This window comes from Chiloscyllium punctatum, chromosome 29 (genome assembly GCF_047496795.1).
Source record: "Chiloscyllium punctatum isolate Juve2018m chromosome 29, sChiPun1.3, whole genome shotgun sequence".
Lineage (NCBI taxonomy): Eukaryota > Metazoa > Chordata > Chondrichthyes > Orectolobiformes > Hemiscylliidae > Chiloscyllium > Chiloscyllium punctatum.
Window position 1 is genome coordinate 22,099,541 of NC_092767.1, and position 72,089 is coordinate 22,171,629.

Genomic DNA, 72,089 nt, shown 5'->3' on the forward strand with positions numbered 1-72,089 from the left:
GGCTGATGAAATTCAATCTGAGCAAATGTGAGGCACTTTGGGAAAAAGAACACAGGCATAGACTATTTTCTAAACAGTGAGAAAATTCATAAAGCCAAAGTACAAAGGGGTCTGAGAGTGCGAGTGCAGGATTCTCTAAAGGTTGACTTGCAGGTTGAGTCCGTGGTTAAGAAAGCATACGTAATGTTGTCATTTATCTCAAGAGGGTTGGAATGTAAAAGCAGTGATGTGCTACTGAGACTTTATAAAGCTCTGGTTAGGCCCGATTTAAAATACTGTGTCCAAGTTTGGGCCCCACACCTCAGGAAAGAGATACTGGCACTGCAGCGTGTCCAGTGGAGATTCACACAGACAATCCCTGGAATGGTAGGCCTAATGTACGATGAATGGGTGAGGATTCTGGGATTGTATTCATTAGCGTTTAGAAGGTTGAAGGGAGATCTAATGGAAACTTATAAAATAATGCATGGCTTAGAAAGGGTAGATGCTGGGAAATTGTTTCTGTCAGGCGGGGATACTAGGACTCATGGGCACCGCCTTAAAATTAGAGAGAGTCAATTTAGAACAGAAATGAGGAGACATTTCTTCAGCCAGAGAGTGATGGGCCTGTGGAATTCATTGCCACGGAGCACAGAGGAGGCCAGGACGTTAACTGTCTTCAAGACAGAGACTGATAAATTGTTAATCTCGCAGGGAATTAGGGATACAGGGAGGGTGCGGGTAAGTGGCGTTGAAATGCCCATCAGCCATGATTGAATGGCGGAGTGGCCTCGATGAGCCGAATGGCCTTACTTCCACTCCTACTTCTTATGGTTAGATTAGATTACTTTCAGTGTGGAAACAGGCCCTTCGGCCCAACAAGTCCACACTGACCCGCCGAAGCGCAATCCACCCAGACCCATTCCCCTACATTTACCCCTGCCCTTAACACTACAGGCAATTTAACATGGCCAATTCACCGAACCTGAACATTTTTGGACTGTGGGAGGAAACCGGAGCACCCGGAGGAAACCCACGCAGACACGGGGAGAATGTGCAAACTCCACACAGTCAGTCGCTTGAGGCGGGAATTGACACTGGCACTGTGAGGCAGCAGTGCTAACCACTGTGCTACCATGCCGCCCATAAACATTATAACATTACAGTCTCCCCTGGACTGGGAGGAAGTGTCAGGAGGGTTGCCAGCATTACAGCTTTGTTTTAAAAAGGGTTGAAAACCTAAGGCTAATCCTGGCAATTACAACCTTGTCAGTTTAATTCTGGGGAACAATTATTTGGGATAAAGCTAGTAGTCAGATGGAAAAAATATGGGATGGTTAGGAAAAGTCATGAGGAAATTGTGCACATCTGCCATTCCTAGTTACTGAATTTTACAGCATAGAAACAGGCCGTTTAGTCCATATCCCTCCATACCTATCCCATTCACGTACCTGCCCAAATGTTTTACAAATAATGAAATTGCCCTCACTTCCACCACAACCTCTGACAGCTCCTTCCAGACACCATCCTCGGTGTGATAAAAAATTGCCCCGCTGGATCCTTTAGTACCTCTCCCCTCTCACCTTATACTTATATTGTCTAGTTTTAGACTCCCCAACAGTGAGGAAAAGCAGTTGGCTATCCACCTTATCTGTGCCTCTCATTTTATAGACCTCTATAAGGGGACCCCTCCTTCTCTGACGCCCCAAGGAAATGTTCGAGCTTATCCAGTCTTTCTGTATAACTCAAACTTTCCAGTCCCGGTCGCATCCTCCTAAATCTTTTCTGCACTCTTTCTAGTTTAATAATATCCTTTCTTTAGCAGGGTGACCAGAACTGCATGAAGTACTCCAAATGTGGCCTCACCAATGTACAGCTGCAATAAAAAGCCCCAATCCCTGTATTCAGTGTTCTGACCAATGAAAGCTAGCATGTCGAAAGCCTTCTTTACCACCCTGTCTACCTGTGACTCCACTTTCAAGGAACTATGAACCCGTATCCCCAGATCCCGTTGTTGTATAACGCTGCCCAGAGGCCTATGACTGTAACTCCTGCCCCGGTTTGCCCGACCAAGATGCAACATCTTGCACCTGTCTAAATTAAACTCCATCTGCCATTCCTCGGCCCAGTGGACCAGTTCATCAAGATCTCACTGTATTCCCAGATAACATTCTTTACCATTCACTATACCATCGATATTGGTCTTATTCACAAATTGATTAATCATTCCTACTAAATTCACATCCAAATCATTTAAATAAATGATGAATAACAGTGGACACACAACCTCCACCACCATCTGTCAAACCAATTTTGGATCTAGTTGGCTAGCTCTCCCTGAATCGCATGAGCTTTAACCTTACTCAACAATCTACCAGGTGGTACCTTGTCAAAAGCCTCACTAAAGTCCATATGGACAACATCTCCTACATTGCCCTCATCTACTTTCTTGTTCACCTCTTCGAAAACTCAGTCAAATTCATGAGACACGATTTCCTATGCAAAAAGCTATGCTGACTATCCCAGACTATCGTTGCCTTTCCAAATACCTTCAATCCTGTCTCTCAGAATCCCCTGTAGCAACTTACCTACTGCTGTGAGGCAGCAGTGCTAACCACTGTGCCACCGTGGCACCCACGGTGGCACAGTGGTTAGCACTGCTGCCTCACAGCGCCTGAGACCCGGGTTCAATTCCCGCCTCAGGCGACTGACTGTGTGGAGTTTGCACGTTCTCCCCGTGTCTGCGTGGGTTTCCTCCGGGTGCTCCGGTTTCCTCCCACAGTCCAAAGATGTGCAGGTCAGGTGAATTGGCCATGCTGAATTGCCCATAGTGTTAGGTAAGGGGTAAATGTAGATGTAGGGGTATGGGTGGGTTATGCTTCGGCGGGGCGGTGTGGACTTGTTGGGCCGAAGGGCCTGTTTCCACACTGTAAGTAATCTAATCAAATCTAAAAGATGGTGGCTCAATGGTGGAAAGTTCCCACGCATTTCCCTGCAGCCTTTCTTAAATAATGGTACAACATTAGTCACTCTTCAATCTTTGGGCATTCCATCCTTGGCAGTCGATGATACAAATATCTCCATCAGGGACCTCTCAGTATCCTCCCTAGCCTCTCACAGTCCAGGAAGACATTTCATCAGGTCCTAGGGATTGAACCCTAATTCATGTTAAGACTTCAAGCACCTAATCTTCTGTACTTTGGACATCACAATTTATTCCCCAAATTCCCTCGCATCCATGCCTTTCTCAACAGTAAATACTGACAAGACATATTCATTTAGGATCTCATCCATCTCTTGTGGTTAATAGCAGGTCTCCCAACCTCCAGTTCCGATCATCTCTATGCCAGGAGAGATCCCAATGATCCAAGTACCTGAATACCTGCCCCATCTCTCAAGCCACGCACTCATCAGCCAAATCCTCCTATTCCTACTCTCGCTTCCACATGGCACCGGAAATAGTCCAGAAATTACTGCCCTCGAGGTCCCACATTTTAACCTTCTGCCTAACTCCCTACTATCACTGTTCAGGACCTAATCCCTTTACCTAACCATGCAGTTGGTCCCAATATGTACAATGACTGCTCACCCTCCCCTTAAGAATTTCATGCAACCACTCAGGGATGTCCCTGAGCCTGGCACCAGGAAGGCAACACACCACTTTGGTGTCTCGATTGCTGCCACAGAAACATTTGTTTTTAACTGTCCGTAACCGTTACAGGCATCTAGAAATAATTCTTGACTGCGGAAAAATAGTTGTCATCACAACCTTCTCACGTGGATCTGATCAATCATTATTCTTTTTCCTTTGCATGTATCCTGCCCTCAAAGTTGAAAGATTGAAGCCCGTTTGTGTAACCTTTGTTCGGGACTTGCAATGATAGATCATAAATTGATGGCTCCCTATCAACAAGTATAATTACAAATCAATAAAAACTAGTGCTTATCAGATTGAGTCACCCTTGGTAATTGTAATCGGAGTCTCAACTTTGACCAGGGAGTGGGACAAATTGACTGTAAGGACGGGAAGAAGACTCTCAATCAGTGAACTTTGGTTAGGCTGGGTGGCTAAAATGATACTGTATACATCCAATTGTGTCACTTTGCACAGTGCTCGTTATGAGGTAGGAACAAAATCAATCAATGAAGCATGGCTCTAAACACCATGATTCCAGTAAAACTCTACTTGTCCCACTAATTTGAGTAAAAAAACAACAGCCTGAGGCATCAGTCTGATTACTGCGTCACTTTGTTTCTAAATAAGAATAAATGAGAGTGTTATCTATTCCGGGTCTTTTCACAGACGGTCAGACTTGTCCTCTGCTCTTTGCAGCCTCCTTCCGAAGCAAGTTGTCAGAAAAAGCTCAGCAGAGAAGATGGAAAATTGATCACATTAATTTCCCAAGGCAGATATTGATGTGGTTAAATCTGCAGCTATTACCGGAGTTAAATGGAGGATATTTGATAGTGACTGAATCAAACAGAAATTGCTGGAAAAGCTCAGCAGGTCTGGAAACAACTGTGCAGAGAAATCAGAGTTAACGGCTCGGGTCTAGTGATCCTCCCTCAGAATGATTTACACTGTATAAGGGAACCTTTTGAAATTATTGTAACAAAGAGAAGTAGAGAATAGTTCTGAGGACAGGTCACTGAATCCCAAACGTTAACTCTGATTTCTCTCCACAGATGTGACCAGGCCTGCTCAGCTTTTCCAGCAATTTCTGTTTTTGTTTCTGATTTCCAGCATCCCTAGTTCTTTCAATTGTTATTTGATCGTGACTACTTCAAACAACTATAAACATGACTGCACTTGGAGCATACATTGCCACGGCACTTCTATTTGTTGATAAGCCAAACAAAACCCAATTCCTAAGCTGCTATACCTAATCTTTTGTCATCCCTAAACACGACACTGTATGAGTATCCTTTCACATTATTGTGGTTCTGTTTGCCGAGCTGGGAATTTGTGTTGCAGACGTTTCGTCCCCTGTCTAGGTGACATCCTCAGTGCTTGGGAGCCTCCTGTGAAGTGCTTCTGTGATCTTTCCTCCAGCATTTGTAGTGGTTTGAATCTGCCGCTTCCGGTTGTCAGTTCCAGCTGTCCGCTGCAGTGGCCGGTATATTGGGTCCAGGTCGATGTGCTTATTGTTTGAATCTGTGGATGAGTGCCAAGCCTCTAGGAATTCCCTGGCTGTTCTCTGTTTGGCTTGTCCTATAAGAGTAGTGTTGTCCCAGTCGAATTCAAGTTGCTTGTCATCTGCGTGTGTGGCTACAAAGGATGGCTGGTTGTGTCGTTTTGTGGCTAGTTGGTGTTCATGGATGCGGATCATTAGCTGTCTATGTAGTGTACAAAATCCCATGCATGGACTGCACAAAACACTACATAGGACAAACAGGAAGACAGCTAACCATCCGTATCCATGAACACCAACTAGCCACAAAACGACACAACCAGCTATCCTTAGTAGCCACACACGCAGATGACAAGCAACTTGAATTCGACTGGGACAACACTACTATTATAGGACAAGCCAAACAGAGAACAGCCATGGAATTCCTAGAGGCATGGCACTCATCCACAGATTCAATCAATAAGCACATCGACCTGGATCCAATATACCGACCACTGCAGCAGCGGACATCTGGAACTGACAATTGGAAGCGGCAGATTCAGACCACTACAAATGCCAGAGGAAAGATCACAGAAGCGCTTCACAGGAGGATCCCAAGCACTGAGGATGTCACCTAGACAGGGGACAAAACGTCTGCAACACAAATTCACAGCTCGGTGAACAGAATCACAACAACGAGCACATGAGCTACAAATCTTCTCACAGACTTTGAAATCCTTTCACATTATTGAAACGAATAGACGTAAAGAACATTTATTTCGCACAGAGGCAGTATTGTTGTATTGTAGTTCTTGAACTAATAGGATGAAAGCTCTAGACAGTGTACCAATTCTGCTGTGTTGGCTGATTGAATTTGAAATCTATGAATAAACGTGGAATACCTCAGTGACAGTGAATGTAACAGCTATTTCCATCAAAGCTGATTATTTTTTCAGCAACTTCCATTTGGGAAGAAAATCTGCCATCCCATTTTGTTTTGGCAGACCCACAGTGTGATTGACTGGTAAATACTCTCTGCCATGCTTCACAAGCCTGCTGAAGTCAAGAGGTGGGCAAATTGACAACAGTTTCACTGACAACCCAATAAACACTAAAATGAAAGGAAACATAGGAACAGGAATAGGCCAATCAACCCCTCAAGACTCTTCTGCCATTCACTGCGATCATGGCTGATCTGTGGCCTAACCTCATTTACTTGCTTTTGACGCAGATCCCTTAATATCTCTGCTTAACAAAAAATTATCAACCTCAGATTTGAAATTAGAACTGATACAGCATCCACAGCTATTTGTGGAAGGGGATGTTAAATATCTACCTGTCTTATGCATAGATGTGCTTCCTAACACCTTTTGTCCTATACACAGACAATATCACCTAGTTCTCGAATCAGTGAAAAGAGTTGATCCCTACCTACCCTGTCTTTTCCTGTTAATATCCCAATGAGTTTGATCAGATTACCGCTTAAACTTCTAAATTTATAAAGAGACATCACATGAAATGTCTGTGACCTCTGGGTTGTTAGTTGAGGAACAGAACTCAGCTCAAAATTCTTCTAATCTTGCAGTCCTCGAATCATACAGCACAGAAACAGACCTTTGGGTTCAACTTGTCCATGCCGCCCAGCTTTCCCAAACTGAACTAGCAGTGGTGTGATGTTTTCTGGCTCCTGTAATGGAGTTTTAAATTTACACCAGAGAATGTCGCAGATGATGAGTAACTTTCCATTATTATTATGCAACAAGCATCCACCTGGAGCAGGTCTTGGGAGCAGGATCCCATATGTTTCTGCCTTGGAGGTAAAACCACCATCCGAAAAATGGGCATTTCAAATTCTGAGCAACAGTGCACCAATAAATGATGGTTGAAAACTAACTATTCTGTTCATTTTATTTTCCGCAAAGCAACTTGTTCAGAAATGTTATTGCGTACCTCTGGAGCAGGCAAGACTCGGACTCTGGCCACCTGACTCAGAGATGGGGACATTACCACTGCACAATGTGACTCTGAAGGCACATTACGCTTAGTAACATTGCACCGCAACCTTTAAGTACTTGTGAAAAATTTAGATTGCTACTCCGAAGTGGCAGTCACAATGTTTGCAATAATATCCAATTACTGGCAGGAATATAATTGTCCCACTCGACAATATGGTTTGAATATGTTTGATTCACAAATCTGGCCAATGCATTCATTCACAGCCAAACATTATTCCTCATTAGTTGCAAAGTGATTTCAGCTGCTTCGAATTCCTAAATATTCAACACGGGAGCAAAATTGCGCTCTTGCAGTGCTTCTATCTCCGGCCCAAGAGTCCTGGGTTCAAGACCCAGCTTCTCCAAAGATGGGTCTGAACAGATTGATTGAAATATTTAGAGACTCTTGTGGCTGGGTTTTTATATTCATTCACAGGAGAAAGGCTTTGCTGGCTCAGGAAGCATTTAATTCACATCCCTAATTGCCCAGAGGCCAGTTGTGATTGAGTCACATTGACTCGGTGGTCTGGAGTCACATGTAGGCCAAACCAGGTAAGGATGACAGTTTCCTTCCCTAAAGAACATCAGTGAACCAGGAGGGCTTTTCCCAAAAGTCAACAATGGATACATGGTCATTGTGAGACTTTTCATTCCTGATTTTGTATAGAATGCAAACTCCACCAGCTACCACAGTGGAATTTGAACTTGGGGACCAGGCTCATGACCAGCATCTCTGGATTAACAGTTTAGTGACAATAGCACTAGGCCATTGCTTCCCCTAGCCCAGAGGCCTCTGTTTAAAACCCATCTACTTCAGAGCTGTGCCACAACATATCTGAATATGAGTTTAAGAAGCATCCATAAGTACAAAATTAATTTATCCTACAAGTTAATTTTGGGTGAGTGTTGCGAAGATGTGGGGTGTACTATACTTTTAAGAGAGTTAAAAGCTACAGAACTACCAGACAGAAAAAAAAGATAATGTAACGTGCCCCAGCTACTGGTGTAGTTAGGGTAGCTGGTTGCCAGGAAACGACAAAACAGAATCGAATTAGGCCAATCAGTTTAAATTATACCCCCAAAAATACCGAACTCCAATCCAGTTTGAATTTGCTTTATTGACGATCTTAAAATGATACAATCCAGTGCTTTCGAGGTATAAGACCAGGGAAATTTGAACAGTTGGGAGGAGCATCTTCTCAACTGCAACAGCATCTGCACACTGCCCAGCAAAATAGCTCTCTTAAAAAGGTCCCTTTATTGATCAGTAACCTGTGACACAATATCCCCAAGGAGAAGGAAAGAAGAGTGAAATACAGAGAAGAACAAAAGCTGCCTAGATTTGAGATAAGTTTTTTTTGTAAATCTTAATCGGGGTGTTTTGATCGGACTAGTATTCTGTGTGCAAGGTTTGTGAAGGTTTGTAGCTCAGGTTGAGGTTTAGGGTGTAGATTTGCTCACTGAGCTGTATAGAACATAGAACATAGAACAATACAGCACAGAACAGGCCCTTCGGCCCACGATGTTGTGCCGAACTTCTATCCTAGATTAAGCACCCATCCATGTACCTATCCAAATGCCGCTTAAAGGTCGCCAATGAATCTGACTCTACCACTCCCTCGGGCAGCGCATTCCATGCCCCCACCACTCTCTGGGTAAAGAACCCACCCCTGACATCTCCCCTATACCTTCCACCCTTCACCTTAAATTTATGTCCCCTTGTAACACTCTGTTGTACCCGGGGAAAAAGTTTCTGACTGTCTACTCTATCTATTCCTCTGATCATCTTATAAACCTCTATCAAGTCACCCCTCATCCTTCGCCGTTCCAACGAGAAAAGGCCGAGAACTCTCAACCTATCCTCGTACGTCCTACTCTCCATTCCAGGCAACATCCTGGTAAATCTTCTCTGCACCCTCTCCAAAGCTTCCACATCTTTCCTAAAGTGTGGCGACCAGAACTGCACACAGTACTCCAAATGTGGCCTAACCAAAGTCCTGTACAGCTGCAACATCACCTCACGACTCTTGAATTCAATCCCTCTGCTAATGAACGATAATACTCCATAGGCCTTCTTACAAACTCTGTCCACCTGAGTGGCAACCTTCAAAGATCTATGTACATAGACCCCAAGATCCCTCTGTTCCTCCACCTGACCAAGAACCCTACCATTAACCCTGTATTCCGCATTCTTATTTGTTCTTCCAAAATGGACAACCTCACACTTGGCAGGGTTGAACTCCATCTGCCACTCCTCAGCCCAGCTCTGCATCATATCTAAGTCCCTCTGCAGCCGACAACAGCCCTCCTCACTGTCCACAACTCCACCTATCTTTGTATCATCTGCAAATTTACTGACCCACCCTTTGACTCACTCCTCTAAGTCATTAATAAAAATTACAAACAGCAGAGGACCCAGAACTGATCCCTGCGGAACTCCACTTGTAACTGGACTCCATGCTGAATATTTACCATCTACCACCACTCTCTGCCTTCGACCGGTTAGCCAGTTTTCTATCCAATTGGCCAAATTTCCCTCTATCCCATGCCTCCTGACTTTCTGCATAAGCCTACCATGGGGAACCTTATCAAATGCCTTACTAAAATCCATGTACACTACATCCACTGCTCTACCCTCATCCACATGCTTGGTCACCTCCTCGAAGAATTCAATAAGACTTGTAAGGCAAGACCTACCCTTCACAAATCCGTGCTGGCTGTCCCTAATCAAGCAGTGTCTTTCCAGATACTCGTAAATCCTATCCCTCAGTACCCTTTCCATTACTTTGCCTACCACAGAAGTAAGACTAACTGGCCTGTAATTCCCGGGGTTATCCCTATTCCCTTTTTTGAACAGGGGCACAACATTCGCTACTCTCCAGTCCCCTGGTACCACCCCAGTTGCCAGTGAAGACGAGAAGATCATTGCCAACGGTACTGCAATTTCCTCTCTTGCTTCCCACATAATCCTAGGATATATCCCGTCAGGCCCGGGGGACTTGTCTATCCTCAAGTTGTTCAAAATGTCCAACACATCTTCCTTCCTAACAGGCATCTCTTCTAGCTTATCAGTCCATTTCACACTCTCCTCTTCAACAATACGGTCCCTCTCGTTCGTAAATACTGAAGAGAAGTACTTGTTCAAGACCTCTCCTATCTCTTCCGACTCAATACACAGTCTCCCACCACTGTCCTTGATCGGACCTACCCTCGTTCTCGTCATTCTCAGGTTTCTCACATACGCATAGAATGCCTTGGGGTTATCCTTGATCCTATCCGCCAGGGATTTTTCATGCCCTCTCTTAGCTCTCCTAATCCCTTTCTTCAGGTCCCTTCTGGCTATCCTGTATCCCTCCACTGCTCTGTCTGAACCTTGTTTCCTCAACCTTATGTAAGCCTCCTTCTTCCTCTTTACTAGACATTCAACCTCCCTCGTCAACCAAGGCTCCCTCACACGACCATTTCTTTCCTGCCTGATCGGTACATACATATCAAGGACACGTCGTATCTGCTCCTTGAAAAAGTTCCACATTTCCACCACATCCTTCCCTGACAGCCTATGCTCCCAACGTATGCTCCTCAAATCCTGTCTTACAGCATCGTAATTTCCCTTCCCCCAATTGTAAAAACTTCCTTGTTGTGCGCACCTATCTCTCTCCATAACCAAGGTGAAAGTCACAGAATTGTAGGTTTGATATCCAGACGTTTCATTACCTGGCTAGGTAACATCATCAGTGGTGACCTCCAAGTGAAGCGAAGCTGTTGTCTCCTGCTTTCTATTTATATGTTTGTCCTGGATGTGGTTCCTGGCATTTGTGGTGATGTCATTTCCTGTTCTTTTTCTGAGGGGTTGATAGATGGCACCTAGATCGATGTGTTTGTTTATGGCGTTGCGGTTGGAGTGGCTTCTCGGAATTCTCTGGCATGTCTTTGCTTAGCCTGTCCCAGGATAGATGTGTTGTCCCAGTCGAATTGGTGGTTTTTTTCACCCATGTGTAGGGTTACGAGGGAGAGAGGGTCGTGTCTTTTTGTGGCTAGCTGGTGTTCGTGGATCCTGGTGGCTAACTTTCTTCCTGTTTATCCTACGTAGTGTTTGTGACAGTCCTTGCATGGAATTTTGTAGATGATGTTGGTTTTGTCCATGGGTTGTACTGGGTCTTTTAAGTTTGTTAGTTTTTGTTTGAGAGTGTTGGTGGGTTTGTGTGCTACTAGGATTCCGAAGGGTCTTAAGTAGTCTGGCTGTCATATCTGAAACTTCTTTGATGTATGTTAAGGTGGTTAGGGTTTCTGGGTGTGTTTGGTCTGCTTGTCGTGGTTTGTTCTTGAGGAATCTGCAGACTGTATTTTTTGAGTATCCGTTCTTCTTGAATGCGTTGTATAGGTGGTTCTCCTATGAGGTACGAAGGTAAACTGGCCAAGAATATAAAGGAGGATAGTAAAAGCTTTTTTAGGTATGTCCAAGGCAAAAAAATGGTTAGGACAAAAATTGAGGAAGCACTATGTGAGGCACTGAGGGAGCATTATCTGACATACTGAGGGAGCATTATCTGATGTACTGAGGGAGCACATTCTGTGGTACTGAGGAAGCACTTTCTGAGGTATTGAGGGTGCACTATCGGAGGTATTGGGCCCTTGAAGACAGAAACAGGGGAATATATTACTGGGAACAAAGAAATGGCAGAGGAATTAAATGGGTACTTCAGATCTGTGTTCACTGGGGAAGTCACAAGCAATTTCCCTGAGGTAACAGTGGCTGAAGGACCTGAACTTAAGGGAATTTATATTTGCCAGGATTTGGTGTTGGAGAGACTGTTAGGTCTGCAGGTTGATAAGTCTCCGGGACCTGATGGCCTGCATCCCAGGGTACTGAAGGAAGTGGCTCGGGAAATCGTGGATGCGCTGGTGATTATTTTCCAGAGTTCAATAGAATCGGGGTCGGTTCCTGAGGATTGGAGAGCGGCTAATGTGTGCCACTTTTTAAGAAGGGTGGGCGGGAGAAAGCAGGAAATTATAAACCAGTTAGTCTGACCTCAGTGGTGGGAAAGATGCTGGAGTCTATTATAAAGGATGAAATTACGGCACATCTGGATAATAGTAACAGGATAGGACAGAGTCAGCATGGATTTATCATGGATTGGAAATCATGCTTGACTAATCTTCTTGAATTTTTTGAGGATGTAACTCGGAAGATGGACGAGGGAGATCCAGTGGATGTAGTGTACCTGGACTTTCAGAAAGCTTTTGATAAAGTCCCACACAAGAGATTAATGAGTAAAATTAGGGCGCACGGTATTGGGGGCAAAGTACTAGATTGGATAGAGAATTGGTGGCTAATAGGAAACAAAGGGTAGTGATTAACGGCTCCATTTCGGAATGGCAGGCAGTGACCAGTGGGGTACCGCAGGGATCCGTGCTGGGACCGCAGCTTTTTACAATATATGTAAATGATATAGAAGATGGTATCAGCAATAACATTAGCAAATTTGCTGATGATACAAAGCTGGGTGGTAGGGTGGAATGTGATGAGGATGTTAGGAGATTACAGGGTGACCTGGACAAGTTAGGTGATTGGGCAGATGCATGGCAGATGCAGTTTAATGTGGATAAATGTCTGGTTATCCACTTTGGTGGCAGGAACAGGAAGGCAGATTACTACCTCAATGGTATCAAATTAGGTAAAGGGGCTGTTCAGAGAGATCTGGATGTTCTTGTCCACCAGTCAATGAAGGCAAGCATGCAGGTACAGCAGGTCGTGAAGTAAAGGCTTATAGCATGCTGGCCTTCATAACAAGAGGAATTGAGTATAGAAGCAAAGAGGTGCTTCTGCAGCTGTACAGGGCCCTGGTGAGACCACACCTGGAGTACTGTGTACAGTTCTGGTCTCCAAATTTGAGGAAAGACATTCTGGCTATTGAGGGAGTGCAGCGTAGGTTCACGAGGGGGAGTGCCGAACCAGAGGACACAACTTAAAAATACAGGGTAGACCATTTAGGACAGAGATGAGGAGAAACTACTTCACCCAGAGAGTGGTGGCTGTGTGGAATGCTCTGCCCCAGAGGGCATTGGAGGCCCAGTCTCTGGATTCATTTAAGAAAGAATTGGATAGAGCTCTTAAAGATAGTGGAGTCAAGGGTTATGTAGATAAGGCTGGAACAGGATACTGATTGGGAATGATCAGCCATGATCATATTGAATGGCGGTGCAGGCTCGAAGGGCTGAATGGCCTACTCCTGCATCTATTGTCTATTGTCTATTGTTTTCCAAAGTTTGTCTGTGCTGCAGTGTGTGGTGGCTCATTGGAATAGTGTTCTGATACAGTTTCGTTTGTGTGTGTTGGGACGGTTGCTGGTGTAGTTAAGTATTTGGTCAGTGTTTATCGGTTTTCTGTATACGCAGGTTTGTAGTTCTCCGTTGTCCTTTCTTTTGACTGTGACGTTCAGGAATGCGAGTTTGTTGTCGGTTTCTTCCTCCTTGGTGAACGTTATTCCTCTGAGGGTGTTGTTGATGATGTTAAATGTCTCTTCTATCTTGTTTCGTTTTGTGATGACAAAGGTGTTATCTGTGTAGCGGACCCAGATTTTTGGTTTGATGGTTGGTAGGGCTGTTTGTTTTAGTCTTTGCATTACTGCTTCCGCTATGAATCCTGACAGCGGAGATCCCATGGGTGTGCCGTTGGTTTGTTTGTAGATTATGTTGTTGAAGGTGAAGTGGGTGGTGAGGCACAGGTCCACAAGATTCATGATATTTTCATTGGTAATGTGATTGGATGGTGGTTGGGGTGTGTGTGATGGTCTCTTCTAAAAGTGTGGTAAGTGTTTCCTTTGCCAGGTCGATGTTGATGGAGGTGAACAGTATTGTATATTGTATTGTCTGTATCCTTTTATTTCCTGCCAATCATGTCTGTGAAAATGCCAATAGACATTGCTATTGTGTCTGCTTCGACCACCTCCTCTGAAAGCGCATTCCAGGCACATTGAGTCAGTCATATTGTCATACAGCACGGAAACAGACCCTTCAGTCCAACCCGTCCATGCCGAGCATAATCCCAAACTAAACTGGTCAACCTGCCTGCTCCTGACCTACAACTCTCCAAACCTTTCCTATTCATGTACTTCTCTCATCTCTTTCTAAACATTGTAATTATACCCACATCCACCACTTCCTCGGGAAGTTCCCTCTGTGGAAAAAGAAATTGCCCCTCTCACCTCCTTTAATCATACCCCCTTTACCCTTAAATCTATGTCCCCATGTAACTGAGATTTCTATCCTGGGAAAAAAACTATGCATTCTATCCATGCCTTTCATAATTTTGTAAATCTCTATCAGGCCACCTTTCAGCCTCTGGTGTTCAAGTAAAAACCAATCTTGTCCAATTTCCTTCACAGATAATACCTCCCAAACCAGACAAAATCCTGGAGAACATTTTCTGTACCCTCTCCAATGCTCTCACATGTTTCTGGTCATGATGCAATGACCAGAACTGTACACAATATTCCAACTGTACACCTTGCTTACGCTCTGCAACATGGCTTGCCAATTTTTATATTCTGTGTCCTAAACAATGAAGGCAAGCATGCCATATGCTTTCTAGACTACCTCATCCACTGACATTGTCCCTTTCTGGGAACTGTGGACCTGTATGCTTCAAGCCCCTGTACTTTAATGCTTCTAAGGGTTCTGCCAATTATTGTGTAACTTCCCTTATGCATTGGACCTTCCATATATATCAGCTCATATTTTTCCAGATTAAAGTCCATCTGCCATTTCTTCACCCAAATCTCCAGATTATCTATAATCCTGCTGTATCCTCTGGCAATTCTCCACATTATCCATAGCTCCCTCAATGTTTGTGTTATCGGCAAACTTACTGATCAGACGATGGACATTCTCCTCCAAATTATTTATAAACAAATGAGGGGTCTCAATACTGATCCCTGTGCACCAACACTGGTCATATGGCCATATGACTTCACCCCCAGTATCCACTTCCCGTGACAGACCTTGACAAAGGCCTTGCTAAAGTCCAGTGAGACAATATCTGCCACTCTGCTCTCTTCAGGCATCTTTGCCACTTCCTCAAAAATCTCAATCAAGTTTGTGAGACATGACCTTCTCCACACAAAGCCTTGCTGCCTGTCACTAATTAGTCCTTTTTTTTCCAAATGGGAGTAAACCCTGGCCCTAAGAATCTTCTCCAAGATCTCTTGGCTTGGCGGTATAGAGTCATGGAGTTGTACAGCAAGGAAACAGGCCCTTCGGTCCAACCCATCCATACTGACCAGGTATGTTAAATTACCACTGACATAAGGCTCACTGGATTTCCCATATTATCCATGTTGCCCTTCTGAAACAAGGGAACAACATTGGCTTTTCTCCAGTCGTCTTGGACATCTCCTGTAACTAAAGAGGATTTAAAGATTTTGTACAAGGCCCCAGCAATTTCCTCCCTAGAATAGCTACCATCAGCTCCTGGGAACTTGTAACCTCATGTTTTTTTGAAAAGCCCAACACTTCCTCCTTTTTTTATATAGACATGCCCTAGAATTATCGACATACCCTTGTCTAGACTCACTATTCACCAGGTCCATTTCTTTTGAATACCCATGCAAATTATTCACTAAGGTCCTCACCCACATCCTCTGGCTTCATACAGAAATTTCCTTCTTTGTCCACAACTGGACCTGGCTTTTCCCTCACCCACACCAACCAACCCAACTGCCCTGTGGCTGAACACCTTAATTCCCTCTCCCACTCCGCCAAGGACATGCAGGTCCTTGGCCTCCTCCATCGCCAGACCATGGCAACAAGATGCCTGGAGGAAGAGCACCTCATCTTTCACCTAGGAACCCTCCAACCACAAGGGATGAATGCAGATTTCTCCAGCTTTCTCATTTCCCCTCCCCCCCACCTTATCTCAGTCCCAGCCCTCGGACTCAGCACCACCTTCTTGACCTGCAATCTTCTTCCCGACCTCTCTGCCCCCACCCCCTCTCCGGCCTATCACCCTCACCTTAACCTCCTTCCATCTATCGCATTCTCTCCTCCCTCCCCCAAGTCTCTCCTCCATACTTTTTATCTTAGCCTGCTTGGCACATCCTCCTCATTCCTGAAGAAGGGCTTATGCCCGAAACATCGATTCTCCTGCTCCTTGGATACTGCCTGACTTGCTGCGCTTTTCCAGCTTTGGCCAATATCCCTCGAAACCCTTCCTATACATGGACCATCCAGATGCCTTTTAAATGTTGTAATTGTCCCATCCTCCATCCCTTCCAATGGCAGTTCATTCCAGACATGCACCACCCTCTGTGTGAAAGCGTTGCCCCTTAGGTCCCTTTTATACCTTTCCTCTCTCATCTTAAACCGATGCCTTCTGACATTGGACTCTCATACCCTGGGAAAAAGACATTGACTATTCACCCTATACATGTACCTCATGATTTCATAAAACTCTATAAAGTCACCCCTCAGCCTCCAATGCTTGAGGGAAAATAGCTTCCATTTATTCAGCTTCTCCCTGTAGCTCAAAGCCTCCAACCCTGACAACATCCTTGTAATTCTTTACTGCACCCTTTGAAGTTTCACAACACATTGAGAGAGACCAGAATTGCACACAGTATTCCAAAAGTAGCTTAACCAATTGTCATCCAAAGCATTTGAATCTAGCCATTATTATCCTTCACTTTCACAGGAAACGCTGGTCTGGAATTCACTAGCCTTTAAAAGAGTCTCAAATTATCCGCAAACAGCTACTCCCATCTCTATGCTCCAGTTTGTGACTAATATCGCCATCGCTAGCTTCTCCCAATTTCGCCAGGAACCACTTTTATCCTCAACATAAGTAATGTATAACTTGCAGAATTATGGTCAGTGTTCCCAAAATGTTTTTCCACTGAAACTTTGATCACGTGACTGGGCTCATTCCTTAATACCGGGTCAAGTATTTCCCTTCCTCAATTGGACTAGAGACATATTGCTTCAAGAAATCCTCTTGGACTCAATTAACACATTCTACCCCCAGCCACACAAAAGCCCCTTTTCTTAAGAGAGTCCTTGTCAAGTTCTAGAATGTTAAAATCACACATCACCACAACCCTGGTGTTTTCACATTTTTCCATTGACTCTCCATGGATATGTTCCTCTGTCTCCCACTGGCTGTTGGGAAGCCTGTAATACAAACCCACTGAAAGGTTTGCAGCCCTCTTATTCCTGAGCTCTACCCATATAACCTCACTGGATAAGCCCTCCAAGATGTCCTCCCTCAGTAAACCTGTGATATTCTCCCTAATCAATAATCCACAACATCTTTTACATCCCTCTCTATTTTGCATGACAAAATATAGAACATTAAGCTACCATTCTTTTCCTTTGAACCAAGTAATAGCTACAATGTCATAGTTATTTGCATGAATCCAAGCCCTAAGTTCATCTGTTTAATGTGCCATAATCCTTGTAATAGAACAAATTCACTTCAGATCACCAGTCCTGCAGTGTTCAGTAACCTCTTCCTGTCTGTTCTTCTACTTCACTGAGAGTGCGCTGCTGGAAAAGAACAGCAGGTCAGGCAGCATTCGAAGAGCAGGAGACTCGATGTTTCAGGCAAAAGCCCTCCATCAAGAATCAGGCTTGTAGTTCAGGGGGGCTGAGTGATAAATGAAATCCACATCGATCCCACGTACACCTCCCCCCGAACACTTTAACTCCCCCTCTCACTCCACCAAGGACAAGCAGGTCCTGGACCTCCTCCATCACCAAACCCAAACCACCCGACACCTGGAGGAAGAACACCTCATCTTCCACTTTGGGACGCTGCAACCACACAGGATCAATATGGATCAGTTTCCTCATTTCCTCTCCCTCCACCTTATCCCAGTCCCATGCCTCCAACTCAGCACCACCCTCTTGACCTGTCCATTTTCCTTCCCACCTATCCACTCCATCCTATCACCTTTCCCTGCCACTTTCACCTACCGAACACATTTCCAGTTACTTTCCCCCCCCCCAGCCTTCTCCCATTTATCTCTCAGACCCCTGGCCCGCAAGCCTCATTCCTGATAAAGAGCCCATGACTGAAACGTTGACTCTCTTACTCCTCAGATGCTACCTGACCTGCTGTGCTTTTCTAGCACCACAGTCGACTCTGATCTCCAGCATCTGCAGTCCTCCCTTTCTCCCACCCTGCTTTAAACACCTACCGAGTGACACCAGCAAACCTCCCTGCCAGGATATTGGTGCCTCTCCAATTTGCGTTAAATCCTTCCTTCTTGATGAGGTCCCAATTGCCCTGGAAGACATTCCAACGATCCACATATTGTTAGCCCTCCATCCGACAGCCTTTTAGCAATGTTTTTCACTGCACTGTCTTCCTATTCCTCGCCTCACTGGCTCATGGAATAATCCCGAGATGTGAACCCCAGAGGGGTTGCCTATGTTATTCATACCAACCTGTACCACACTCTTTGGCTACTCAGAGTCATAGAGATGTACAGCATGGAAACAGACCCTTTGGTCCAACTCATCGATGCCAACCAGATATCCTAACCTAATCTAGTCCCACTTGCCAGCACCTTGGTCCATATCCTTCTGAACCCTTTTTATTCATGTACCCATTCCAGATGCATTTTAAATGCTGTAGTTGTACCATACTCCACCACTTCCTCTGGTAGCTCATTACATGCAAGCACCACCCTGTGTGAAAACGCTACCCCTTAGGTCCCTTTTTTTATCTTTTCCCTCTCACCGTAAACCTATGCCCTCTAGTTCTGGACTCCCCCACCCCAGGGAAGATACTTTGTCGATTGATCCCATCCATGCCCCTTCATGGTTTTATAAACTTCTATAAGATCACCCCTCAGCCTCCGACACTCCAGTGAAAACAGCCCCAGCCTGTTCAGCCTCTCCCTATAGCTCAAATCCTCCAAGCCTAGCAACATTCCTGCAAATCTTTTCTGAAATGTTTCAAGTTTCACAAATCCTTCCTACAGGATGGAGACCAGAATTGCACACAATATTCCAAAAGTGTCCCAGAGATATTCTCTGAAACAATCCAATGTCCTATACAGCTTCAACTCATTGTTCCTTTTGACAATGTTCTATGCCCACTCACAGACATCCTTGACCCTGGAACAAGGGAGACCATGCACCATCCTGGTCCCTTTTGCAGCCACAGAAATGCCTATGGAGACCCCTATTAGTACTGGTTTTCTGTAATTTGATCCTGCCTGTTGAACAACAGTGCCAGCTGTGGTAGCACTGTTCTGGCAGCTGCTGTTGTTATCCCCTGATCGGGCCCTACCCACCACTCCTCTCAATATCCAGAACGGTATACTTGTTGGAGATGGTTTAGCCACAGGGGTGTCCCAGTCTCCAACTGCCTGTCCCTTCCAGCTACCTGCCTGAACCTTGGTACTGACCACGACTCTAAAACTCCTGTCTATGACACTTTCCTGAACGCCCCGAAGTGTGTCCCCAAACTGACCCATGTAATCTGACAGAAGCTCCAACTGGACAGTTCCCACAGGTTTGGTTGGCATGACTGTTCAAACTGTCTCTTATTTCCCACATTCAACATGATAAGCAAACTACCCAGTGAACTGCCATTTTAATCTTCTCACAACTATTTCATTGAAAATTAATGTCTATTAAAATTAACTTACAGTAAACTAGATGGCCCTAGAGTTAGAATCTCATTAAAGAACATTAAATATGCAATTAATTCTAGAAATAGCAGTCTCGGTCCCACTCTTAATCCCAGGACTGTACTGCTCCCCCACCAGCCTGACTCCCATTGCCCTTAAACCTGATGGGGAGGGCAAGGTGAATGGAGGTTTCAGGTAAGAACAGAGTGAGTCATCTGACCGTTACTGCCCAATCAGCAGCCCTTCTGTCCAAAACGTTACTTTGGCATTGTGACGTCACTCCCCTCCAGGTCTGGCCCCGGAAGCTCCTTCCGCTGCCTCAGCCCCTCAAGGTGTGTCCTCAAACCCGAGCCCGCTCCTTCGGGATTGATGTGGAAGCTCCCACTGAGTGAGACCGTTTCATGCCGGGTCACAGGAAGCCTTGACTGTGCTGGGTGTTGACAGTGTCAGTTAAATATTAATCTGCTCAACCTGTCACTGAGAGAGGTGTGCAAAAGGGGATAAATCGGAATCACCTTCTTCTGTGCTGTCGATCTCTACGACAATCATATAACCAGAAGGTAACACTCTGAGATCTTAATCAAGGTGCGGGAACAAATGACTGCAGATGCTGGAATCGGAACTGAAAACAACAAATGCTGGAGATCACAGCGGGTCAGATAGCATTCACAGAGGGAGAACAAGCTAACGTTTCGAGTCTTCATCTTAATCAATACAGTTAAATATTTTTAGTGTTTTGATATCAACACGATCTATTTGCTGTTATTAGAATGTAGTTTGCTTCCATTTGTTGAATAGCAGCAGCAACAAAATTCCGCCAGCATTTTGATCAGTCTAACAACAATGGTACATATTCTTTTGTTTAGCTTGTGAACAAATGCAAAATTATGACGGATGGAGTAAATGTGGGACAAATACAATGTACTTCAATGAAAGGAAGAAATGGAAAAGGTAAAGTTCAAAGATCAGCTGTGTTACTGGCAATATTCCCTGATGAGTATCAGACCCTCCAGGATAGAATGTTACAATTTCAGGAAAGGCTGAGAAGTAACTGTTGCTATCAGAATGGGAAACAGCATGGCAGGCATCTCAGGAGACTGCATAGCCTGAGCACAACTTGCAGATGAATGGTATTTGGTGCTTGGCCACTGGGCAGACCACCTATGAATAAAAACAGTTGTTTTATCCCCTCATACATGATCTGTGGCAGCAGGAGAGATCATCTAGGCTCACGATCCTGCTACATGGAAACACAATTCAGTTTACTGAACCAGCTCATAACATCAATTGGATGGCCAGGCTGGTTGTAAACAGGTCTTGGCAGTGTGGCTGTGGAGGGAGGTAACTATCTGTCCTTCTGTGGTTCCATTCAAGCCCGGGTGTCCTTGGAGATGGGGCGCAGAATGTCCATCTCAATGCCTTTAGAGGGATGGAACACCACAGAGGCATACAGTGCTTTATTTCCCGTCCAACTCCATTTCGACTTTATCCCTTCCCTCTCTTCCTACTACGTCCGCTGCCACGTTTATATTTGGTATTGCATTGCCCAAAAAAGGCTGCGCTTGTAAATCATCAATTGGATATACATGAGTTTTTACTGGTGGTGGCTGCTCATTATACAAAAAAAAGAAGTTGCAGTGGGAAAGAACTCATTTTTGTGTGATAACACTTCTGGGTAGAAATATAGACTAATAAAACACAGCAATGAAGGGCTCCTATGGTGCAGGGTTAGAATTCTTAAGTGTGTTCAAGTTCAGCCTGCTACCCTAAATGTGTAATATCTATGGGCAGAGTGATTAGAAATAACTAATGAGAACTGAAACAATTTAAGTTTTTGACTCTGTCATGTAGAAGGAGAAAGAGACCATTAATCCTTGTGAAAATGCTACATAAAGACAGGAAGAGTCTGCAAGTAAAATCGCACAATTATTTATTGCAAATTAATATTTTGTATCAATGGTTGAAAGTAGAAGGTTTTTGGTGTGATATTTCTTTAGCTTTTTACATCAGATTTTTTAATTGCATGTTTTGTTCACTTTCTTCTGACAGACGGTGATGGAAAAGGAATTAGTCAATTGCTGAATAGTTACAGCGACAGGGAGTTAAACCTGATTACCCGATTCTACTGTGAGAGATTGGAGGATGCAATATTATACTTGGTGGAGAGCATTGCCCTGACATTAACAGCAACTGATTCATTGAGCAATGGAAATTACGCTGTAAGTTATATTATAGATTTTTTCCATTATTCTATTATTAATCAGTAAAATGATTGAAGTGGGCATGTATTTGAAGGAACCTTTGGAAGTTTAAGGAAAAGTAACAAGGTTGTGCATCTCATTAATGATATGAAAAACAGTAAAAGTAAGGGTCAGGGGTACAAAAATAAAAATGCACCAGAAAATAGAAAATACTGAAACAATAATTTTTTCAAAAGAAAAAAAAATAATTAAAAGTTGTTTACTTGAAGGACCGATAACGAACTGAGAGCAAAATAGAAATTAGTGAGGTGGGACCCCATGGCTTAGTGGTTCGTGGATGAAATCATGTGATGATGAAAACCACATGACAGAGAATGTCAGGATAACAGATCAGTTTTAGCGAGATGGAAGAAATGCCATGATGAATATTTCACTGGGAAGAATAGCTTGTGTGTGCTCTGCAAGCAACAAGATTCTAGCAGAGAGCACAAATAAAAATACCATGGTGGGGAGGGATTGGGGTCAGCGGTTTTAAGGGAGACACTGGAATACCCATTGAGTTCCGTTTCCAAATCGATTATGATGGAATTCTTCAGTTTATGTTGTATGCAGCTTTTGGTTTAAGCCCGAACACTATGGTCATTGTGTCATTCAGAACTGAGAGAGCTAAGTTTGGCTCGACCTAGAAATAAGTGAAACATTGCCATGGGCGGCACGGTGGTTTAGTGGTTAGCATTGCTGCCTCACAGCACCAAGGTCCCACGTTCAATTCCAGCCTCAGGCAACTGCCTGGGAGTTTGCACATTTCTCCCCGTGTCTGCGTCGGTGTGCTCCGGTTTCCTCCCACAGTCCAAAGATGTGCAGGTCAGGTGAGTTGGCCATGTTAAATTGCCCATAGGTTAGGTGCGTTCGTCAGAGGGAAATGGGTCTGGGTAGGTTACCCTTCGAAGGGCCTGTTTCCACACTGTAGGGAATCTAAAAAAAATAAGAAATGTGTTGTCAAGTTTTAAACAGGTCACCTTATGAAGTTCAAGTTCAAGTACCAGTAAGGTGCCACTCATGTCACTGAGGCAGGTAATGTTGAGGGACTCTTGAAGAAGTGTCCTGTCCAGATCATCAAAAGTGAGGAATTACAACCCCTTGTGAAGTTTTTTTGACTTGGTAGATTAGATTAGATTCCTTCCAGTGTGGAAACAGGCCCTTCAGCCCAACAAGTCCATACCGACCCTCCGAAGAGTAACCCTGAAGAAGGGCTTATGACCGAAACGTCGATTCTTGTGTTTCTTGGATGCTGCCTGACCTGCTGCGCTTTTCCAGCAACACATTTTCAGCTCATCCTTAAATACAGGTGAGGTGCCGGAGGACTGGAAGGTTGCTCATGTTGTCCCCCTTTACAAGAAGGGTAGTAGGGATATTGCGGGTAACTCCAGACCAGTGAGCCTGGCATCAGTGGTGGGAAAGTTGCTGGAGAAGGTACTGAGGGATAGGATCTATTTATATTTGGAAAACAATGGGCTTATCAGTGATAGACAACATGGTTTTGTGCGGGGGAGATCATGCCTTACCAACTTATTAGAGTTCTTTGAGGAAGTGACCAAGTTGATAGATGAAGGAAGGGCTGTTGATGTCGTATGCATGGACTTTAGTCTACTATGGGGAACCTTATCAAATGCCTTACTAATGGAGAAAGTGAAGTCACATGGTGTGCAGGGTGTTCTAGCTAGGTGGATAAAGAACTGGTTGAGCAACAGGAGACAGAGAGTAGTAGTTGAAGGGAGTTTCTTGAAATGGAGAAAGGTAACCAGTGGTGGTCCACAGGGGTCAGTGTTGGGGCCACTGTTGATTGTGATATACATAAATGATCTGGAAGGTTGGTATGATCAGCAAGTTTGCAGATGACACGAAGATTGGTGGAGTAGCAGAAAGCATAAGGGACTGTCAGAGAATACAGGAGGGTATAGATAGACTGGAGAGTTGGGCAGAAAAGTGGCAGATGGTTTTCAATCCAGACAAATGTGTGGTGATGCATTTAGGCGAGACTAATTCAAGAGTGAATTATACAATGAATGGAAGAGCCTTGGGAAAAGTTGATGAGTAGAGAGATCTAGGAGTGCAGGTCCATTGTACCCTGAAGGTTGCTGCACAGGTGGATAGACTGGTCAAGAAGACATACAGTATGCTTGCCTTCATTGGATGGGGTATTGAATATAACAGCTGGCAAGTCATGTTAAAATTGGACAAGACATTGGTTCGGCCACATTTAGAATACTGTGTACAGTTCTGGTCGCCACATTACCAAAAGGATGTGGACGCTTTGGAGAGGTTGCAGTTTAGGTTTACGAGGGTATTGTCTGGTCTGGAAGGTGTTAGCTATGAAGGGAGGTTGAGTAGGTTAGGTTTATTTTCATTAGAAAAAAGGAGATTGAGGGGGATCCTGATTGAGGTTTACAAAATCATAAAGGATATAGACAGGGTGGATAGAGGTAAGCTTTTACCCAGGGTGAAGGATTCAATAACAAGAGGTCACGCTTTCAAGGTGAGAGATGGAAGAGTTAAGGGGGATACACACGGCAAGTACTTCACACAGAGGGTGGTGGGTGTCTGGAGCGCGTTGCCAGCAGAGGTGGTAGAGGCAGGCACAGTAGATTTATCTAAGATGTGTCTGGGCAGATGCATGAGTAGGTGGGGAGCAGAGGGATACAGATGCTTCGGAATTGGGCGACAGGTTTAGACAGTACATTTGGATCGGCTTAGGCTTGGAGGGCCGAAGGGCCTGTTCCTGGACTGTAAATTCTCTTTGTTCTTCGTTCTTTGTAAGCACACATGTTGAAAAGGCAAAACTTCATGCAGTTGCAGTGATGTTAATATTGTGTCTGTTGGTGAGCTGAAGGATATTTATGACTTCAATTATTGGAGTTTCATGATGTTATCAGAACTAGTTACCCAAATTGTCCCAAATATCATAATGACCGTTGATATCCTTTCAATTCTTACTGCAATAAAATCCTGGTAATTACAAACTTTTCAATGTTTCCTACAAAATTTCTAATTTATTATTTTGGATTTCCTTTTTGTTTCTTTGGATATAGCAGTGAAACTAGTCCACTTTTAATGTAGGAATTCAATGAAGGTGTTGTGGTTCTAGCTATTAAAGTGACAATATGGATCTCATGTTCGCATCATAGTTCAAGTGTTATGGATTCAAACCCAAACCCCAAAACTTCCACTTCCAATATTGTAGAGTCCGGTTTTGTTTATCACATAACTTGTTAACTGCAAGTTTCATGTCATATCCAATAGATTCCTCTATTCCTGATGAAGGGCTTTTGCCCAAAACATCGATTTTCCTGCTTCTCGGATGCTGCCTGAAATGCTGTGCTTTTCCAGCACCACTCTAATCTAGAATCTGGTTTCCAGCATCTGCAGCCCTTGTTTTTGCCGACTACTAATGTCTCCCTCATAGTACTTCTTCACAAGGGGAGGGAAGGTCTCATCAGTGTGCTGAGATTAATATTCTTCACCAATGGAACATCATTAATGTAACAGCTTTTCACAATTCCGACACTGCTGTTTATCATTTTCTCTCTTTCATTGTTTTCCTTTCTATTTCTTCCTTTTCTGGTTTATTCCATTGTTCTTCCTTTGTTTCTTTCTTTCCCATCTTTTTCCCTCATTTCCTCCATCAATTCATTCTTCCATTCCGTTCCTTCATCTGTTGTTTCCCTTTTCCCTTTCTATTTTACCTGTTCTTCTCTTTTATTCCAGTATATCCGTAATCTGTCAGAGCATCAACAGAGAAAGGAAGCAGCAAAACATCTTCTGAGCACAGTGACCAAAACCAATGGCTGCAGAGAACGAATATTTTGGGAAACATTGGTGAAAATGCAAGAATCAAAGCCAAAACTGAAACTCATTCTGAAAGAAATTCAGAGCAGAGGTATTGTACGGTCCAATTATTTCTAGCAATCAAACATGGTTGCCTCTTTAATGGGTGAGGTTGCCACACACTACTAATGAAATGAAACATCTTTCCCAGGTTTTGACTTGCTTTATAATGCACGCATCGGAGAGATGGAAGGAGAGCTATCAGATCACCTCAAAGGTAAGTCAAAATAAAAGTAATCGTTAATCATAAAAATGTACTGCATTAATTAAGTTCTAACATTTTATTTGTGTCTCACATTTCATCACTGAAAGGAAACAAACCCTCCAAATTATTACCATTAACTGTTTCTATAAAATGCAATCAAAGTTACAACACGAAGCAAATGAACTGGAACTTGGGCATGGACAGTGTTCTATCTGCCACAAATTCAATGCCACATGTGTGATATTGAGCTTTGTTGGAAATTGCTGAATGCTCATTTTGATTTTCCCAGCTGCTCTGGAGCAGACTGAGCCCAACTTTCCAGTCTTAGATGCTGAACCACAAGGTCACAATCAGCTTTGCAAGTCAGTTGGTTTCAAAATCTTCCCTGGTACTTTGTCAGGCCATTATTTCTTTTCCCTTCAGTCACATCAGGATCTGAAAAGAAGTCTTGCTTTGACTGTCAATACTAGGCCTTAGGGTGCCTTTATGCAAATGTAAACCTCAATATCACCAGAGTCTCAGAGTCTACAAAGTCTATATTGGGCTGGAGTCACATAGAGCTCCAGACCCAGTTAAAGCTTGAATCAAATACATGACAGACTGAGTAAAGATGATGTCATTTATAGGATCACATTTGGTTCTAGACTAGTTACTGATGAAGTCAGATCTGGTGAATACAGAAGTTAGAGTATGGTCCCACAGTGTGGACAGAGTGAACTGATATGTATGTACTGGTTGAAGAAGGTCTTGATTCATATGTCGGCTCCACCCTGGGCAATGACTTGAAACACACATTGACCTAAAGAAGGTGAGGATATGGGTCACGTATAGAAACAGAATCTTTAAACATCCAAGTGTCATATTTCTACCAACTGCATATGTAGTAGAGTTCAACATGTATCAGATTGCACACATGTTGTTTGGGCATTGAATGAAGGCACAAATAGGGCTACAATGATATTAGCTTGACCGAATTGATCAACCAGGACTAGATAAGGAATTGTTTTTCAATAAGTCACATATCCCAGAAACACATTTCTACACACAGTACTGAAACATTGGATTTGTGAAGAGCCCATATTTGCTGAAATCTTACTGACGTCAGGTGGCTGTGTCAAAGACTGTACTCAATTGTCTGGCCTGGCAATTAGTTGACTTGGAAACTTATTTAGGCTCATATAGAGATAAGATTTGCTTCATCTATGTCTCGGACTTGTTAAAACATGAAATCAAATATGGGGTCAAGCTGGGTATAGGTACATTCACACGAAGATTCAGAATAGATAGGGAGTCCATTCACATACAATCTTAGACTGTACAATGAGAGGCTTCAGCTTTCGCACTGAAATGGACAATGAGTTGATAAAATTGGTGGAAGATCCCAATGTGATCCTTATACATCGACAGTGTTATTTTATAATTATGGTTCACATAGCACATTTAATTGTATCACTGGTTTTCATCCTGTTCCCAACAGTAAGCATTGAAAAAGTGAGAGTTATGCACAGTCCCTATTCAGCCAGTGGGCTATATGTTTACATTAGGTATAAATTGTCTGAGATTGAAGCAGACATCAATCTTAGAAACACTCTGATACTATCTCCACTCGGGACAACAGACAAAACAAAAATGAATGCAGTAAATAATAATAAGTGAACAATGTGATAATATTTGGCTTCTCAGATGTTCCAATGTTAAATTCTCCTCAAATGGAGATGGAGATGACGATAGAGTGGAGGGGCTTGTCTGTTATAATGTAAAATCTACTATAATTCAGTATTTATTCGGCAAGATTAATTTCTAGCACGGCGGAGTAAAATTTGGATTTGACTCCCATATTTTGTATTGCTACCCAACTCAAACTCCTTGCTTCTCGTTAATTGTTTTAATGTAGTTAATTAACAAATAAGAACAATGCCAACATAATTTTGATCATTGTCATGAAAGGTATGCAAGATCAACACAAGCAACACCTCCTCCATCAAACTGAGCATGTGTTCAAACACACCATCAAAGGAGACAGCAAAATAACGACCATTTCCCTCACTGATCGATATACAGAGCTTATCATTATTTCCACTCTGCGTGAACGGAGACTAGTGGAACATGAGCTCCTTTCCAGAGGCAGAGAACATGAAGAATGGCAGCGGAAGTACGTCACCAGTGAACTTGAAAAAATCCGGATTGATCAATTATTCAGGAGCAGTTTTGGTCACTCCAGCCTGTCTGGCACCACGGTGGTTAGCGGAGTGGCTGGCATTGGTAAGACAACAATGGTGCAGAGGATGGTCCATGAATGGGCAGCAGGAAACATCTATCCTCAGTTCCAATTTGTTCTACATTTCACATTTCGAAATCTTAATGCCATCAACAGAGCCATTTCTCTGACTGAAATGGTATTGGATCAGTACCCTTATTTAGCAAAGATAATTGAAGATATCTGGATGAAACCTGAATATCTTCTCTTGGTTTTTGATGGATTAGATGAGTACAAACACCAGATTGATTTCACTGGCCACGTGGCTGGTGATGTCTCTGCGAATCACTGTGTTGCGCCTGACTGCAGATGTGAAGTTTTTGAAATGGTGCACTCCCTGGTACAGCAACAGCTGCTCAGAGGTTGTTCTGTGCTGGTTACCAGCCGGCCGACTGCCCTTAACTCATTGGAAAAGGCCAATGTCAACCTTTGGGCTGAGATCCTGGGCTTTCTTGCTGATGAAAGAAAAGAGTTTTTCAGAAAGTTTTTTGGCAGTGAGCAACTCGCTACCAATGTCTTCAAACACGTCGAGGAGAATGAGATCCTGTACACCATGTGCTACAACCCTTCATATTGCTGGATCATTTGCTTAAACTTAGGCCCGCTCTTTACACAGCTGAAGTGCAAGCAACCTCTTCCCAAAACCATCACTCAACTTTTCTCCATCTACCTTTCCAACCTCTTGGACAACCACAAGCGAGATGTTGAGGACCAGCGGATGGTTTTACAGCGACTCGGGGAATTGGCTTACCAGGGAGTTTCGAAAAGGAGAATTGTTTTTAATGAGAATCACTTCATTCAGCATCAGCTGGAGTCCAGCAAATTCATTTCAGGATTCATGATGGAGATCTTGGAAAGGGATGACACAGCTAAAAACATTGTGTACACATTTCTCCACCTTACCATCCAGGAATTCTTGGCCGCCCTGGCTCAGTATTTGAGTCCAAAGCATCAGAATGTGGTGGAAATGCTTCACTGTGCTTTTAAGAAGGATGATGGTCGGTTTGAGATTTTTATTCGATTTTTAGTTGGTCTTTCAACACCCACTTCATCCTGAAATCTGGAACCGTTCCTGGGTCCGCTGTCTCATCACACGACCTGTCAGGTGATAGACTGGCTGCAGGCCAATGTTCAGGCAGAAATCAAAAACCTGGACAGAGTCACTGGAAAGAGGAAACTGCTGAACACATTCCATTATTTGTCGGAGTCTCAGAATAGAGCTTTAGTTCAGAAGACCATTGGATCTGTGGAACGTTTGAACTTTGGGGACTCCAATCCAAAGAATGCACTGAGATTGAACCCAATGGACTGTTTTATAATGTCTCATGTTGTACAACTTTGTGAATCAGTGATGGAGTTGAATTTGGAGAAATGTTATATTCAGGAGGAGGGGATCAAACGATTGGCCCCTGCAATCCACAAGTGCAAAGTTCTAAGGTATGTTTGATCCGGATGAAATTAGATAACATGTCAGCAATGACCCATTGATTTTCTCTTATAAATTCCAACTGATATGAATTTCATAGGATCATAGAATCTCTACAGAGCAGAAAACGGTCATTTGGACCATCTAATCTGCTTCAACCCTCTGAAGTGCATCCCATCCAGACCCCTCCCCTATCCCTGCATTTCCCAATGGACATGAAAGGCTATAGAAAAGATTTAGAAGGATGTTGCCAGGGTTGGAGCGTTTGACCTATAGGGAGAGGCTGAATGGACTGGGACTGTTTTCCCTGGAGCATTGAAGGCTGAGGGTGACCTTATATATAGAGTTTATAAAGTCATGAAAAACATGTTAAGGGTAAATAGGCAAGGTCTTTTCCTTGGGATCTGGGAGTGAGAGGGGAAAGATTTAAAAGGTACTGAAGGGGCAACTTCTTCACGCAGGATGGTGTGGGTATGGAATGAGCTGCCAGGGGAAGTGGGGGAGGCTGGTGCAATTACAACATTTAAAAGGCATCTGGATGGGTATATGAATAGGAATCATTTAGAGGGATATGAGCCAAATGCTGGCAAATTTGATTAGATTAATTAAGAATATCTGGTCGGTATGGATGAGTTGGACCAAAGGGTCTGTTTCCTTGTTGTACATCTCTATGACTCTATAACCCATCTAGTCTGCACATCCCTGGAAACTATGGGCAATTTAGCACGATCAGTCCATCTAGCCTGCACATAGATGACTGTGGGAGGAAACCAGAGTACCCAGAGGCAACCCCCGCAGACACTGGGCGAATGTGCAAACTCCACACTGACAGTCACCCAGGGGTGGAATCAAACCCAGATCCCTGGTGCTGTGAGGAAACAGTGCTAATTGTTGAGCCATTTGTCACTATAGTAGCTGAATCACAATTACTATTCGTTTTTTTTCTGAGAGTCAAGGAGTTTTCCATGCTTTTTATTTATTTTTAATGCTACTACTGCATTGACCTTGATACTGAGTGAAAACTATAATAGAAAAAAAAGCACCAGGCTAACTTAGTTGGTCTTACACTGTGAGACATTCAAAAGCCACAAGGAGTCTGGCAAAGTCTTTAACTAGTACTATGACAAGGAAACAAAGAACCGAGCCAAATCATCGTACCTCTGTGTTCACAACAGAGTAAAATTAAAACCTTCAAAGATTTTAACCTGAACGATTCCTAACCAGACTTTATAACCAATCGCAGACTCTGTTGATAATGAAACCTAGACGGTGGGTTAATAACTGAAACAGAAAAAAGCAATTTATTACCAATATAGGAACATTAGCAGAGCAAAATTAAACAACAAAGTTTGAAACCAATAACCTTGTTTCCAGGGCAATTCACACAAAAGACAGACAGACAGACAGACAAATAAACACAGTGAAGGGATAATTAAAATAAAGTAACAAAACTGGCCAGATTAAGTGGTTTTCATATCTTATTCTCAATGTATATTTGATGGTTTCTTTGTTAATTTTCTGAAGATATCGATCTGTGCCACCTTTGAATTCACTCTGAGGACTGAAATTCTGAAATAAAGTACAAGGTTAGGCAGGGAGCATTTAAATCTTCATGCTGTAACATCAATAGCTAGGTTCATTCTCTCAAAAGCACAGTCCCAAAACCAACTTAAACCGTGATCTATGTCTATGTTTGACCATGTCGTTCTCTCCCAGAAACAAATGGAAATTGCTGATCTGAGGAAAGCTCATTGGACCAAAATATATCTATCCACAGATGCTGCCAGACCTGCTGCGCTTTTCCCTCAATTTTTGTTTTTGTTTCTTATGTCCAGTATCCGCAGTTCTTTTGATTTTATGTTCTATCCCAGGCTTGTTCACAACAATTCCCAGGTACTGGCCTGATCAATGCCCAAACATTTCTTATCTGGTTCAATGTGCTGCTCTCCCACCGTGCTGAAACATCTACAGGATCCTATTGATCAAGAGCTAACCTGTCATTAACTGTGAGGCCCCACCTCGCGAACAAACAGCAGCTTGTTTGTTTGTTTTGTTGAAACACAAGTTGCTGTCCACAATCCAAAGATCATTTCCAGCTCATTGCAGTTCACTGCTACAAATCAAAATTGATGAAATAATAAATTAAATGAAAAGTTGGCGAATGTTTGAACACTAATCCTAAGAGGCCCTCAATTAAATGAACAGACCTGGTGTGTGTCTGAACACAGTTCACTGACAGAGAATAGCAATGGAGATCAGGTGGCAAATCAAACTGTTGAACCCAATCTCTGTTACCAATTGTGTGCCATTGCAGAGATGAATATCATCCTTTGCAGTTTACTTTTACAAACCAAAGCTAATCTGGTATTGTATTTGACCCAACCATTCACTAGATAAATAGTAAGTGAATGCTGTACCTAGTTCAATGTAGAATACGTTGCTAACACAGCAAGGCTGCCATTCATGTATCTGAAACTGTTACGGGTGAGGGTCAGGGTGGGTTTGAAATAGAGGTTCAACAGTCTGTGATTTACAGGAGGCATGATCTGTCCTTTGTGGTAGCACAAAATTCACCATTCACCTCAGCAGGAGGGAGATTGGGCAGCTCATCACCACATATTTTACATGACTGTTGGGATGAACTATTATCCATTCTGCTTGGAACTGAAAACATGGCTTGTGTATTGTTAAATACAATAGAGATGCAGGAATTTATTGATTGATTGATGTCTATAAGTCTTTTTCTTTGTTGTGTTATCCAAGCAGGGCAATAATGCCTCACAATTAACCATTGCTTTTACTCTTTGCTGGATTACATTTGGATGAGTTCAATGGAATATAATTGCACAAATGTTTAAAAAAATTGGAGATAAGACAATCAATTTTCTGTCTTGCGTTCAACTTGTCAGAGTCAAATAACATGGAAACAGACCCTTTCCAGTCCATGCTGAACGTAATCCCAAACTAAACTAGTCCCACCTGCCTGCTCCAGGCCCATATCCCTCCAAACCTTTCCTTCTCATGTATTTATCGAAATATCTTTTAGAATCATAGAGATGTACAGCATGGAAACAGACCCTTCAGTCCAACCTGTCCACGCCGATCAGATATCCCAACCCAACCTAGTCCCACTTGCCAGCCCCGGCCCATATCCCTCCAAACCCTTCCGATTCATATACCCATCCAAATGCCTCTTAAATGTTGCAATTGTACCAGCCTCCACCACATCCTCTGGCAGCTCATTCCATACACATACCACCCTCTGCGTGAAAAGGTTGCCCCTTAGGTCTCTTTTATATCTTTCCCCTCTCACCCTAAACCTATGCCCTCTAGTTCTGGAATACTCAACCCCAGGGAAAAGACTTTGTCTACTTAGCCTATCCATGCCCCTCATACTTTTGTAAACCTCTATAAGGTCACCCCACAGCCTCCGATGCTCCAGGGAAAACAGCTCCAGCCTGTTCAGCCTCTCCCTATAGCTCAAATCCTCCAGCCCTGGCAACATCTTTGTAAATCTTTTCTGAACCCTTTCAAGTTCAGAACACCTTTCCAATCGGATGGAGACCAGAATTGCACACAATATTCCAACAGGGGCCTAACCAATGTCTGCTACAGCCGTATTGTTTGAAATATGTGTTCACTAGTCACCAACTAATTCAGTCAGAATAGTTATGCAAGATTTCAATCTGTTTTCTAATACTGCACAACACTGTTCTATCTGCCCATGCCTCAGTGTGTCAATGAGAAACAATTGGATGGAGTTTCTGTAAGGTGAAGTTTATGCTATGTTAATCAGAGAGATTGTTTTTTCCTTCTTGTCTGTTAGGTTGAATGACAATAACATTGGAGATACAGGAGTCAACATTTTGTCTGCATCTTTGGTGCATTCGGAATGCAAAACAAAGCGATTGGAGTAGGTAATCTTCCCAACATTAACCCCAAATTTTATGTGCAATGATTTGTGGCAAGTCGGGAATTTGCTGTATCTTTGGCATGACCACTGTTGAATATATAGGGGAAGGTGAGGACTGCAGATGCTGGAGATTAGAGTCAAGAGTGTGGTGCTGGAAAAGCACAGCCAGTCCGGCAGCATCCGAAGAGCAGAAGAATCGATGTTTTGAACATAAACCCTTCATTAGGACTCTTGATGAAGGGTTTATGTTCGAAATGTCAATTTTCCTGCTTCTCAGATGCTGCCTGACCGGCTGTGCTTTTCCAGCACCACATTCTTCGATCTTGCTAGACTGCACCTGGAGTATTCTGTTCTGTTCTGCACAACAAGTATATATTAGACTTCAATCAAATTTCAACAGGAAGATATTAGGGAGAAATTGAATCAGAATCTTTTTGTGGAAATTATGGTCACATGGTAACCAATGGAGATGTTTAAAATGCTGAATGATGGGACAGGGTCGTTAGCTAAAAGATCGAGGAAAGAGCATTATTTTAAAGTTACAGTTAAGCCATCATTCAGGAGCCAGTTCAAACCACACTTCCAACTAGAGAAGCACAATTTTCAGATTCTCAACAAAAAGACTTGTTAAGATTCAGAGACGAAAGTAAAAAAGTTAATTTTTTTTCTTCAATTAATACAATTTGGCCTAAGCTGATGTGTTTACATCCCACGTTGTTACAATGCTTGAGGAGAGATGCAGGACATCGGAGAAAGGAAGAAATGACTCATGAAAAGGATTTCATGGATCATGAACATAAGGTCTGAAGATAGATTGCAAACATTGGATCTGTCTCCATGAAGGAAAGGAAGCTGTGATGTAATTTGAATGAAGTATTAAAAATGATAATTTCAGTGGAAAGAGTCGGTAGCAATAAACTGTTCACTGCCATGAAATGATCAAGTATATCAGCACAAAAATTCAAGAAATTGCCAAAAGAAGCAAGAACAATGTGAGATCATCTTTTCTGCACAGTGACTGGTTAAGGTTGGAATGTTGTGCCTGACTGACATCATGGCAGAGGCTGGTTCAACTGAAGTGTTCAAAAAGGAATTAAACTTTGATATGGAAAGGCCCAGTGCACAGGGACACGGGATACAGAGTGGCAGGAAGTGAATTGCTCATTCGGAGCCTCGAATCACCTCCTCCTGCACTGTACCCTGTTTGATTCTTTTCAAAATTAAGAGTAATGCCTTTCAATTAAGGAATAATAGTGTTAAAGACTAAAAGCATTAAAGTTAATTGATTATTAGTTTGTCATTACTGAGTCAAATAAAATGAAAAGGAGGCTGATGGTTCAAAAGCTTTCTCACTTTGTTATGCTGATCCAATTATTGCTCTTCCTTCTCAGTGGAATTTCTTTTATCTTTTCAAGCTGTATTGAAAACTGATTTGTAATTATCAATCTTTAGTTTGCAGGATAACAATCTGACATTAGCTTGCATTGAAGACCTGAGGATGGCATTTAGTCAGAGCGAATCATTGTCAATGCTATACCTGGATGGAAATAAATTCACAGATGATTGCATTCCGAAAATGAGAAACTTCATCATCAACTGCAAGAATTTGGAGCTGATTCAGTGAGTGCATATGTTAAAACATTAAACATTTCCATTGTATTGTAAACAATAATTTCCTTAAGTCATGTCCACAGCAAGTTCTTCAGGGGTGCTTAACATATTAATTCACCTGAACATAGAAAATCAGAACAGCAGCAGGCCATTCAGCCCATAGACCCTGATCTATCATTATATATACCATGAATGATTATCCAACTTTAAACCCTATTCCTGTTTTCTCTTTGATATCCTTGACCCCTTTAACCCTGAAGAACTTTATCTGCCTGGCGTTATAGAGATGTTCAGCACAGAAACAGGCTTTTTTGTCTAACTGTCCATGTTGAACAGATACCCCAAATTAATCTAGTTCAGATGGAGTTTAATTTAGATAAATGTGAGGTGATACAGTTTGGAAAGGCAAATCAGGGCATGACTTATACACTTAATGGGAAGGTCCTGGGGACTGTGCTGAACAAAGAGACCTTGAAGTGCAGGTTCATAGTTCCTTGTAAGTGGAGTCACAGGTAGATAGGATAGTGAAGAAGGCATTTGGTATGCTTTCCTTTATTGGTCAGAGGACTGAGTATAGGAGTTGGGAGGTCATGTTGAAGCTGTACATGATATTGGTTAGGCCACTTTTGGAATATTCTGCGCAATTCTGGTGTCACTCCAAGAGGAAGGATGTTGTGAAACTTGGAAGGGTTCAGAAAAGATTTACAAAGTTATTGTCAGTGTTGGAGGCTTTGAGCTGTACGGAGAGGCTGAATAAACTCTGTTTTCTCTGGATCGTCGGAGGTTGAGGGGTGACCTTATAGAGGTTTATAAAATAATGAGTCCCATGGTTAGGGTAAATAGACAAGGTCTTTCTCTGGGATGGGGGAGTCCAGAACTAGAGGTTTAGGGTGAGAGGGGAAACATTGAAAAGGGACCTAAGGGGCAACCTCTTCATGCAGAGGGTGGTGCTTGTATGGAATGAGCAACCAGAGAAATAGTGGAGGCTGGTACAATTATGATGTTTAAAAGGCATCTAGGTGGACACAAGAATAGGAAGGAAATGGGGCAAGCGCTGGCAAATGGAAGTAGATTAGGTTAGGATGTGGAGCTGCCAGTGTTGGACTGGGGTATACAAAGTTAAAAATCACTCAACACCAGGTTATAGTCCAACAGGTTTAATTGGGAGCACTAGCTTTCGGAGCGCTGCTCCGGACAACCACCTGATGAAGGAGCAGTGCTCCAAAAGCTAGTGCTTCCAATTAAACCTGTTGGACTATAACCTGGTGTTGAATGATTTTTGGATTAGGTTCGGATATCTGGTCAGCATGGACGAGTTGGACCGAAAGATCTGTTTCTGTGCTGTACATGTCTCTGACTTGTTATGGACCAAGCCAGACCCCCTCAAAACATTTCAAGAAAGTAGCCTAGACCCTAACTTTGCTCGTTGTTTTAAGAAAGTGTAAAGTGGATATTCCAGGAGAGGTGCCATTGGTCAATCCACTTCGTTTTAAACAAAACCAAATTTATTTACAAGATTACCCAATGAAATAGAAGCAAAGAGAACTGAATGCAGAATAGCCTCACCTATCCAAAAACCAAACAGACTTTACCTGTTGTTCCCTATACTTGCAACAATCCCCATAAACACCTTGTGGCGCAAAAGGTAGCATCAAACACCGGGTCTTACAGGAGAGAGATGTCAGACAGAGAGGATCAGCATGAACCTGCTTCTTTCACGTAACTGTTTCTTGGATCAGCAGCCTCAAAACACTCCCTGTCTGCTTTCAGTGAATAGCCAGATGTCCAAAAACCAAATCAAACCAGAGAAAAGCTGAGCTGGGGGAAGTGACCATTCCCCTTTCATTGCACAAATTCTTTTAAAAATAAAACTTTTTGCTGGAGGCAGTATCTGTAGCTATAATCAAACTGGCCCGAAAACCCTTTGAAACCCAAACCTTTTGGAACCTGTGTCTTTTACGATCTCTCTGGGGGGAAGAAAACCAAGTGCAAAAGAACCTTGTTAAAGGAGCAGCATCATCACAGACTCTATTTGACAGCATTTGGCCCTAATCCCCCTCAACCCTTCGCATTCATAAACCCATCCAGATGCCTTTTATATGCTGTAATTGTACCAGCCTCCACTACTTCCTCTGGCAGCTCATTCCAATCTCATACCATCCCACTGTGTGAAAAAGTTGCCCCTTAGGACCCTTTTAAATCTTGCCCCCTCAACTTAACCCTATGCCCCCTAGTTTTGGTCTCCCCCAACCCTGGGGAAAACATCTTGTCTATTTGCCCCACCCATGCTCCTCATTGTTTTATAAACCTCAATAAGGTCACCCCTCAGCCTCCCATGCTTCAAGGGTAACAACCCCAGCCTATTCAGCCTCTCCCTCTAGATCAAACCCTCCAACCCCAGCAACATCCTTGTAAATCCTTTCTGAACCATTTCAATTTTCACAACATCCTACCTATAGCAAGAAGCCCAGAGCTGCATGCAGCATTTCAAAAGTGGCCAAAGCAATGGCCTGCACAGCCACAACATGACGTACTAAAGCAAAGAAATACAGATAGTAGAAACCTGAAACAAAAGCCAAAATTGCTGAAGAAACTCAACAAGCCTGACAGCATCTGTGGAGAGAAAGTAAAGTTAATGTTTCGAGTCCAGTGATCCTTCTTCACAGCTGACTCTGTTTCTCTATCTGTAAACCTGCTGAGTTTCACCAGAAATTTCTGTTCTTTTTGAGAACAATATTTAACTTTTTCTTTCCAACCATTCAGTGTTTTAGCCAACAAACATTCTCTCTGACAGTGAATATCACAGACTCACCTCAACCTGAGTGAAGAAATTTATCCTCATCTCAGCTCGAAATAGCCTACCCCAGATCCTTAGACATTGACCCTTTGTTCTGGACCTTGGGAACATCTTTCCTGTGTTTACCCTGACCTTTCCTGTTAGAATTTTGTCGGTTTCTAAAAGGTGCCCCATATTATTCTAACCTACAGTGGAAATAGTCCTAACTGATCCAGTCGCTCTTCATTCATCAGTCCTGCTATCCCATGAATCAGTCTGGGAAACCTTTGTTGTATTCCTTCTATGCATGAATGTCCTTCCTTAGATAAGGGACAAAAACTATACACATGACTTCAGGTGTGGTCTCACCAAGGCACTGCATGTAGGCAACTCAACAGCCCTGCTCCTGTCGTTGAATCCTCTTCTCTTTTTTTTCTCTTTTTCTGTCTCTCTCTCTCTCTCTGCCTCTGTCTGTCTGTCTCTCTCTCTCTCTCTCTTCGCCTCAGCATGCTACTCTCTAAGGGGTTGTGGGAGGGAGAGAGACTGTCACACATCTCCTTCTGGAATTTGTCTTTGCAAAGGAAGTCTGGAGAAAGATGCAGTGGCCTTTGTCAAGGTTCGTCCTGAGTAGCTCCATGACGCAAGACTGTGCTCTTCATTCTGTTCCCCGGGACGCACACCGAGACAAACATCAACTGCTCCTGGAGGACCGTCACCTTGCTTAAAGACACTCTTTGCTCTGCCTTAAAGTTGTTGATTGTTAGTTCCCGCCTGAATCACACACACTGCTGTTTACCCTCCCTTTCCAGGGGTTAATCCAGCTGTTCTTTGACACTGAACAGTCAGCAATCTCCTTCCCTGTTCTAGTGATTCAACTCCCAGAATTTTCCTCAGTCACTTCTCACTACCACCCGATGGTGGATGCTCTTTCTCCTGCTGAGCCCCATGGCCTCTGCGATTCCCATCTCATTAAGTTGAAACAAGTTGTTATTTCTTATTGGTTCCCTTTGCGTGGGTTTCAGGTCTAGTCTGGTTGACAATGTCCTCACGAATTAACGAATTTGGTCCCTTGTGTTGCTACTGAGAATCTGATGCTCCCCAGTCTTTGCCCTTTGCCATTTGAAGCACGTCTTTGAGGTGGTGTTCAAAGTGCAATCGACATTTCAGTGTGAATTGATGAAAAATCAGCAAAATAAAAATCCTTGCCCATATCTGTCTTGATACCAGTCGTTAGGAAGGAGTCATTACCGTGTTAATTATGTGTGTTGTAAACTTTTTAGTGCCGAAGTTGAAACCAGATATCCATCCCATTTTCATTCTATATTCATATCTGAAACATACATGTTTAACCACACATTATATATCAGTCAGAACTATTTAATGTCTTCTGAAAATACCTCTGGGCCAGACCAGGTAAGATTCCCAGATTCCCTTTGGTGATGGACATGAGTAAAGCAGATGTGTATTTACAGCAATCACTGATTAGGTTTGACAATGGTGACTATGAAACTAACTTTCAATTCCAGATGGATTAATTATTTGAGATAAAATTCAGACAGTTGCTGGTATTTGTACTCTAGGTCACTGCATTACAAGTCCAATGCAATTTCCCCCAGTCCAACTACATCCTCAATTTACATCATTCCCCAAATATCAACACCTTAGTTTCTTACAGCACTGTCTGTGTGTGCAGCAGCTCATTAGATTCTCTCTCCCCCACCACTTACACCCATTTGTTACTGTGTAGCTGCTCAAAGATTGATTTCAAAATGTGTGTTTCAATTGGAAAATTATGAATGATTCTGTCATTTGAACTTTATTAATTGGTTGGTTATTAATCATTAATTTCTTTCTTAGATTATGCAGGAATCAGTTCAGTTCAGATGGAAAGAAGCAGGTCCGATCACTGAGAGAATGCAGGGCTGGTGTCCGAGTATTTGTGTGATCAAAGGATCAAGAAATTGCTAACTATTTGGACTTGATATTACTGAGAGGTGTATTTCTCTCACCTCCATCAAGTGAAACACATGAGATATTACATTGGCTCAAGAAAAACTATTCCTGGAATTCTGAAATAGAATGGGAACGATGTGGAGTATTCAGTAGAAACTTTCAGTCGCAGTTGGTGAGTGTCGATGTGTGGGTGATATTCACCGTCGAGCACAGGGAGATGGAGCTGTGACTGTGAAGCTTTTATAAGAGTCCGAGAGATCGCCATCATAGAAACAGGCCTTTCGGCCAGCGTGGCTATGCTGTCCACTTTTCACCGTTAAACTAGTCCCTTTTGCCTGTGTTTGGTCCATGTACCCCCCGTATCTAACCCATCCATACACCTGTCTAAACGTTTCTTAAATGATGAAATTGCACTCACTTCCACCACCTCTGGCAGCCCATTTCAGACACTCACCATCCTCAGTGTAAAGAAAACTGCCTCTCTATACCCTTTTGTATCTCTCCCCTCTCACCTTAAACATATGCCCCAGAGTTTTAGACTCCCTTGGGGAAAAGCTGCTGGCTACCTACCTTATCTACGTCTCTCATGATTTTATAGTTCTGTATAAGGTCACCCCTAAATCTCCTGCGCTCCAGGGGAAAATGTCCCATCCTATCTCATCTCTTCTTGTAGCTCAAACCTTCCAGTCCAGGTAACATCCTAGTAAATCCTTACTGCCCTCTTTCTAGTTTGATAGTTACTTTCTACAGTAGAGCATCTAGAACTGCGTACAGTATTCCAAATGTGACCTCACTCATGTCATAGAGTCATACAGCATGGAAACAGACCCTTCAGTCCAACCTGTCCATGCCAAGCAGATATCCCAACCCAATCTAGTCCCACCTGCCAGCACCCCGGCCCAGATCCCTCCAAACCCTTCCTATTCCTATACCCATCCAAATGCCTCTTAAACGTTGCAATTGTACTATCCTCCACCACTTCCTCTGGCAGCTCATTTCATACACGTACCACCCTCTGCGTGAAATAGTTGCCTCTTAGGTCTCTTTTATATCTTTCCCTCTCATTCTAAACCTATGCCCTCTAGTTCTGGATTCCCCAACCCCAGGGAAAAGACTTTGCCTATTTACCCTATCCATGCCCCTCATAATTTTGTAAACCTCTATAAGGTCATCCCTTAGCCTCCGACGCTCCAAGGAAAACAGCCCGAGCCTGTTCAGTCTCTCCCTATAGCTCAAATCCTCCAATCCAGGCAACATCCTTGTAAATCTTTTCTTAACCCTTTCAAGTTTCACAACATCTTTCCAATAGGAAGGAGACTACAATTGCATGCAATATTCCAACAGTGGCCTAATCCATGTCCTGCACAGCTGCAACATGATTTCCCAACTCCTATACTCAATATATAGGCGGCACGGTGGCACAGTGGTTAGCACTGCTGCCTCACAGCGCCAGAGACCCGGATTCAATTCCCGCCTCAGGCAACTGACTGTGTGGAGTTTGCACGTTCTCCCCGTGTCTGCGTGGGTTTCCTCCGGGTGCTCCGGTTTCCTCCCACAGTCCAAAGATGTGCAGGTCAGGTGAATTGGCCATGCTAAATTGCCCGTAGTGTTAGGTAAGGGGGAGATGTAGGGGTATGGGTGGGTTGCGCTTCGGCGGGGCGGTGTGGACTTGTTGGGCTGAAGGGCCTGTTTCCACACTGTAAGTAATCTAATCTAATACTCTGACCAATAAAGGAAAGCATACCAAACGCCTTCTTCACTATCCTATCTACCTGCGACTCCACTTTCAAGGAGCTATGAACCTGCACTCCAAGGTCTCCTTGTTCAGCAACACTCCCTGGGACCTTTGCATTAAGTATATAAGTCCTGCTAAGCTTTGCTTTCCCAAAATGCAGCACCTCGCATTTGTCTGAATTAAATTCCATCTGCCACTTCTCAGCCCATTAGCCCATCTGGTCCAGATCCTGTTGTAATCTGAGGTAACCCTCTTCGCTGTCCACTGCACCTTCAATTTTGGTGTCACTTGCAAGCTTACTAACTGTACCTCTTACGCTTACATCCAAATCATTTATATAAATGACAAAAAGTAGAGGATCCTTGTGGCACTCCCGTGGTCACAGGCCTCCAGTCTGAAAAACAACCTTCCACCACCACCAGTCTCTGTCTTCTATCTTTGAGCCAGTTCTGTATCCAAATGGCTAGTTCTTCCACTATTCCATGAGATCTAACCTTGCTAATCCGTCTCCCATGGGGAACCTTGTCAAAGCCTTACTGAAGTCCACATAGATCACATCTACTGCTCTGTCCTCATCAATCCTCTTTGTTACTTCTTCAAAGAACTTTTGTACACCTGCAACAAGGCATTCCAACTCCTGTACTCCATGCTCTGCAATTTGTTCAATTGTACAATAAACCTGTTTGTTATTAATTATTTCTTATTATTACCTGTCTTCAGTTGTACATAAAGCTATATTCAATTTGTCTTAAACATATGTTTATTACACAAACAACCATATGTTCAAGTGTGTAATTATTCCCAGCGTTAGACTTTCGACAATAGACAATAGGTGCAGGAGTAGGCCATTCAGCCCTTCAACCCTGCACCGCCATTCAATAAGATCATGGCTGATCATTCCTTATCAGTATCCTCTTCCTGCCTTATCTCCATAACCCTTGATTCCACTATCTTTGAGAGCGCTATCCAACTCTTTCTTAAATGAATCCAGAGACTGTGCCTCCACTGCCCTCTGGGGCAGAGCATTCCACACAGCCACCACTCTCTGGGTGAAGTAGTTTCTCCTCATCTCTGTCCTAAATGGTCTAACCCGTATTTTTAAGCTGTGTCCTCTGGTCCTCTTGTTTCCTGCTGCCAGAGTGTCCAATCCTTTCATAATCTTATATGTCTCAATAAGATCCCCTCTCGGTCTTCTAAACTCAAGGGTATACAAGCCCAGTCGCTTCAGTCTTTCCGTGTAAGGCAATCCTGCCATTCCAGGAATTGACCTCGTGAACCTACGCTGCACTCCCTCAATAGCCAGAATGTCTTTCCTCAAATTTGGAGACCAGAACTGCACACAATATTCCAGGTGTGGTCTCACCAGGGCCCTGTACAGCTGCTTCTATACTCAATTCCTCTTGTTATGAAGGCCAGCATGCTATTAGCCTTCTTCACTACCTGCTGTACCTGCATGCTTGCCTTCATAGACTGGTGTACAAGAACACCCAGATCTCTTTGTATTGCCCCTTTACCTAAATTGATTCCATTGAGGTAGTAATCTGCCTTCCTGTTCTTGCCACCAAAGTGGACAGTCTGTGTTTGATACTGGGTCAGAGATTGGTCAGCGCTGTAGCTGTTCCCCTGTGGGAATGATAGGGTCTGCATCAACAGTGTGTGTAAAATCAGTCAGGATCAGGTCGTAGTTTGGAACCAGTGACCATCTGCACAATGTGTGCCTGTCCCACTCTCATCAAATACACTGGAGACCCCGACACTTGCAGAGATCCCACTAACAAAACTCTGAAAGCAATCACATTTGTAAGGGAAGATTAATTAAGTAATCTCCCTCCCAGTCCCTAAAAGGCCATTTTTTGATGCTTCCACTGCATTCACTGTGATTTCACTTTGAACATCTCTGGTCCCTATCTCATGTCGGGTTGCAGGGTTGGGTCAACTTGTCAGAGTCCAAAGGCAATTTTGTTGATTTGTCTGTTAAATATTTGCCTCTAACACAGATCTCCACAAGGCTCCATTCAGTCTTAGAGTTCAACAAATGGTGCATCGTCCAATGGTAAAGACTGGAAAGGACCCAGCATCTCATTGTGCACCCATGTGTTCAATGCAGGCTACACTCAGCTAAATATTCAAATTTCACTTCCCACACTGTTGACTATGTATTACTGTAGACAATACAAATGTGCACTCTGCTAACTGTCCACATGTCATTGTCACACACTGTAGACAGCAATCACTGTTGGAAGTTCACACTTTGCACACTACAGAGTGTCCGTATATTAGTTATCAAGTATTATAGATGTTGCATTCCTGTAGATATTGTATTACTGTAGACAGTACATATGTTGCACACTGTGGACTGTCCGTACATCAGTTATCTCATACTGTAGACATTGTATTCCACGCCAGCACTGTAGCTGTACTGGCACACCTTTATTAGGCATGTGACAATTTTTAGAGACTGATGTTGTCAGGATGCACAACCTTTGCAGTATACAGTGCGACCAGTCAGGTGATGGCAGCTTAGTGGATCAGGGAGGGTTGAACCTAGACTAAGTGTGGGATATCCAGTGACCAGGACCCAGCCCGTGACATCCCCACATCCACACACAAACCTCTCTCTCTGTCAGACTGACTTGTTAGAACCAGCCGAGATTGCTGCAGATCTGTTCCAGTCCCAGAGTCACAGCTTCTTGATGCTGTTCAGACTGAGCTGGAGGGAAAGGAATTGCTGGACCTTTCCCTACTCCAGCAATTATTTCACACAATTCCCACAGGATCAACGCAAGGTATGAATGAGACTGACATGAACCTGTAAAGTCAGCAAGTTTTACTTTTTGATTGAGTTTCTGAGGGTAACCATCAATCCTTTTCACAGACAGCCATCCAGTGATTACACAGATCACTGTTAATTGTACAAATGACCATGAGATTCAGCTCTTCCTTGACAACAAGCTAAGGGACACTGATGTAATGCAAATGGTTCTGCAACATTATACAATATTGGGGTGAAGATATAGCCACAACTACTCCTCTGTTTTCATTGATTTGGTTCCAGTTTCTTCCATCTGTGGGAAAGTTGGCATGGTGGCTCAGTGATTAGCATCACTGGCTGGGGCTCCAAGGTGTACTAGCTAGATGGATGGAGATCTGGCTTGGCAACAGGATGCAGAGAATAGCAATGAAGGGAGTTTCTCAAAATGGAGAATTATGACCAGTGGTGTTCCACAGGGATCCATGTTGAGACCACTATTGTTTGTTATATACATCAATGATCTGGAGTGATGTACAGGTGGTCTGATTTGCAGATGATTGGTGGGTTAGCAGATGATGAAAGGGACTGTCAGAGAATGCAGCAGAATATAAACAGATTGGAGAGTTGGGCAGAGAAATGGCAGATGTAGTTCAATCCGGGCAAATGTGAGATGATGCATTTTGAGAGCGAACTACACGATAAATGGAAATGCCCTTGGGAAAATTGACGTACAGAGTGTTCAGGCCCTGAAGGTGGCAATGCAGATCAACCGAGTGATCAAGAAGGCGTACGGCATGCTTTCCTTCATCGGACGGTGTTGAAGAAAATCTCAGATGCAGACTTTGGGAATTGACCAAGCTTATTACATCTCATAATATGTCATGGGTAGCAGCCAGTCCATAAAACAAATGGATTGTGACTGCGTCGAAAAGCTCCAGTTCAGTGGGGATTTATAAATGGCCCAACGACAATTTGCTTAACTAGACTCAGTACCACAATTAGCCACTAGATAGCTGATTTACACTTGCATGCAGCAGAGTTGAGACCTTGCCAAGAGTGGGTATTAATGGTGCATTGTTCTCAGGATTTGTGTCAATACTCTGTATTCAAATGCTGATTAGCGACAGTCTCCAGATAAGGCAGTTCATGAGACATGCGAGAAAGCATACTATCTCATAGGTAAGGCAAGTCTATTTCTAGAGCAAATTATACAATGATGGAAGAGAAAGTTAAAAATCAGAGAACACCAGGTTATAGTCGAACAGGTTTATTTGGAAGCACTAGCTTTTGGAGTGCTGCTCCTTCATCAGGTGGTTGTGGAGTATAAGATTATAAGACACAGGTCTTTTTCAATATATCATTTCAGTTACATTGCACTGTAAACTTTTGCTATAAATTCTGTGTCTTACGATCTTATATTCCATGGTCATCAAAAGCACTGCAAAAGGCTAGTGCTTGTAAATAAACCTGTTGGACTATAACCTGGTGTTGTGTGATTTTTAACTTCAAACCGAATGCAAAATTCTAAGTATGCTTAACCAACATAATATAAAGCTGCAACATGACTTCCTGACTCTTGGACTCAATGTCCTGACCAATACTGGAAGTACGACACACACCTTCTTAACACCCTATCTACATGCGTGGCCACTTTCAGGGAGCTACAAACTTGAACCCTAATATCCCGCTGTACATTGATATGTTCAGGGTTCTGCCCTTACCTATATACTTTTCCTTAACATTTGATCTCCTAAAGAGTAGCACCTCACACTTAGACAGATTAAACACCATCTGCCATTTCTACAACTGATCTATATGCCGCTGCATCCTCTCACAACCTTCTACAATATCCACAACTCTACTGATCTTTGCATCATCTACAAACTCACTAACCCACCCATCTACAACTTCATCCAAGTCATTTATATCTGTTACAAAAGCAGAGGTCCCAGTGTGATTCCCTGCGGAACACCAGTAGTCAGCATTCTCCAGCCAGAAAAACACCCTTCCACAACTGCTCTCTGCCTTCTATGGGCAAACCAATTCTGAATCCATGTGGCCAAGTTACTGTGGATCCCATGCATTATACTCTTCTGGATGAGCCTACCATGAGGGACCTTGTCAAAAACCTTATTAAAATCCATGGAGACAATATCCACCCGCTCTACCCTCATCGATCACCTCCTCAAACAATTCAACCAAGTTAGTACGACACGACCTGCCCTACACAAAGCCATGCTCACTGCCCCTAATTAGGCAGTGCTTTTCCAAATGTGCTTAAATCCGATCCTGGAGAATTCTGTCAATAGCTTCCCAACGACTGATGAAAGACTCACCAGTTTATTACTTCCTGGATTATCCCTAATTGCAGTCTTGAACAGAGGAACAACATTAGGTTCTTGCCAGTCCTCCAGTACCTCTCCAGTGGCTAGTGAAGATACAAATGTCTTGCTCTACTAATTCCCTGCTTGAATTCTTTCTTGCTTTCTTTATATTCTTTACAGTCCTTGTCCAATTTTAGCTTCCTAAACCCTCCATTTGCTTTTTTTCTTTTTGAGTAAATTCACAACCTCCTTCTTTATCCAAAGTTCCCTTACCTTGCTATCCTTATCCTTTCTCCTTACTGGAACATGACGGTCCCAATATTGACCCGTTGGGAACTCCACTCCAAATCTTCCTCCAGCCAGAAAAATATCCACTGACCATTGACTCTCTCTTTCCTATCACTCAGTTAATGTTGTATCCATGTTGCCCGTGCCTCTTGTACCATGACTTATAATCTTCTGCACAATTTGTTGTATGCTATCTTCTGGAAATCCATGTTAATCACATCAGTAACATTGCCCTCATCGATCCTTTCTGTTAAGTCATCAGAAAACTTCAGCAAGATAGTTTTACACAATTTCCCCTTGACATTTTTTAACCAACTCTCCTTTTTTGATGTGAGAGAAACAGAGCTCACAATAAATTTCAGTCCGAATCAAATTCTGAAGCAGCGAATTTTATTGAAACATTCTTGCAAGAAGAGGTGACTAGCAGATAGCCACCCCGATCCAGAAATTACTCCACAATTTATACAGTTTAATTCTCAGTAGTTCTCCGTTTACCTCATTGGCCTTCAAACCTATCAATATTCCTTACTGTGTTCTGCCCCTGCCCAGCTGCGCTCTGCCCTTGTTTACTTCTCCCCCTACTCCAAGCCGGGCGACCCTCCCCCCTATAAGTGACTTGGCTCGCCTCAGTGCTGGCATGAGGGAAATTTGCTGAGCTTAGAATATCTTGATGTTCTTTTTCAACTTATCTACTTGTCTGTAACCTCTTCCAGTGTTTGCAGGCATCTTCCATTCTTGTATGCACATTTTAGCTAATTCAGCTCTTTGCTGAAACCATTATACACTGGTGTAGGTTAGTTCATTCACATTGTATAAGCAATTATGCTTGCAGAAGTAACACTACTTTATCTATATCCCACACATGTGATTATCAGTTTAATCACAATAGTTGCTTCCAGAAGCTCTCCCAACAGCAGTATTAAACTGACAAGGCTGTCAATTCCAGGATTAACTTACAAATCTTCACAGAACAAGGACATAATGTTGATAACCCTCCAGTCTCCTGACACCTCCTCTCAGTCCAGAGGAGACTGTAATGTTGTATCCAGTGCCCCTCTCACTTCAATCAGGATCCTTGGATGGATCTCATCCTGATCTGGTGTCCTGTTAACCCCGAGTGCCAACATCATTTGGACAGGTAATTGGATAGAAAAACTTTCCTCCTCAGTGTATCTATACATTAACAGTTTACTGATTAGTATCATAGATGTTTTCTCACCTTCACTGGAAAGACTTAAAAATAAACTCTTATTTCTCTCCAGCGCGAGGCCCCAGTCCGCGAGCTCGCGCAGAGTCGGTTAAACGGCCGCGCCTCGAGACCCCGCGTGAGCCCTCAGGGCGGGCCTTTACTCTCATCCAGCTCTGATTGATCAGAACATCTGTCAATCTCGTGCTTATAGCCAATAGAAGTGCGGTCCCGTGTTAGGAACGTCATCTGGAAGTGAATGTGGATGAAAAGAGAAATCGCTGGAGAAACTCGGCAGGTTTGGCAGCTTCTGTGGATTTAAAACAAAGGTAACGTTTCAGATTCAGTGACCCTTCATCAGTACTGAAAGTAGCTCGGAAAAAAGTGCAGTTATTGGCTCTCCCTCCTGTAATAGGTGGAGATGGAGCCCAGAAAGAGAGAGAAGAGACACTGATAAAGGGGATGGATAATTGTGAGGCAGGGAGAAATAAAAGCTGATACTGGGGAAAATGTAGGAGCAGATTACTGCAGATACTGGAATCTATTGAAAACAAGTCACATTCCTGATGAAGGGCTTATTTCCGAAATGTGGACGGCACAGCATTTCTGCGTTTTTGAGGTTTCGCTTGAGGGAAGGATAGGATTGATAAATCAGTGGCTGAAAAGGTGGTGCACTGTGCAGGGATTCAGTTTCTTGGATCGTTGGGATCTCTTCTGGGACATAAAAGATCTGTTCAAAAGGATGGGTTTCACCTGAACTGGAAAGGGACCAATATCCGACTGGGGAGATTTGCTCGTTCTAGTTTCGGATCCTGTCAACATTTTTAGAGTGGTGAGTTGGGAGTTTCGAACTAACAGTGAATAGACAGAAATATGAGGATGGTTCTGAATCAGAAAAGAGCAAGTTAATTCGAAAAGACAGAAATGAGCGGTCGGAGAATGACTTAACTCTCAGGTCAGGCTGATGAGCTCAGCGCATGTATGGGAATGTGGGTTTGGGATGTCAAAGCTACTACAGGAGCTTGGCTGAGGAATTGACACGAGAGGCAGCTCAACATTTCAGGCTTGAGGTGTTATAGGAGGGATAGTAAGAGAGGAGAGGGAATGGCATATTTAATTAAGGAATACATTACTACTGCAATTAGAATAGATATTTCTGAGGGACTGTCGTAGTGTTAAAGTTTTGTTTGGTGAAGAATTTGTTAAATGTGTTCAAGAAAATTTTCTTTATCAATATATAAATGTTCCTGAAGAGAACGAGCAAAACTTGAATATTTTTTGCAAAATAAGGCAGAGCAAATGACTGGAACTAGTGATTGTAATGCTGTTAGTTTTAAAATAGCTATGGAAAAGGATAAATCTTCCAAAAAAGTTAAAGCTCTCAATTGGAATAAGGCAAAATTTAAGGGAATGATGCAATAACTTTCAAAAGTTGATTAGAGCAGACCGTTTACAGGTAAAAGTATGACTGACAAGTGGGAGTCTTTAAAAGTGTGATAATGAGAGTTCAGAAGCATATGGTCCTGTTGGTTGAAGGGTATAAAGAGGGTATGAACATGCTTAAAAAGGAAATCAGAAAGGCAAAAATGGAAAATTAGATAGCCTGGCAAGTAAGATTTAAGATAACCCAAAAAAGATTCTATAAACACTTCAAGAGCAGGAGAGCAATGGGAGACAGAGAGAGAGAGAGTAGGACCCTTTAAAGATCAACAATGTTGTCTTTGTGTTGAACCTCAGGAGGTGGGAGAGATGATAACTGAATATTTCACATCAATTTTTACTGTTGAAAAAGAAATGGGGGCTCGATAACTCCGGGAAATAAATATTGATTTTTTTTAAAAACAGTTTATGAGGAAGAACTGGAGGTCTTAGAAAATGTAAAGATAAGTAACCCTCCAGTGCCTGATTATATGTGTCCCAGGATGTTGTGGGAAGTTGGGTAGGAAATTGCGGGGCACCTCGTAGAAATATTTGTATATCTATGAACATGGGTGAAGAACGAAAGGACTGGAGTTTGGCTAATGTTGTGCTATTGTTTAAGAAAGGATGTGAGGAGAAGCTTGGGAACTATAGACCTGTGGTTCTAACTTTAGTGGTGGGTAAGTTGTTGGCGATGATTCTGAAAGATAGGCTTTATATGCTTTTAGAGAGGCAAGGATTGAGTAGAGATAGCATGGATTTTTTGCAAGAAAAATCGAACCTCACAAACTTGCTTGAGTTTTTTGCGGAAGTAATCAATAAGATTGAGGGCAGAGCAGAAGTTGTTGACTTGGATTTTAGTGCAGCCTTTAACAAGGTTCTGCATGGTTGACTGGTTAGTAAAGTTAGATCACACGGGATTCAGGGTGGGTTTGCCAATTCGTTACAAAATTGGCTTTGGAATAGGAGACAGAGGATGGTGGTGGAGGGTTGTTTATCAGACTGGAGGCCTCTGACCAGCGGTGCTCCATAGAATTTGGTGCTAGGTCCACTACTTTTTATCATTTTACATAAATGATTTGGATGTAAATATAGGAGGTATGGTTAGTAAGATTGCAACAAGTTTGCTTCGTCCTAAGATGACAGCACCATGTGGCAGAACAGCTCTTGTGCCAGAACTCATTTGCTCCGACCGCTTTTCTCTTTCTTTCTTTTGCTTCTCTGTTTTATATTTCTCTTCTTGACCTTGTCCTGAGCTTGGACAGTATCATGGCAGCAAGCGTCCAACACAGGGAAGAGTGGGCCCAGGACACACCTCAAGTGAGCAGCTACTTACTTTTCCAGAGCATGCACAGGACCTAAAATCAGTGTCTGTCATATCGGAGACGACATCAGTGAGATCAACCCAGAGGCAAAAGATCGTGCCTGAGGTTTGGCGACTTTATTGTAGGTTGGGTCCAGCACTAGCACCAGTGCAGTGGTGGAAAGGCACGATGGCAACATCGACGCGGTGGGTCTACCGGTGAGTTATACAGCTCTGACGTTGGTAGGTTTGGCGCAGCCATTGGTTTGGAATGATCGAGCAGTACATGTCTAAGGATCAGCAACTTCAATGTTGGTTGGGTCCACTGCAGATGATGGTGAAGTGGAGGTGGAAAAAGGATGATGGCGTAGGCATTGATTACCGTGTTTAGCTGGCTCATCTTCAGCCATGTCTTTCCATTTTTTCTTATTCTTAAATTATTCAAAATAGTGCTGTGTCATGGTGACAAATGAAATGTTTTCACTGTATTTTATTGTATTTTTAATGTAAAATGCACATGACAATAAAATAATAATCAAAATCAAATCACACCAAAATTGGTGGTGTAGTGGACAGTACAGATGGTTATGTCAGAGTACAATGGAATCGTCATCATATAGGCCAATGTGCCAAGGAGTGGCAGATAGAGTTTAATTCAGATAAGTGTGTGGTGTTGCATTTTCGTATGGCAAATCAGGAAAGGACCAATATACTTAATGGGAAGTGTTGTCAAATACAGAGACGTTGGGGTGCAGGTTCATTGTTTCTTGAAAGTGAAGTCGCAGGTAGACAGGGTAGTGAAGTAGGCTTTTGGTGTGCTTGCCTTTATTGTTCAGCGTGTTGAGTATGAGAGTTAGAAAATCATGTTGCGGCTATACAGGACATTGGTGAGACCTTTTGGAATGCTGTGCGCAATTCTGGTCTCCCTGTTGTAGGAAAGATGTTGTTAAACTTGAAAAGTTTCAGGAAAGATTTACGAGGATGTTGCCAGGGTTGGAAGGCGTGAGCTGTAGGGGGATGTTGAATAGGATGAGGCTATTTTTCCTGGAGTATTGGAGGCTGAGGGGTGACCTTATAGAGGTTAATAAAATCATGAGGGGCATGGATTGGGTGAATCACCAAGGTCTTTTTCCCAGGGGAGAGGAGTGCAAACCTAGAGGGTATAGGTTAAGGAGACGGAGTTGGATAATCAGAAGGACTTAGAGAGGAATCGAGAAGTTTGGGCAGCTCAGTGACACAGGATTGTTCCCAATTGTCAAACTTACTGTTGTTTCTGGCATTCTTACCTGCATTTCATTTCACTTAATTCTATGAAATCGGTCATTTCTTTCACAATCATACCAGCTGGTAACATTTACATCACAACAGAACAGCGAACACTTCATAGAGATTTTACAAAACGTGATTCACACTTGTCCAAGAAAGCAAATAAATTAATGATGAACTTGGAAGATTTTGAATACAGGTAAACAGGTGAGAATTGGGTGGCACGGTGGCACGGTGGTTAGCACTGCTGCCTCACAGCGCCGGAGACCTGGGTTCAGTTCCCGCCTCAGGCGACTGACTGTGTGGAGTTTGCACGTTCTCCCTGTGTCTGCGTGGGTTTCCCCCCACAGTCCAAAGATGTGCAGGTCAGGTGAATTGGCCATGCTAAATTGCCTGTAGTGTTAGGTTAGGGGTATGGGTGGGTTGCGCTTCGGCGGGCCAGTGTGGACTTGTTGGGCCGAAGGGCCTGTTTCCACACTAATGTAATCTGAATTTGAGAATTTAGAGGACAACATGCTCCATTATAAAGATTAAATCACATACTTTTTAAAAATCTGTGTCTTTTGATTGCAAATGTATTTTCAGCAATACTTTACTTGGTCTGTTTCCATTCAGTTCATCCTGGCCTGATGCCGATGTCACCCACTTTTATCATGACAAATTAAATGAAGTTAATTTTGACCCATCAAGCATGCAGGTACAGCAGGCAGTGAAGGAAGCTCATAGCTTGCTGGTCTTCATAACAAGAGGAATTGAGTATAGAAGCAAAGAGGTTCTTCTGCAGCTGTACAGGGCCCTGGTGAGACCGCAAATGGAATATTGTGTGCAGTTTTGGTCTCCAAATTTGAGGAAGGACATTCTGGCTATTGAGGGGGTGCAGCTTGGATTCACGAGGTCAATTCCCGGAATGGCGGGACTATCTTACTTGAAAGATTGGAGCGACTGGGCTTGTGTACCCTTGAGTTTAGAAGGCTGAGAGGGGATCTGATTGAGCCGCATAAGATGATTAAAGGATTGGACACTCTGGAGGCAGGAAGCATGTTTCCACTGATGGATGAGTCCCAAACCAGAGGACACAGTTTAAAAATAAGGGGTAGGACATTTAGAAAAGAGTTGAGGAGAAACGTCTTCACCCAGAGAGTGGTGGGTGTGTGGAATGCTGTGCCCCAGAAGGCTGTGGAGGCTAACTCTCTGGATACTTTCAAGAAAGAGTTGGATAGAGCTCTTAAGGATAGTGGAATCAAGGGTTTTGGGGATAAGGCAGGAACAGGATACTGATTGAGGATAATCAGCCATGATCATAATGAATGGTGGCGCTGGCTCGAAGGACAGAATGGCGTACTCCTGCACCTATTGTCTATATTATGTAAGATGACAATAACTCATTCAAGGACATGAATTTTAAGGGGTATCTTAAACAGGGGAAGGACCTGTTCACTCGGAATTATGAGACTGGCCGAAGGAAAGTGCAGCCTCTCAACCTGCACCAGCCATTACCTCATGGCTGTGGTGACAGCAGATCTATTTATTATAATCACAGAGGTTATTCTGTGGCAGATTAAATGTATTAATTTCCCCTGTCTTTCCTGGATCTCACCACTGTGTAGTGTTCACAATGTTCTGATTCATTCAGCCAAAAATTGTTCTGTCTGGTTGACAGTTACCTCCTCCTCTGATCGATTTAATTGTCATCTGTTTCCAGAATGTGGATACACAGTAATGCACCAAGAAAAATGCAGCTGTCGTCCTCTGAATAACATGCATTCTGGTCGATTTTTAAAAACATCCCCTTCTACTATAGATATGAACTGACAGAGGTAATTGCCAATTGTTTCTGTTATCCAAAGCAGAATTATTTTTCTGTGCTGGTTGGTGGGATTTGACTGTTTTGATTGTGTTTCAATACCCTTGGTTCCATACATTTTAATTCTGTCGCTCAGTACTGACAGTGAGACATATTTCTGTGACAAGTCGGGCCCATCAGAGACTGAAGGGCCAGAGCAAAGGAGAGAATCCCAGTGACCCAGAGATGGAAAGCAGAAGAAAGTCTGTGATTTTACTTTTGTCATTATCCGACATTTTCATCATTCTGTGGTCGGTGCAAGAATTATAGAATTCTTTTATTATAACATTCAGGGAACATACCTGAGATATTACAACATTTCAGAATTTATATTTGCAATGGTTGGCGTTTCACTGGTGAATTTAAATTGCTGCATAAAAACTCAGTTCAAGTTCAGGCTGCAAGTCAAAGAAATGATGAAGTATCCTGTCATATTAATTATCCAATTAATAAATAAACAACATATCTGAGAGTAGTCTAGAGAACCCAGTATATACATCGCATGAATGAAAAAAAAACTCACGAAGGCTATTGCGAATAACCGGAACCCAAGCATTGATCTTTATCCTACCCAGTGTCATTACCTTCCACTCCAAACAATACAGGTTCTGTTTGCTATGAATTCTCAATTCAAGTCAGTATATTATCCTGATCCCATTTGCTTTGATGTTGCAAACTAACTTTTTATGTGGGACTTTGTCAAAAGATTTCTGAAAATCCAAATACCCACGTCCACTAGATCTCCCTTATCTGTTCTCTGAGATAATACCAACTTAATAGAATTATTTGAGGAAGTGACAAAGTTGATTGATGAGACAAGGGCTGTGGATGTCATTTACGTGGACGTCAATAAGGCGTTTGATAAGGTTCCCCAAGGCAGGCTGATGGTGAAAGTGAAGTTGCATGGGATCCAGGCTGGACGAGCTAGATGACTAGAGAATTGGCTGGACAACAGGAGATTGTGAGTAATAGTGGAACGGAGTTTCTCAAAATGAAGAACTGTGACCAGTGGTGGAGTAGCAGTTAGTGAAGGGGACTGTCCGAGAATGCAGCAGAGTATGGATAGATTGGAGAGTTGGGCAGAGAAATGGCAGATGGAGTTCAGTCTAGGCAAATGCGAGGTGATGCATTTTGGAAGACCCAGTTCTCAAGCAAACTATACAGTAAATTAGAATCCCAACAGTGTAGAAACAGGCCATTTGGCCCAACAAGTCCACACCAATCCAGTCCCCTACATCAATTAGTCCAGACTTCCCCTAACTAATGCACCTTGCTTACATATCCCCGAACACGATGAATAATCTAGCAAGGTAAATTCACCCAATCTGTACATCTTTGGACTTAAGCCCTGGGGAAATTGACATACGGAGAGATCTGCGTGTTCAGGCTCATATTTCCCTGAAGGTGGCAATGCAGGTCAATAGAGTGGTCAAGAAGGCATATAACATGCTTTCTTACGTCGGACGGGGTATCAAGTACAAGATTTGTCAGGTCATGTTACAGTTGTATAGGACTTTGGTTTGGCCACATTTGGAATACAGCAGACAGTTTTGGCTGCTACATTACCAGAAGGATGTGGATGCTTTGGAGAGGGTGCAGAGGAGATTCACCAGGATGTTGCCTGGTATGGAGGGTGCTAGCTATTAAGAGAGGTTGAGTAGAATAAGATTATTTTCATTAAACAGATGGAGTTTGAGGGGGGGATCCTGACTGAGGTCAACAAAACCATGAGAGGTATAGACAGGGTGGATAGCAACAAGCTTTTTTTACCAGGGTGGGGGACTTAATTACTAGGCATCACAAGTTCAAGGTGAGATGGGAAAGGGTTAAGTGAAATATGCGTGGAAAGATCTTTACGCAGGGAGGAGGTAGAGATGGATATGATAGCGTTGCTTAAGATGTATCTAGACAGCTACATGAATGGCCAGGGGACAGAGGGATAGAGATCATTGGAAAATAGGCGACGGATTTTAATTGAGGATCCGGATCAGCAGAGGCATGGAGGGCTGAAAGGCCTGTTCCTGTGCTGTAATTTTCTTTGTTCTTTTTTGTTAGCGTGGTTTTGTCAGAGGGACAAAATGCATCACAAGTGTGGTGAAAGTTTTTGAGGAAGTGACCAGGTCTTTGAATGAGAGTAGGGCAATTGTTGTAGTTTATATGGATTTTAGCAAAGCCTTTGACAAGATTATATTCAATTCCCTACAGTATAGAAACAGGCCATGCAGGCCAACAAGTCCACACTCACCCTCCAAAGGTTAATCCATCCGGACCCATTCCCCTACCTTTACCCCTGCCTAATGCACCTATCTCTCTGGGCAATTTCGCATGGCCAATTCACCTAACCTGCACACCTTCGGACTGTGGGCGTAAAACAAGCACCCAGAGGAAACCCGCACAGACACAGGGAGAATGTGTAAACTCCACACAGACAGTCACCCAAGTCTGTAATCGAACCCAGGGCCCTGGTGCTGTGAGGCTGCAGTACTAAGCACTGTGTCACTGAACTGTCCCAAAGCCACACATAGGAGATTGACAACTAATGTAAAAACATATGGAATTCAGAATAAATTAGCAAATTGACTCAGTCAGAGGAAGCAGAGGCAAAGCTGAAAGAAGACTGTTAGTGTAATTGGAGACTGGTATCCAGTGGGATTAATTTTGGATCTTTTATTGTTTGTGATATTCGTAAATGATAAGAAAGAGTGTGTATGTGTGTGTGTGGTGTATGTGAGTGAGTGTGTGTATGTCTGCATGTGTGTGTTCATGTATGTGGGTGAATGTGTATGTCGTTGGGGGGTGGGAGTGGGGGTGGTTGGGGATACTAAGTAAGTTTGTGATGACACAAATATTGACTGGGTGGTTGGCAGTGAGGAAAATATTCTTAGGCTACAAACAAAAATAGGTAGATTGGTCAAATAGGCAGATCAACGACAGATAAAATTTAATCCTGATAAACCCTGACGTGATAAATTTTGCCAGAAGTTGCAAAGCAAGGCAGTACTCAGTGAATGGGAGAATACCCAGGCTGCATAAAGCAACCAAAAGATCTGAAGGTGCTTGTTAGCACATCTCTGAAGGTGGCAGGACTGACTAATAGGGTAGTTAAGAAGGTGTACAGGATATGTGCCTTTACTCGTCAAGACATAGGTTATAAGAGCAGGGAAGTGCTGTTGGACTTTGTTGAAGCCATAGTTGGATCATTGTGTGTATTTCTACTCACCGCAGCATGGGAAGGATGTGTTTGCATTGGAGGGAGTGCAAAGGAGGTTCAGCAGAATGTTGCTTAGGCTGTAGCAATTTAGCTGTGAAGAGGGAGGCTGGATAAGCTCGGGTTGCTTCACTAACAGAGATCGGAGTATCTATGAAGACCATAGAGAGGGTGAATAGAAAGCAGTTGTTCCCCTTAGTCCAAGGGCCTATAACAGGGTGGTGTAATTTTAAGCTGAAAGGCAGGAGGTTTAAAGGGCACATCAGCAAAATTCTTCCCCCCTAGAGGTTGGTGAGGGACCTGAAATTGAAATCGGAAACCTCAGAAAAGTACTTGGAAGAGCACTTGAAATGTCACAACATTCAAGGCTATGGGCCAAGTACTGGAAAGTGGGACTGTTGTAGATTTAGTGTCATTTTGGTGGGATAAAAATGATGGTCCAAAGAGCCTCTTCTGTTCGATGTGATTCTGTCATTTGAGAATTCTGAGGATAAGGATCTGAATTTGTTCCTGTTTTTCTTTGTATGTGTTTTAAGAAAGTATTACCTAATGTGAGTTCGAGCAGTTGTTGTGGTCCGCATCAGCTTTTGGTTCTAAACCAGAGTGCTCATTCACAGATAGAATTTCCTAAATGGGTTGCAAAACTGAATTTAAAAATGTGTTGCTGGAAAAGCGCAGCAGGTCAGGCAGCATCAAAGGAGAAGAAGATTTGACGTTTTGGGCATAAGCCCTTCTTCAGGAATGAGGCTAGTGTGCCAAGCGGGCTGAGATAAAAGGTGGGGGGGAATTTGGTGGAAGGGTGCTGGGAATACGATAGGTGGAAGGAGGTGAGGGTGAGGGTGATAGGCCGGAGAGGGGGTGGGTGCGGAGAGGTCGGAAAGAAGATTGCAGGTCAAGAGGGCGGTGCTGAATCCGGGGGTTGGGACTGAGATAAGGTGCGGGGAGGGAAATGAGGAAGCTGGAGAAATCTACATTCATCCCATGTGGTTGGAGGATTCCTAGGCGGAAGATGAGGCGCTCTTCCTCCCAGGCGTCGTGTGGCCAAGGTCTGGTGATGGAGGAGGCCAAGGACCTGCATGTCCTTCGCGGAGTGGGAGGGGGATTTAAAGTGTTCAGTCACGGGGTGGTTGGGTTGGTTGGTGCAGGTGTCCCAGAGGTGTTCTCTGCAACGTTCCGCAAGTAGGCGGCCTATCTCCCCAATGTTGAGGAGACCACATCGGGTGCAGCGGATACAGTAAATGATGTGTGTGGAGGTGCAGGTGAATTTGCAATGGATATGGAAGGATCCATTGAGGTCTTGGAGAGAAGTGAGGGGGCAGATATGGGCGCAAGTTTTGCACTTCTTGCAGTTGCAGGGGAAGGTGCCGGGAGTGGAGGTTGGGTTGGTGGGGGGTGTGGACCTGACGAGGGAGTTGTGGAGGGAGTGATCTCTCCAGAACGCTGATAGAGGTGGGAGGGAAATATATCCCTGGTGGTGGGGTCTGTTTGGAGGTGGCGGAAATGACGATGTATCTGGAGGTTGGTGGGGTGGAAGGTGAGGACCAGTGGGGTTCTGTCTTGGTGGCGATTGGAGGGACAGGGTTCAAGGGTGGAGGTGCGGGAAGTGGAGGGGAAATTGCGGTCTTTGAAGAAGGAGGCCATTTGGGCTGTTTGGTAGTGGAACTGGTCCTCCTGGGAGCAGATGAGGCGGAGGCGAAGGAATTGGTATTCTTTATACAATCCACCCCGAGACCCTCAATTAGATGTGGACATCATTGCAGTGTTCTGATTTCTGTTCATTAAACAGCCATAATCATTCTCACTCAGTCCCATTTCGTTCCCATTTCTACAAGTAGATTCTATCTCATTTGTTTTCTTTTTTACTGTTTTCCTTTTTTATCTGCATCCAAATGATATCCAGTGTCACTATTTCCGGTGTTAGTGTCTATAGTTAAAACATCTGACATCGCAATGTCCAGCATTACACTGTCCAATGTCACAGTCTGATCTCACAGTATCTAGTGATAGTGTCCAGAGTGACAGTGTTGTAACCAGAGTGACAGTGTCCAGAGTTATTGTGCCTGGAGGTACGGTGTCTGGAGTGATACAGAAAAATGAAGCTGAACCAAAACCAACCTCCCGATCATTGGATTTGCAACACAGTGACATTCAACCATTCAATGACCCACAAAATCGTTCAATTGTTCCTTACCAGAATTTACAAATAACAGATCTTGGATGTCAAGTTTATAACTTAATAAATTGTTAATTTCTGTTTATGTCACTATGCAGAACACAGATGATCATAAACCCATGCACCCCCCTCCCCCCTCCCCCCCCCCCCCAATTCGCACACCTGCAGACAATTAAGAGATAAACTTGTTTAAAATTTTAATTTGCCAGTTGATAACAGTTTCAATGATAAATAGTAGGCCATCATGAAATTCTTTATGCTGGGTTGTATTACAGGCACAAGAACTGTACACCATGTTTGAATTTAAAGTCACCAGTCAATGCGAACAAATTCTGCAGAACTGTGGAGACTAATACTCATTCCCGACGACTCACATTCTCATCTCAGATCTTTTAACAAGTTAACAACTGGGGAAATAACTAGACAAAGTCAAACCAAAAAGAAGATCAGACCAGTCCAGCAACTTCCAAAGAAACACTTCCTCCAAGCCCAAAATCCAGTCAGAGCGAGGTCACTCATGGTTTTTGCTTTCTTTCTCACCATTCTCTGTGATTACCTGCCTGACAGCATTCCTCTTACTGATTGACCCATTCAATATCCATCCAGCTGTCAGTCCCTGAGCAGAACTACATCTCGGTGCTGAAGCGTCTGCTGTGTTCAGAGAGCAGTAATTCACCTGCATTATCTTTCCTGGCCAGATCCTAACAGCAAACATCAGTCTTTTGGCTCTCCAGTTTTTTTTTTAAAGAAGAACTAGCCACTGTTCAAAGTTCAATTCTCAATTTGGACTCAGTTCCAAACCAAAATGAGAAAAATAAAAAAATAGTGATGGTCACAACACTGGTCTTGCAGTGTCCAGCTGTGCATGCCCACTCGTGCAGTGTTCCAGTAATGCAGTGTCCACTCGTGCAGTGTTCCAGTAATACAGTGTTTCAGTAATGCAGTGCCCACTTGTGCAGTGCTCCAGTAATGCAATGCCCACTCGTGAAGTGTTCCAGTAATGCAGTGTCCACACGTGCAGTGTTGAGATTATTGGTGGATGTGTCTCTGTGAGACTGGGCACAAGTAACCCCATCGACCTGTGGCCAACCACTTCAACGCCCCCTCCCACTCCACAATGACACTTCCTGCACCACCAAATCTAAGTTATCTGACGACTGGAGGAAGAACACCTCATCTTCTGCCTTGGGACCCTCAACCACATGGCATCAACATTGACATCACTAGTTTCCAAATCTCTCCTCTCCCCCCACCTCATCCCAGATCCAACCCTCCAAGTCGGCTCTCCCCTCTTGACCTGTCCATCTTCCTTCCTAACTATATGTTCGACCTTCCCCACCGACCAATCACAATTACCCCCCCAGCTGGATTTACTGAGCACCTTCCCAGCTACCTTCCCCAAAAGCCCCACCCTCACTCTATTTATCTCTCAACCCCCTTACTCCTCCACATTTGTGATGAAGGGCTTATACCTGAAATATCGGTTCTCCTGCTCCTCGGATGCTGCCTAACCTGCCGTGCTTTTCCAGCACCACACATTTTGACTCTTACAGTGACTAATGTTACAGTGCTAAGTTTCACAGTGCCCAGTGTTACAGTGGATAGTATTAAGGTATCCAATCTCCACAGTGCCCAACACTATAGTGCCCAGCCTCACACTGTCTCGTGTTACAGTGGCCATGTTACAGCATGCAGTCTCACTGTGCCTGGCCTCCACAGCAGCCAGTGTTATACTATACAGTCTCACAGTGCCCAGTTTCACAGTGCCCAGTCTCTCAGTGTTTCTGATGTCTCACCCACCACCCCTACCACCATCACCGAGGTTTACTCTGTCCCAACCTCTAACCCAGCCCCAGTTTTACCAAGTGTCCTGTTTCGGAGATATTCCTCCATGCACTGTACTGCCGTGTTGTCCATGTTGAGGTCAAACCTATTTGCAAAGAAACATCTCTGACGGACCACCCAATGTAGATCTCCTACCCCATATACACAAACCAAGTGGCGATACCTTCCCGTGCAGGGAGGGTATAGGGCACCCCTCGCAACGTCACCAACCTCAAAGGACCACTTTACTGCCCGGCCAAGTGTCCTGGTGGCTGCTTGGGTTTAGGGGATGGAGCCTGGTACATTGGGCATTCTGTGCAGGGTAGCCCACACATGCTCGTCTGGGCTGTAGGTGTCCTCCGACCACTTGAGGAAGGCCTGGATCTCGGCACTGTCAAACACATGGCCGACAAACTCTCTGGAGGCCATGAAGTAGGCGCTGCCCACGAAGTTGGAGGGGCTGATGTTCGGCTGGTCTTTGAGTTGCGCCGTCAAGACGACTTGGTCGAGGGTATCGTGGTGGTATTGCCAACGTTTCTAAAAGGCAAGCGCAAGAGGGAGTGAGAGAGATGAGAAAGCAGAAATGATAGCTTTTCAACTTCACCTATGGCTTTTTCCCTCCCCAACTCCTCTGCACTCTCCTCGCCCCCAGCTCCAGCAAGATCCATGCACACTCCTTCTCTCAGTTACTCACCTTACAGTGGAGAACAAGGCCATTCAGCCCCTCAGGCCTTTCTCACTCCTATTGCCTAGTGCCAGTCACCTGCCAATTTCCCCATATCCCTGCCTCCCAAACCATCTCCCAATGCTCATTCGCTGAGCAAACATAAAACTCATCCTCAAACTCTCCCAGTGGATCTGGCTCCAAAAATACACTTCAAACTGTGCCCTCTGGTCATAAAGATTGAGAGCACCCGAAAAATAGATCCTTCAGCCCATCGTGTCTGCGCTGGCAAAACAGGCTCCTTGCTACTCCAGTCTCATTTTCCAGCACTGGGAACATTGCCTTTCATGCCTCACCAGTGCAATGGAGACACTTTCCTGTGGTCATCAACTCCTGGAGTGGGACATGAACACAGAGCTTTTGCCTTAGAGAGAAGGACATGGTGTGCAGGGATATAGATCTTTGAAAGTTGCATTGCAGATAGACAGGGTTGTGAAGTAGGTGTTTGATACCTTTACCTTCATTGGTCAGGGCATTGAGTATAGGAGTTGGGATGTAATGTTGCAGCTGTAACAGAGATGGATAGAGCTCTGAAAGATAGTGGAATCAAGGGTTATGGGGATAAGGCAGGAACAGGAAACTGATTGTGGATGATTAGCCATGATCATAATGAATGGTGATACTGGCTCGATGGGCTGAATGGCCTACTCCTGCACCTATTGTCCATAAGTAGGAATATCTTTGACTATCTCTGATATGCCTTTGCCATTACCAAGTGTAATCTATTGTCTGTAGAGGACATTGGTGAGGCCACTTTTAAAATACTGCATACAATTCTGGTCGCCCTTCGAAAGAAAGGATGTTGTTAAACTTGAGAGGGTGCAGAAAAGATTTACCAGGATGTTGCCGAGATTGGAGTGTTTGAGCTACAGTAAGAGGTTGAATAGGCTGGGGCTATTTTCCCTGGAGGATCAGACGCTGAGGGGTATCCTTACAGATGTTCATAAAATCAGGAGGAGCATGGATCGATGTTGAAATGATCAGCCGGATGATAGTGCACTTCACACAGCTTCCTTTATCACATACATGCAAGAAGACTCAACCAGCCGGGTCAAAGCCCACCCTTGTCTGGAGAGTCTGAAACAGGAAGCTGCAAACACACTTTTACAGACAAATCAGCATTCCCTTTTCACGAATTACATTTTGATTCCAAGCCTTAGCAACACAACTGATCAATCAGATCCTGATCTAGGTACGTGATGTTTAGCATTAGATCATTGACCTTAAACTTCTACAACACCTGTTGAGTGTTGTTTCGGTCTTCCTGCCTTCTCACTTAACGGGAGCCAGTTTCAGTAAGCTAGCTCGCTTACATACGTGCTTGGCTGCACTTTTCTGTTGCTGCTCAGAATTGTTTAGCTGACCTCCTTTTCTGTTCTTGCCCCATTTTGATTCCTTCCAGGTCGGCTGTATAGCCAAAGGTCTTTTCCCAAGGGTGGGGGAGTCCAAAACTAGAAGCATAGGTTTAAGTTGAGAGGGGAAAGACCTGAGGGGTTACTTTTTCATGCAGTGGGTGATGTGTACTTGGAATGAGCTACCAAGAGGTGGTGGATGCGGCTGGTACAATGACAATATTTAAAAGACATCTAGATGTGGACATGAATAGGAATAGGTTAGAGAGATATGTGCCAAAGGCTGGCAAATAGGACTAGGTCAGATTGGGATGACTGGTCAGCGCAGACAGGTTGAACTGAAGGGTCTGTTCCATACTGTATGATGCTGTAACTCCATACTCTCTGGTTATTGAGGTTTAGAGCACCAAAATAATAAGTTGCCCTTCAGCCCATCGTGTCTGCACTGGTCAAAAAGACCAGCTTCGAACTATTCTCATCCCATTTTGCAGCACTTGGCCCATATCCTTGAGTGTCTCACAAAAGCAATGAAGACACCTTCCTATGGCCATCAGCTCCTGGAGTAGGACTTGAATCCAAAGCTCCTCCCTCAGAGTGAAGGACACCACACATTAGATTCTCTACAGTATGGAAACAGGCCATTTGGCCCAACAAGTTCACACCAATCCTCTGAAGAGCAACCCATCCACACCCATTATCCTACCCAATATTTACCCTTGACTAATGTACCCGAACACTACGGGCAATTTAGCACGACAAATCTACCTGGCCTGCACATCTTTGTGGATTGTGGCAGGAAACCAGAGCACCTGGAGGAAACCCAAGCAGACATGGGGAGAATGTGCAAACTCCACACAGACAGTCGCCCAAGGCTGGAATTGAACCCAGGTCTTTGGCGCTGTGAGGCAACAGTGCTAACCACTGAGCCACCGTGCCACCCCTTTCGCAAGACACAAGACACTTTATTTACATTGTGTCAAAAGATATCTTTTATCCTCGGTCCTTGTGGCATCATGCATGGGAGACATGGATCCTTGGTTACCAAGGGGAGGATAGATGGTATGCAGGAATGTGGATGGTGGAACAGGATCAAAAGGGCCAATGGCCTACTCTTGTTCCTTGTATGTATGGGAGCAGATTTTTTTTTCCAACTTACATCGGAACTTGCCATCATCTCATACAAATGTAGTTTAGGCTTCATTTACGTTTCAATTCCTCAGATCTCCCCACCATGCCTCTAACCCAAAAACTTACATCTGAATTCCATTGCACTTGGACAATCGGTGAACAGTGAAGTATATTTCCTTGTCTTCATTACCGAGTGCTCATCCTGTACCCATTGAATAAACCTCACCCCAATCTCCTTTGTTCCAATGGGAGCATCGTTGACCTTTCCAACTGTGCCATCCAACTTAAACCCTGGCACCATTCTGCGAAATCTCCTCCCTGTCCTGAGGGCCCTCACATCGTTTTATAGTCAACGGAAATGACCACAACAATCCAACTGGGGCTAAACCAATTCGACATGCAGCATAACTCAACCATTTATTGGCATCAATGCCTCTATTTATGAAGCCTTCTGCTTTTCTACCCTCTTATGGCCTCCCCCATCTTCTAATGTTGATGAATGTTTATTGCCAGATCCCTCTAATCCTGCGCACTCTTTACGATTGTGCCATTACATTTCTATTACCTCTCCACATCCTTCTCCCAAAACATAGCACCTTACACTCTTCTGTATTCACCACTGACTGGATGCTGTCTGTTCATTGTGGTGACTCTGGACAATTCACATCATCCTCACCATTTGCCAATCCTCCAGGTTTATCATTGCCCCGAATATGGGCATTCTGCCACATACTCCAAGATTGATATCACTGACATATTGAATAAAAGCAGTCGTCTATTTAAGGCTGAGATACGGAAACATTTAACTTACAGGATAGTGAAGTTATGGAATTCTGTACCACAGAAAGCTGTGGAGTTTGAGTCATTGAATATATCCAAGAATGCGATTAACAAATATTTAGTTTTCAAAAGCATCAAAGGCATGGGGAGAAAGCGGTAGTATGGCATTGAGATAGAGAATTAGCCATGATCATATAGTATGGTGGGCCTCATTGAGGGCCAAATCATCTTCTCCTGCTCCGGGTCTTGATGTTTATATGTCCCAGCTGTGTGGATCATTCCCACCTACCAACCTACCAACCTCTCGTCCAAAACAAGATCCATGAATCAGGGCTTGTGTTGTCAATTTTGTTGTCCAGCCATTTTTATCTAGTGCCTAGTGAAACACTTCATTGAATCCAGTTCAGACAATATTCTCTGCATTCAAATTCTCAGCTACTTCATCAATGCATGATGCGAGGTTGGAGACTTACCTTTTGAAAACCTGCACTGACTTCGCTTCATTAATTTGATCTAAGGCAGTTTGGTGCGAATTGCTGCCATAACTACCAGCATGAATGTCAAATGCATGATACAAAGTAAACTAGGATCCATGCAGTGTGAGCCTCGGAGACCCAGGTTCAAGTCGCTTCTGCTCCAGAGTTGTGCGATAACATCTTTGAACAGTTTCATCAGTAAATGTAAGACCATTAACAAGGCAGGATAGGAGTCGGCCATTTGGTCCCTCAAGCCAGCTTCACGAGGATCATGGCTGATTCAACATTCCTCAAGTCCATGTTCTTGCCGTATCCCAGTAACGCTTAATTCCTCAACTGAGCAAGAATCTGAGCCTTAAATATATACAAGGACAGCTCTCTGTGGCTAGGAATTCCAAAGATTCACAACCTTCTCAGAGAGGAAATTCCACCTCATCTCAATGTTAAACTGGTGCCCCTTTATTCTGAGACAATAACCCCCCCCCCCTCCCCCCCCCGGACCTGGACTCTCCCATGAGGAGAACCATCCTTTCAACATTTACCCAGTCAAGCCCCTTAATCCTGTCCATTTCAATGGGGTCACCTCTCATTCTTCTAAACTCCAGTGAGTAGAATCCTGTTTAGCCTTTTGTTTTTAAGACAATCCCTCCATAATGGGGCCATCCCACTGAACATTCTCTTAACTTCCTCCAATGAAACAACATGTTTTCTTAAATATGGTGACCAGAAGTGCTCACAGTACTCCGGATGTGCTCTCACAAGCACCTTGCACAGTTGCAGTAAGACTTCCTGACTTTTATACTCCAACCCCCCTTCAAATAAGGGCAAACATTCCACTTCAGTTCTAAAGAAAGGTCACCAGACTCGAAACATTGACTCTGTTTTCTCTCCATGAATGCTACCCGACCTGCTGAGTCTCTCCAGAAATTTCTGTTTTTGTCCAACATTCCATTAGTCTTCCCAATTACCTGCTGCCCTCATGTGCAAGCTTTCCACGTTTCATTCACTAGTTCCCCTGAGTCCCTTTGTGTTGCAGCTTTCTGAAGCTTTCTCCATTTAAATAATATTCTATTCTTTTGATTTCCCTTCCAAATGAACAACTTCACATTTTCCCACATTGCACTCCATTTGCCAACATTTTTGCCAACTTAACCGATCAATATCTGACTGTAAAGCACATAAGACAACATTTTTTACTGTAACTCGATTATACATGACAGTAATATATTAGCAAGGTTTGAGAAGGTTTATAGTTCAGGTTGAGGTTCTAGATGTAGGTTTGCTCGCTGAGTTGGAAGGTTCGCTGAAGATATTGCCTAGTATGGTGACAAAACATCTCAAAATGAACCTTCCAGCTTAACGAGCAAACCTACATCCAGAGTAATATTTCAAGTCAACCTCAGAGTACAACGGGATCTTGATCAGATGGGATAATAGGCCGAGGAGTGCCAGATGGAGTTTAATGTCGATTAAATGTGAGGTGCTCCATTTTGGAAAGGCAAATCAGGGCAGGAATAATATACTTCATGGTAAAGTCTAGGGAGTGATGATGAAACAAGGGATCATGGAATGCAGATTCATAGTTTCTTGAAAAAGGAGACGCAGATAGACAGGGTAGTGAAGAAGTCGATTGCTACACTTGCCATTATTGGTCAGCGCGTTGTGTGTAGGAGTTGGGAGGTCATGCTGTGGCTGAACAGGACATTGGTTTGGCAATTTCTGGAAGACAGCATGAAATTCTGGTCTCCCTGCTATAGGAAGGATGTTGTGAAACTTGAAAAGGTTCAGAAAAGATTTACAAGATGTTGCCAGAGCTGAATGTGGAAATGCAGGAGATTGGTACTAGATGTGGAATAATTACAGACACGATGGACTGAATGACATCCTTCCGCAAGAATTCTTTAATTCTGTGACTGGCGCAGAGGAAGATTAACTTCAAGGTTCATGTTATCAGGAGGGACACCAAATCCCTTAGCTGAGTGGTCAGAAAACTCCTTACTCTTTATTTGAACTAAGGCATAACCTGTCTCCACCAATATCATAGCATAAGTCAGCCATTCGTCCCTTCAAGTCTGCTCCACCATTCAAGAAGATCACTGCTCTTCTGGTTGCAATTTCAATTCCACATTTCTATCGTTTGCCCCGGGTCCTTATCTTTTTTTTAAAAAAAGGTCACCTTGCTCACCCTTTCATAACTTCATCAACTCAGCCTTCACAACTTCGTACAGAAGAGATTTACACAGTGCAACAGCCCTCTCAGGGGAAAATAATTCTGCAAGGCATTGGTGAGGCCACTTTTGGAGTATTGGATAAATTTGTGATCGCCCTGCTGTTAGAAGGGTGTTGTTAAACTGCAAAGGATGCAGAATAGATTTACAAAGATGTTACCAGGACTGCAGTTATAAGGAGAGGCTAGATAGGCTAGGACTTTTCTCACTGGAGTATTGGAGGGTGAAGGGTGACCATATAGAAGTTTATAAAATTGTGGGGGAAATCAATAAAAGTGAATAGCCCCAGGATGGGGGAGTCCAAACCCAGAGGGCATAGGTTTAAGGTGAGACCTGAGGGTGGTGCAAATACGGAGCAAGTTGCCAAAAAGAATTGTTGTAGTGGGTACAACCACAAGATTTAACGGACGACATAAATAGGACAGGTTTAGAGGGATATGGACCAAATACAGGATAAGGGGACGAGTTCCAATTAGGATACCTGGTTGGCATGGATGAGTTGGACGAAAGGGTATGTTTTGGTGCTGTAGGACTCTGACGATATCTTATTCTACAGAACACCTTGTCAAACTTACAAGAGAAAGCAATGTCCCAGCAACCACCTTACCATGTCCCCTCAGAGAAACTTATACATTTCAAAACGATCTCTCAGATTTCCAAACTTAAATGTGTAAAAGCCAATTTGTTCAACCTTCCTTCATAAGATAAACCCTTCATCCCCGGGAAAAAGGCAGGTGAAACTTGCTGTCAATGTAATTATTTTATGTTTTAAATGAGAGAAAAATGTACAGTCTAATTCTGATGTGGTCTCATCAAGGCCTTGTATGGCACTCTCTCCACCCCTCTGGCCTGGAAACGGACTCTACATTTTGAAGAAAAATGTCTGTGCTAATGGACCTGGACGAGAAAGGACTCTGTTTGTTGGTAATTAACTATCATATGGTTTGTTGGGCTTATCACCTGCACTGTCTTGCATGTCCCTGGGTCTGGTAGGTCTTACTGTGAGCTGGGAGGCTCGTGGGCCGTCCTGAAAGCTGTCACCCTGAGAGCCGGAGGGTGGGTAGGCCATCCTGCAAACCTGAAGGTTGGTAGGCTGTCCCGAAAGCCGGAGGGTGGGTAGGCCACCCTGATGACAGTCTCCCCGAGAGCTAGATGGTGGGTAGACCGTTCTGAGCACTATTGCCCCGAAAAGGGGTAATCGGGACGGGCTGTCCTAGAGGTGGTCGAAAGCTGTGTCAGAGCAGCCGAGAGCCAGAAAGCGCGTAGGGGCGGGCTGAGATCCAGAGGGCTTGTGGGCTGCCCTGCACGCTGTCGTCCAAGGGAAGGGGGGGGGGGGGGGGCTGTCCTAGAGGTGGCCGAAAGGTGTGCCAGGATAGCCCACTGGCCAGATGGCCCATCGGGGTGGGTGAGAGCCCAATGGTACGTAGGGGCAGACCAAGAGCTAGAAGGTGGGTAGCCGTCCTCAGCGCTGTCACCCCAGGTGGGTACTGGGGCGGGCAGTCCTAGAGGTGGTCAAAAGGTGTGTCAGGGTGGACCAAGAGCCGGAAGGTGTGTAGGTGCAGGCTGCCTGACAGTGGTCGGAAGTTGGGAGGGATGGGGGCTTGCTGGGTCTGTATTATCTGCACTTTTTAACGTAACAGGATTGTCTTATGCATAAATGTCATTGTTGCTGTCTTTTCATATTTGAAACTGGGATTTGTGGTTTGTCCTCAATTCCATGTAAACTGGTTGAACGGTAAGGTTTGGGGCCTAGCTTTGCTGCTCCTCTCCCTTGTAAATTTGCTGATGTATGCAGCTGTAAATGTTAACTGTTGTGCAGTAACCTCTTTTTTGTACTTGTTTAATAAAATAAATAGGGGAATGCTCCTCTCCCTTGTAAAATTTCTATCTCTTGTATACAGTTGTAAATGTTAACTGTTTTTGTAAATTGTTTTGTAACTGTTTAATAAAATTTATAAACAGGAGATTCAGAGGTCTTCTTGATTTCGGGGACTGACTCTGTGCTGGCTGGGTCACAGTCAGTGTGTTACTGTTGGTTTCTGCTTGGTTTTTGTATGGGGGAAACCTGATTACTGAACTGGCTGAATTATTTAGCCAGTTTGTTAACTGGCATTCCTTTAGGGAGGACTGATTGTTAAACTCCTGATGCACATACTGTGTTTCAGGTGTAACTCAGTTCTCATTAGGGGACTGTTGTTTCACTGACTGGTTATAGTCCGTGTGTTACTCTTTTCTTCACTTTTGAGAAAAGGATAATGTTAATTTTGTGGTAGGGCTTAGTCCTTGTACTCCAGTTTTCTTTGTTTTTTGTATGTGTCCTCATTGTTTGGACTGAACCCTTGTGGAAGACATACATTTTACCAGAGGACCTGTTCCTATGGGGAGGCCCAGCCCTGAGCCTGGGCTTCTGAAGATTGAACACATGTGTGCGTGCTGGAAGGTGAGCACTTGCTGGATCCTGGAGTTTGGGAGAAGACCTTCCCTTCAGGAGTCGATCAAAACCCCTGTGAGTTAACCACCTTTACAATGTACTGTGTTCCTGTGAGTGGGCCTGGCTCTCCAAGGATGTGCCAGGACTCCATGGAGACTGAACACCTGTGTGCTGTGGGGTGTGCATTTGCTGCCTTTGGGAGTGGACTCTGCCCTTGGTTGTAGACTCTGTTTTTAGCAGTGGACTCTATTTCTGACAACACATGTTGTAAACTGGAGTGGACTCTGTTCCTGAGAACTCTATTTTTTTGAAGACTCTATATTTAGTCTCTGTGTACCAGAAAGGACTCAGTTTTTTCACAATTAACTCTATTGTGTTTCTTGTTGGGCTTATCACCTGCACTGTCTTGTGTGTCCCTGGGTCTGGCAGGCCTTACTGTGAGCTGGGACGTTCATGGGTCGTCCTGAAAGCTGTCACCCCGAGAACCAGAGGGTGGGTAGGCCACCCTGATGCCAGTTGCCCCGAGAGCCAGTAGATGGGGAGGCCATTCTGAGCGCAGTCGTCCTGAGAAGGGGTAATCTGGATGGGCTGTCCTCCAGGTGGTCGGAAGATGTCTCAGAGCAGCCAAGAGCCAGAAGGCGCATAGGGACAGGCTGAGATCCGGAAGGCTTGTGGGCTACCCTGCACGCTGTCGTCCCAGGGAAGGGGACGGGCTGTCCTAGAGGTGATGGAAGGTGTGTCGGGGTAGTCCACTGGCCGGACGGTGCATTGGGGTGATGAGAGCCCAGTGGTAAGTAGGGGCAGACAGAGAGCCAAAAGCAGTCCTCAGCGCTGCCGCCCCGGGCGGGTAACGGGGCAGGCTGTCCTAGAGGTGGTCGAAAGGTGTGTCATGGCAGATCGAGAGCCGGAAGGTATATAGGGGCGGGCTGCCTTAGAGCGGCCGGAAGGTGGGAGGGATTGGGGTGGGTGGGGTGGGAAGACTTGCTGGTTTTTTGGGGGTCTGTATTGTATGCACTGTTTCTTACACAAGTGGACTGTCTTATATGTATGAATGTCATTGTTACTGTTTGTAATGATTGAAACTGGGGTTTGAGGTTTGTCTTCATTTCCCTGAAAACCGGTTGAATGTCAGGGTTTGGGGCTTGGCTTTGTCATTCCCCTCCCTTGTAAAATTGCTGTTTCTCTGTATACAGCTATAAATGTAATTGTTTGTATAAACTGTGAATTGTTTAATAAAATAGAAATAAACAGGACTGTCTGTTTCCTTTCTTCCTGGTGATGGAATATAAATTGTGAGGAGCAATTATAAATGTTGTCTGCGAAAATCACAAAGCTGAATCATGAAAGAGGAAGGGGATTGTAGGTTAAGCTGGATATACTTGTACAAACAGTTATAAGCATCTGTTTCCCGCTTCTGCAAAAACAAAAACCACAATCAAGAGGTCATAAGGCTCAGTGTGGATGAAGAATGAGAGGAAATGTTGCTTTAGCAAGCAAGGAAGCAGATGGCACTGAAGGAAGATATACGCTAACAGTAGACTACAGAGGGATGTGGTGAAATGGCCAAGCAAAACCTGTACTGTTACGCACAAGGCCAGATAAGGCAAGAGATAAACAAGAGGAATGGGCACTGGGTTTAGAGTAGTGGGAGGAGGGAAAGGGAAATGAATTGTATCAAGGTTTTGTACTGTGTGCCTACCTTG

At 43.7% G+C, this 72,089-nt stretch overlaps 2 pseudogenes; one reads left to right on the plus strand and one right to left on the minus strand.

The window, feature by feature from the left end:
• Positions 1-20,218: 20,218 nt before the first annotated feature.
• LOC140454398 (NACHT, LRR and PYD domains-containing protein 3-like) lies at positions 20,219-48,415 on the plus strand (annotated as a pseudogene).
• A 12,852-nt stretch (positions 48,416-61,267) lies between these two features.
• LOC140454399 (beta-1,3-galactosyl-O-glycosyl-glycoprotein beta-1,6-N-acetylglucosaminyltransferase 3-like) overlaps positions 61,268-72,089 on the minus strand; it is a 16,071-nt pseudogene continuing 5,249 nt past the window's right edge.